At 46.1% G+C, this 72,089-nt stretch overlaps 1 protein-coding gene and 1 long non-coding RNA gene across 2 annotated transcripts; one reads left to right on the top strand and one right to left on the bottom strand.

The window, feature by feature from the left end:
• Nucleotides 1-40,300: 40,300 nt before the first annotated feature.
• Nucleotides 40,301-42,014, top strand: LOC142761157 (uncharacterized). The gene is made up of 3 exons (XM_075864349.1): nt 40,301-40,599; nt 40,850-41,003; nt 41,127-42,014. The coding sequence occupies exons 1-3, from the start codon at nt 40,416-40,418 to the stop codon at nt 41,863-41,865; spliced, it is 1,077 nt and encodes a 358-aa protein (XP_075720464.1). The 5' UTR covers nt 40,301-40,415; the 3' UTR covers nt 41,866-42,014.
• Nucleotides 42,015-64,884: 22,870 nt separating this feature from the next.
• On the bottom strand, nt 64,885-67,240 carry LOC142761156 (uncharacterized). The gene is made up of 4 exons (XR_012883527.1): nt 66,842-67,240; nt 66,628-66,739; nt 65,685-66,525; nt 64,885-65,576 (listed from the first exon to the last, which is right to left on the bottom strand). It is a non-coding gene; the product is annotated as an uncharacterized LOC142761156 (long non-coding RNA).
• Nucleotides 67,241-72,089: the final 4,849 nt, after the last annotated feature.

The following is a 72,089-nucleotide window of genomic DNA, read 5'->3' as shown; positions in this document are numbered from 1 at the left end:
TAGAGGTGTTCTCTGTGGTCTATAGTAAGAGAATAGTTTGGTCTGGGGTCTGTAGTTAGGGGAGTCTGGTCTGTAGTTAGGGGAGTGTTCTCTGCGGTCTATAGTAAGAGAATAGTCTGGTCTGGGGTCTGTAGTTAGGGGGAGTCTGATCTGGGGTCTATAGTAAGAGATTAGTCTGGTCTTGGGTCTGTAGTTAGGGAAGTCTTCTCTGCTATCTATAGTAAGAGAATAGTCTGGTCTGGGGTCTATAGTAAGAGAATAGTCTGGTCTGGGGTCTATAGTAAGAGAATAGTCTGGTCTGGGGTCTATAGTAAGAGAATAGTCTGGTCTGAGGTCTGTAGTTAGGGGAGTGTTCTCTATGGTCTATAGTAAGAGAATAGTCTGGTCTGGGGTCTATAGTAAGAGAATAGTCTGGTCTGGGATCTGTAGTTAGGGGAGTCTGGTTTGGGGTCTTTATTTAGGGGAGCGTTCTCTGCAGTCTATAGTAAGAGAATAGTCTGGTCTGGGGTCTGTAGTTAGGGGAGTCCGGTTTGGGGTCTTTATTTAGAGGAGTCTTCTCTGCGGTCTGTAGTAAGAGGATAGTCTGGTCTGGCATCTGTAGTTAAGGGTATTATCGTCTGGGGTCTGTCATAATGGGATAGTCCGGCTTGAGGTCTGTAGTAAGAAGATAATCTGATCTGGGGATCTGTAGGTAGGGGTATTATGGTCTGGGGTCTCTAGTAAGAGGATAGTCTGGCAGTGTTAATATATTTTGTATGTGGGGTGTTAGTGTTATTCTACCTAATGTTGATAAAATAAAGTGTGGCTCCTCCTTCTGCGCCGGCGGCTAAAGTATGATGGACGTTCAGGGAGGTGGAGCTTAATATAATTCGGTATTGATTCCTCAGCAAATATGAAAATATGATGATCGGAGCCGACCTGTAAACAACACAAAGCATGAAAAATCACCCCAGATGCATTGTGATGTCACACTGGGGCCCAGGAAAATTGTGGGAAACAAAATGGCTGTGTTGCCTGTAGCAACCAATCACATTTCATGTTTCACGTTTTCAGTACAGTGTAGGACATGAAAGCTGTACTCTGATTGGTTGCTGTGCTTAACCCCAGCCCCTTTTTGCCAGCACTAGTCCTAGTATGTTATAATAATAACAACCATATTAATAATGATGATAATGATGATGATAATAAAATATACATATTTACTGGTGTTACAGGAGCATCTCTATATCGGTCGTGGGATGTGCAGGAGAAAAGCGTTGGGCGCCATGGCAACCAATTATCTCTTATTTTCACAGCCTCTTGGAAATTGAAAGCAGCATCCTGTGATTGATTTGTGCAGGTCATATGTCCTCTCTTCCATTGCTCTACTTCTGGGGCTGTCTGCATATGAAAACTTATAACCAACTGGTGGTCCCGATAATAAAATAACTCCCTAATAATTACCCTCCGACACTTGGCTTCTTTAAATGTGGGGGTGACCTGGGGGGGGGGGCACAACTTTATTAATTATAATAATTAAATAACTAACATTTTGTTAATCTGATCAAAATATCAAAACTCTAAATGACCTTAAACAGAGGTCAATGAAAACCCGTATGCCGCCCATCCCAAGGACATGGAGGTAAATACCCTCCTAATACCGCCAGCCGTGACCAAACATCATACAACAAAATATACCATCAAAACACCGCCACCGCCGCGCCAGAAATAAAAGCGTGACAGAGAAAATCTCTGCATTTTAATATAAAATAGTTTGTTTTCTTTGTTGTTTTTTTTATACACACAGAATATCACGCCAAAAAACCATGAACCGCGTCCACTGCAGGTTTTTTTAGTTTTTTTGTGTGGTTCGCATATATATTTTTTAAAGAGACGGTGAAAGCAAAATTAACCAAACTAGCAGATAGATACATAAAATGACAGAATAAAACACCATCACCGCACCATCGCGTTATCAGGGAGGGGTGGGCGGGATTCAGCCAAAAGTGGTAGGTGAGAGGGGGGAGGGAAGCTATATACTACCTCACCGCCATAACCACCCCCGTCCCTAACCATACGCGCCCCCTAGAATAGCTGACTCACTATGATAAGAGAAAGGGGGGAGGGAAGACCCCTCCTAAACTACCGCCCCTTATTATTAACCCTTAGCCAGCAGCAGTCCCAGTGGCTAATATGCCTGTGAGTCTCCGAGGAATCTTCCTATAAATGAGTGTTGACAAAAAGTGTGTGTTGCCCATAGCAACCAACACCAGCGCTGGACTCCTATCGGTTGCTATAGTAACACCAGCGCTGGATTCCTATGGTTGCTATGGTAATAGCAGTTCTGGATTCCTATTGGTTGCTATGGTAACAGCAGTGCTGGGTTGCTCTGGTAACAGCAGTACTGGATTCCTATTGGTTGCTATGGTAACACCAGCGCTGGACTGCTATTGGTTGCTATGGTAACAGCAATGCTGGACTGCTATTGGTTGCTATGGTAACAGCAGTGCTGGAATGCTATTAGTTGTTATGGTAACAGCCGTGCTGGATTCCTATTGGTTGCCATGGCAACAGCAGTGTTTGTCATCCACACTGTATAATATATTGTGCAACATGTAGAAATGAAAAATGGTTGGCACTGCCTTAGCTTGCAATGTCACAGACTCTGTGCTTCAGCTCGCTGGGACCTGTGGTTCGACAGCCTTTGTCTGGCGGTGCTCAGTGCGTGTTGAAGTTAGTTTCAGCAAATGACAAATGTAGAAAAGAAGACAGCACGGCCAACTTGATCAAGCGTCTGAAGGACGTGAAACAGTCGGCTCTGTTGTCTTTTGAATCCCGTGATGCCTGCCTCAATCTTGGAATAAAGAGAAACCTTTTGCAAATGGTGAGTGCCGTGCTGGTTTCTTTTCTACACACTGTATAATATATTATATAATGTATCTATGCGCTGATCATACAGATTCTATAATATATGACGGGATTATTACATATTAATAACATACAGCCCGTTATTCAATGAGGGGATTCATTTACTGCATGTTGTTCTATGTAATAAACCCCTGTAATGTCCTTGGTGGGCACAATAGGGCAGCAATGCCCCCGACCAGGGCCAGACTGGGAATTAAAATCCTCCAGACAGGCCCACCGCAGGCCATACGCAGCCGCCAGTACTGGGCTGGAGTACATGGGACCACCTTCCAGCTATACAGGATATGGGGAGATTTATTAATAGTCCTGATAGCTCCAAATCCAACCAATCCACGGCTTTCCCACGAGAATAACGGACATGCTCATTATTCTACAGGAGGGTTTATTGCGGATCTTATTTCTGTTGCATGTGAATGGGGTATGAAATAGTCCACTCACTTGTAATGGATGCAGAATGTTAGTGGATATGAAAGGGATTTAGGTCTGGAATGAGGGACTTAGTCCTAATCAAATCCTGATTGCGCTATCATGGCCTAATACTGACATATAAAGATTGCAAATTATACCGCTATACAATGCTTAAATATCACCATACTGGAACTACATAAATAGTGTGATTTATATTTTATATTCAACCATATACACACACACACACACACACACACACACACACGCTGGACACATGCCTCACAGATGTAACCCAGAAGCTGGACACATGCCGCATTCGTGCCACTCACACCTAGGACACATGCGCACGCACACCACTCATACCTAGGACACATGCGAACGCACACCACTCACACCTAGGACACATGCGGCATTCATGCCACTCACACATAGGACACATGCTGCATTCATGACACTCACACCTAGGACACATGCTTCATTCATGCCACTCACACCTAGGACACATGCTGCATTCGTGCCACTCACACCTAGGACACATGCTGCATTCGTGCCACTCACACCTAGGACACATGCGCACGCACACCACTCACACCTAAGACACATGCACACGCACACCACTAACACTTATGACTCATGCGCACGCACACCACTCACACCTAGGACACATGCGGCTTTCATGCCACTCACACATAGGACACATGCTGCATTCATGCCACTCACACCTAGGACACATGCTTCATTCATGCCACTCACACCTAATACACATGCTGCATTCGTGCCACTCACACCTAGGACACATGCTGCATTCGTGCCACTCACACCTAGGACACATGCTTCATTCATGCCACTCACACCTAGGACACATGCTGCATTCGTGCCACTCACACCTAGGACACATGCGCACGCACACCACTCACACCTAGGACACATGCACACGCACACCACTCACACCTAGGACACATGCGCATGCCCACCATTAACACTTATGACTCATGCGCACGCACACGACTTACATCTAGAACACATCCCCCACTCACACCTAAGACATATGCCGCACAGATGCAACTCACAAGCTGGACACATGCTGCATTCGTGCCACTCACACCTAGGACACATGCGCACACAGACTACTCACACCTAGAACACATTGCCCACTCACACCTAGGACACATGCGCACACACCACTCACACCTAAGACACATGCGCACGCACACCACTCACACCTAGGATATATCCTCCACTCTCGCCACTCACACCTAGGACAAATGCGCACGCACACCACTCACACCTAACACACATGCGCACGCACACCACTCACACCTAGGATATATCCTCCACTCTCGCCACTCACACATGGACACTGGCATGCAGGATGCAGGCAGTACATAGTCATGTATACCTGATATGCCCCCTCCATCACTAAGCCCTGTCCATGTGCCCACGAAGCCACGCCCCTTTTACAAAGTTCTTCCCATCTGTGGCTCAAATAACCATAATCTGTTGCTCACACTTTTAACCCTATAGGTCCTCCTATCCACAGTATCTGGACCCCCTCCCCACCCACAAGCAGGTTACATGAAGCTGAAGCAGATAAATAAATAAACCTGCTCGCGCTACGGCCATCAGCAACATCCCCGGCAGGGGCTGGAGTCTCCTTCTCCTTGGCAGCCAGACTGAAGCTGTGCTCAAGGGGCAGTAAAAGAGCAAGCCCATCACTGATTGGCTGATGCTCAGCCAACTAGGGTTAGTTTTGATTTGGTTTCAACTGTGTTTTTATTGAAAATTTTCAAAATATACATATGGCTTAGAGCTGCATGGGGGGCCATGCAATTCACATGGCAAAACAGTAAATTTCAATAGACAAACAAGACATCAGGGAGAAGACACAGGGGATTAAAAGGGGGGAGGGATAGTCGGAGCTCAACCAACAACCTAATCTAGAGATTCCTGTATCCAATACTTGTCCCACGGGTCCCACACCACTTTGAACCTGTCCAGTTCATTGTCAATAGAGGCCATCATATGTTCCATTGTACGTATTTCCCTAATTCTAGTTACTAAGTCGATGTGAGAGGGAGGGGTTGTCTGTCTCCATTTCCAGGCTATCAACGTCTTAGCGGCAGTGAGAAAGTGTCGAAAGAGTCGAGCTAGTGATTTCCCCAAAGACCTAGGGGGAACGTTCAGGAGGTAATGAAGAGGGTCTAGGGGAATATCCTGCTGCAACACCGCCAATGCCAAGTTCTTAACTTCCAACCAATACTGTTGTACCAGTGAGCAGCTCCAGAAAATATGGAACAGATCCCCTCTCTGACTTCTACATCGCCAGCAATCCGACGGAATACCCGGATTGAAGCTATGCAGAAAGGCAGGGGTATGGTACCAAAACATAAGGATTTTATATTGGTTTTCCTTATATGCAGTGCAGATGGAGGTTTTAGCTGCTTGCGACCAGATAATCTGCCACAATGAGAGAGGGATGGATTTATTCAGTAAGGCCTCCCACTTCAACATGTATCTATGCCCAGGCGGAGGGGAACCCTCCGGGGATAGCAGTATTGCATAAATGGCTGAAATAAGCCCCCTAGTGGTGGTAGCATACCGATATAACCTTTCGAAGCTTGTAGGTGCAGTGACCCTCGTGGATCTGAAAGTTTGCTGCATGTAATGTCTGATCTGAAGATAGTGAAAAAATGCAGAGGAGGGAACATTATGATGTCTTTGAAAGTATGAGAACGGGTGAAGCTCTTGCGTGTGGGGATCAACCATATCAGCCAAGTGAAATACCTCAATTCCCGCCCACAATCGGACTATTCGGGGGGTAGTGCCCCCCGGAATAGTGGGAGTGTAGAGTACCAAGTCAAGGGCGGGCGACCCGACGCCAAATGAAAGCGGTTTTTACAGGTTTCCCACACCTCTCTTTGAAATCTCATGGGACCCAATAAAGATGCAGTCGGCATTACCAGTGGGTCGCCCCATAACAAGGAGTTTGGGTAAACCGGGGCCATCCATAGCTTCTCTATTTCGGTCCATTTATTGTACGCCCTTAAAGACACCCAACTGGGTATGCGACGAAGATGTGTCGCCCAGTAGTACTTCACCACATCAGGGACCGATAGCCCACCCGCAGATCGACCCGATAATAAAACTGATTTCGGAATTCGATGTCTGCCGGAGTGCCATATGAACCTGAGGATAGAAGACTGCATGGCCCGCAATTCCCTCATAGGTACTGCTACCAGCAGAGTCTCAAAGTAGTACAGTAATTTAGGGAGCAAGGTCATTTTGACCGCTGCTATGCGCCCAGAAAATGACATGGGAAGAGGATCCCACCTGGCCATTAGCTGACGTAGTTCCACAAACAAAGAGGGGAAATTAGCCTTGTAAGCCGACATATAGGAGGGAGTGAGTTGAACTCCTAAGTAGGTCAAGGAGGTTTCCTTCCAGTTGTAGGTGTAGTTATGTTTGAGGAGCAGGAGCTCCTGGTGTGGGACATTAAGAGGGAGCGCTTCTGTTTTAGATGTACTAGTTTTATACCCTGACAGCCTCCCATACCTACGGAGAACAGTAGTAAGGTTAGGAAGGGAGGTATGAGGTTTAGTGATAGTCAAGAGGACGTCATCTGCAAACAGGGAAACCTTGAACTCTTTATCTTGTATCTAGACCCCCGCTATATCGATGGATTTCCGCATTTGAGCTGCTAAGGGTTCAATGCATAGCACAAATAAAAGTGGGGACACTGGACACCCCTGACGTGCACCATTCCAGATTTGAAACGGAGGGGACGTGGAGTGTGGGAGTTTAATTGCCGCTGTCGGTTTGGAGTAGAGACCACACAGCGCTGTCAAGAAAGGGCCCGAAATCCCAAATGAATTTAGAGTTTCAAACATAAATGGCCATCCCAAGCGATCAAACGCCTTCTCTGCATCTAGGCTAAGAAGGATCACCGATTCCATTTGCTTTTGGAGGGCATCAATGAGATCAAGGGTCCTTCGTGTGTTGTCTCCTCCTTGCCTGAGAGGCACAAAGCCCACTTGGTCTTTGTGAATCAAAGAAGGGAGCCAAACATTGAGTCTATTAGCTAAAAGACGGGTGAAAATTTTTAGATCAGAATTCAGAAGAGCTATAGGTCTGTAATTGGAGCACTCTGCGTGGTCTTTACCCGGTTTAGGGATCAGCGTAATGTGAGAATGCAGAAATGTTTGAGGGATGGGAGAACCCTGCAGGAATTCATTAAATAACGAAGCCATCCGTGGAACCAAGATCTCTGCAAAGGTCTTATAGTACCCATATGTAAAGCCATCTGGTCCAGGGGCCTTACCACTAGGGAGGTCCTTCAGTATATCAAACAATTCCTCCGCAGAGATCGGGGCATTCAGGGATGAAAGCTCCTCATCTTTCAGTCTAGGGAGAGTACAGGAAGAGAGATAGGCTTGCAGCGTTTCCCTCCGGCGAGCCGGATCAGGTGGTAAGGTAGTCGGCAAGTGGTATAAGGATTTATAATAGTCATGGAAAAGTGTGGCTATCGTGTCTGGGTGATGCTGGAGTATGCCCGCTTTATCCCGGACCGCCTGTGGAGTACGAGCAGTCGCCTGATCCCGCAATAGTCTGGCCAGAAGCGAGTGCGCCTTATTACCTTTGTCATAATATTTCCTTTTCGTATATAGTAGTGACTTTTCTACCCCCTTCATAGCCAAGTCCTTGAGTTGTGCTCTAGCCTCTATCAATTTCCGTAGTGTCGGGACCGCCGGTTTAATCCCCATTTCTCTCTCCAGCTTAGCAATTGTCCGATGGAGAGCCACCCGCTTGGCCCTAGAGTCTCTTTTCAATCTAGATCCCATTACTATGCATTGCCCCCTCATCACCGCCTTATGCGCCTCCCAAAGAGTGGATACAGAAGGAACCGATCCCTCATTAAGTGCATAAAATTCCCGCATATGTCTGGCCAGGCTGTCCCGAAGAGCAGGGGACTTAATCAAAGTTTCGTTTAAGCGCCAATGACATACTCTCGTGTTTGGTTTCCCTATTTGCAGGGTCACAGAGACTGGCGCATGATCTGACCAAGAAATGGGGTCTATATCCGCCCCCTGGAGCGAACGGAGGGCAGGGACATTACCAAAGAAGTAATCTAAGCGCGTGTGAGTGTTGTGCGTATGGGAAAAGAAGGTAGGAGCTATCACCTGGATGATCCACTCACCACAAATCATAGAGCTGGTGCTCCCTAATTAGTTGCCTAAAACGTGTAGAAAGTCCTGTAAGGGTGGGTGTCGGAGTAGCCTGTGTAAGAGAGACCCTGTCCATGGACGTGGAGAACGGGACATTAAAATCTCCTCCCATCAGCCATGCACCCCTAGGAAGCTTCTGGAGCTTGGAGAGGAGTCTACGTAGGAATGGGATCTGCACGGTATTAGGGGAGTAAACGTTACATAAAACAATGGGCTGTCCAAACAAAGTCCCCTCTACTATAACATATCTGCCTTTCGGATCTAAATGTGAGGTGTGAACTTGTATGGGGCAGGTTGCTGCTATCAAAATGGCCACCCCTTCCCTTTTACGACCTGACGAGGCAGAGTACACAGCAGGATACGCCCCTCGGGCAAATTGGAAAGTTCCGGAGGAATCTAAGTGTGTTTCCTGCAGAAAAGCGACCTCTGCTCAAAGCGATTTCAGCTCCCTGAGAAGTAAGCGTCTCTTCACATTGGAGTTGAGACCCTTGACATTAAGTGTGACAAATTTAACCATGGTCAAAGATGTATGAAAGAGCAAAGAAGGATGTGGAAAGTGTGGATGTGTACAGCTCACAGTTATGTCGGGGCAAGTCCCATGTCGGTTTCAAAGCAAACAGTGTTCTACGGCGTCCTTCTACCTTGGAGGTTCTTGGAGGATTCATTGTCATCTCAGGTGTTATGTCGGATGAAAGTAGGAGGGAAGGGAAAGACACTGGGGTAAAGACGTACCAGGGAGACAATACACATATCTGCAGTGAGAACAAAGAGAAATGCATGAGATCAATGTATTTCAAACAAACTCAGAAAGTACTACCAGGGAGAATACTATACCCCGGGGCGTGTGATACTAAAGCAAAAGAAAACTGGTAATACAATATTACCATTTGCAACTCTCTCTAAAAACAGAGGGAGAACTGCAAAATAAATTACCCCTATCAAAAGAGGAGGTCGGGTCTCAACAGTCGAGGAACCTAGTACAAAATTATATATAAATACGTACAGGCCGAAAAAACAAAAATGAGCCAAGTGTATCCAGGCCAAATGCACCCTGCCACAATTTCCGTTAACGAATTAAAGAGAAGCAACATAAAACCAGAAATATATTCCTAAGTGCATTTTTAGCCTAGGATAGTGCAACTGGCGAAGGGAGCAGCTGGTATGGGTGACCAGGCTCCTTCACATATATTACGGAGGTGCCGTGTATCAGCGCAGCGTCCATCAAATCAAATCTGGTCTCGGTGAACTTCGGCTAGACTGTCGTCTTGGGGAGGTCCTCCGCTTGTTTCGGACCGACTGCCAGACCGGAGGCGGAGACGAAGGCGGCAAAGGAGTCTCCCAATTCTGCATCTTGGGCGTTGGTATACCAAGGGAGTCACAGAAATGAGGCAAATCCCCTGGGTACCTCAGGGTTGCAGAAACACCATCTCTTCGGGCTGTGAGGGAGAACGGGAACCCCCATCGATAAATAATATTGTGATCCCGCAGGGTAGCGAGTAGCGGACGAAGCAGACGTCTTTTCTGTAATGTAATCCAGGAGAGATCCGGGAATAGCTGAATCGGAGCACCGGCATACTCCAGATCTTTACGCTGACGGGCTTTAAGCATAATGTCCTCCTTAGTGCGGAAGTCCTGGACACAGCAGATGATATCTCTGGGCTGAGATGTAATAGACTTTGGTTTCAGTGCTCTATGTGCTCTGTCAAGCGGTATCCGGTTAGAGGAGTGTGCTCCCAAAAGGTTGTTAAAGATAGTCTCTAACACGATGGGGAGGTCTTCAGACCCCGAGGGCTCTGGTATACCCCTTATCCGTATATTATGACAGCGACCCCGGTTATCCAAATCCTCCAGGTGCAGTTGCATATCTCTAATGGACGCCAGCTGGGAGGACACCGAAGACTGTATCACAGAGACATGGCGCCTAGTGGCATCGTGGTCGTCTTCCAGGGCCTCCACCCTAGTAGCAATCTGCTGTATATGCTGAGACACCCCCGCCAATTCTGAGCGAAAAGCTGCCTTCACTTCTTGTATCATACTCTTAAAGTCCTTTTTAGTGGGCAACTGTGAGAAACATTCCCTCCAAATAGGAGGCACATCTGAGGGTAGCGAGGCAGAATCCTCCAGGTCAGAATCTGAGGCATAAACAGGGGCCTGGGCATAGGGGGTCAAAGATGGTGTATCCCCCAGATCGTCTCCCCTCCCCAGCTGCTGGATCGTGGGCTATTGGGGTTTAGGTGCAGGCCAAACCTGCAGGGCCATTTGTGCTAAGGGCTGTGTCATTGGTGGTTCAAGCGGCTGTACTGGGGCCTCTGGCTGAGCTGATGCTCCACGTGGCATGGCCTCCATTGCCCCTGGCATAGGGGATCCCTCTCCCTGCTGTTCACAGGACGAGGTGGAGGGCAGCATAGGGGGGCTGGGAGGGTGTATTTTAGCCAGCCGGCTATTCAGCTTACCCTGTGTGTGGGGAGCTGCCTCCTCTCCTTGCCCGGACATTTCCCCGTCCTGCCGACACGAGGCTGTCCAAGATGGCCGCTGCTGGGGCTGAGGGAGCGGCGTTGCTTGTCGCCGAAGAAAGTAGCCGTCTAGCGTTGGTGTAGCGGTGGCGACCTGTTGCAGTGCTGCAGGGGTGAGTCCAGACCCTTGGGGTCTTTTTTACCCCATATGTGGCACCTTTCACTGCTGTAGGCTGCTGGTTCTGTGTGGCAGGGCACGGAGCTCTTAGATTATGCGTCCGGCGCCATCGACTGCTGCCCACGCCCCCTCTTAGTTTTGATTTGTACATGCAGACTGGGCAGGTACCGATTCTCCTTTTCCTCTGTGGCGCCAGAGATGTGCGCTAATGAGCGAGGCGTCAGTGAAGAAAACAAGTCTAGAGCTGATTAGCTGCAGCTCGGCCAACAGGCGCTATACTTCATTTCTGCAGCGCTCCTTCCCATTACTGCAGAGTACACAGCAATAAATGATGTGGTTATAAACACCAGAAGGCTGCAGTTATTGTAATGTTGGTGCTTGTGTTCACCACTGTCCGCAGGGCCGATTTTATCTTTTCTGCTGCCTGAGGCGAAGATTGAAATGGCGCCCCCCAGATTTTGATTGACATCCCCCTGGCTGTTCTACATCACTAGCAGCCTCCTCCAACTCTTGTAATTGTGCCGTTGCCTTGTACTGTGTTGCGCGGTGCCGCCGGGCAGAGTACACCTCACTGCACAGTGCGTGCCCAAGTAGTACAAGGCAATGGCGCACCCGAGAAAGTGGGAGGAGACTAGTAGGGATGCATAACCGCTAGAGGGATGTCAATCAAGTATGGAAAGTTGGGTTTGGAGGCAGGACTATGTGACTCTTCAGGATAGTGGCACCGCCCCATGAGCCTTTAACCCCTTCGCGACTGCCATGCGGCTAAGTACGTTCCAACTGCCGATGCCCCGTGCAATTCCCACGTGTGTAAACACTGACAATTTTGAGCGGGGTTTAATGAGTGCAGTGCTGCTTCAGTGTGAGCAGTGCTACACTGTCATGTCTGCCGGGACTCTAAGAGACTCGGACTACACCCCCCACTGTAGATAGCGCCACACACACTCCCCTGTAGATGATGCAAAACCCCCTGCAGATAGCGCTACCTAAGCTCCCTCTAGGAGTGGAATCTCCGACCAGCTCTCTGGCCGGAGATTCCCCTCCTAGAGGGAGCCCCCAACGGCTCTCCATCCCCACTGTAAATAGTGCCCCATGTAGATAGCAACCCCCCCTTTAAGTAGCGCCACCTAAACTCCCACTAGGAGCGGAATCCCCGGTGTCAGATCACCTGTGCCAAGGATTCCGCTTCTAGAGAGAGCCCCTGACGTCACTGTCCACCCGGGATTCCGCTACTGGAGAAGCCCCTGGCGTCATTATCCATATATGGACAGTGATGTCAGCAGCTCTATCTAGGATCGAAATCCCCGGTTTCAGATTGCTCTGTGGCGGGGATTCTGCTGCTGGAGAAGCCCCTGATGCCTCTATCCATATATGGCCTACACAAAAAAAGCACACAAAAAAATGGTGACAGCACGCTGCAAACACCAATGTCACCTAAGCCACTAAATATAAATAAATATGCATTACTGCTAAATCTACTTACAATAGGGAGGTTCTTAGCGCACAGTTTGATCAAATTGTGTGAGCTTACCTGCCACGACAAGGCGACCTCTATGAGGAGGGAACCAATGCTGCACATACACCCAGAACTGGGACCAAGCCTACATACACTACCGTTCAAAAGTTTAGGGTCACTTAGAAATTTCCTTATTTTTGCAAGAAAAGCACAGTTTTTTTCAATGAAGATAACATTAACTTAATCAGAAATACACTCTATGCTTTTTTAATGTGCTAAATGACTATTCTAGCTGCAAACGTCTGGTTTTTAATGCAATTTCTACATAGGTGTATAGAGGCCCATTTCCAGCAACCATCACTCCAGTGTTCTAATGGTACATTGTGTTTGCTAACTGTGTTAGAAGGCTAATGGATGATTAGAAAACACTTGAAAACCCTTGTGCAATTATGTCAGCACCGCTGTAAACAGTTTTGCTGTTTAGAGGAGCTATAAAACTGACCTTCCTTTGAGCTAGTTGAGAATCTGGAGCATTACATTTGTGGGTTCGATTATACTCTCAAAATGGCTAGAAAAAGAGAGCTTTCGTGTGAAACTCGACAGTCTATTCTTGTTCATAGAAATGAAGGCTATTCCATGCAAGAAATTGCCAAGAAACTGAAGATTACCTCCAACGGTGTGTACTACTCCCTTCAGAGGACAGCACAAACAGGCTCTAACCAGAGTAGAAAGAGAAGTGGGAGGCCCTGCTGCACAACTGAGCAACAAGACAAGTACATTAGAGTCTCTAGTTTGAGAAATAGACGCCTCACAGGTCCTCAACTGGCAGCTTCATTAAATAGTACCCGCAAAACGCCAGTGTCAACGTCTACAGTGAAGAGGTGACTCCGGGATGCTGGCCTTCAGGGCAGAGTGGCAAAGAAAAAGCCATATCTGAGACTGGCTAATAAAAGGAAAAGATTAATATGGGCAAAAGCACACAGACATTGGACAGAGGAAGATTGGAAAAAAGTGTTTTGGACAGACGAATCGAAGTTTGAGGTGTTTGGATCACACAGAAGAACATTTGTGAGACGCAGAACAACTGAAAAGATGCTGGAAGAGTGCCTGACGCCAGGAGGTAATGTGATGGTCTGGGGTTGCTTTGGTGCTGGTAAAGTGGGAGATTTGTACAAGGTAAAAGGGATTTTGAATAAGGAAGGCTATCACTCCATTTTGCAACGCCATGCCATACCCTGTGGACAGCGCTTGATTGGAGCCAATTTCATCTTACAACAGGACAATGACCCAAAGCACACCTCCAAATTATGCAAGAACTATTTAGGGAAGAAGCAGGCATTCTATCTGTAATGGAGTGGCCAGCGCAGTCACCAGATCTCAACCCCATAGAGCTGTTGTGGGAGCAGTTTGACCGTATGGTACGCAAGAAGTGCCCATCAAGCCAATCCAACTTGTGGGAGGGGCTTCTGGAAGCATGGGGTGAAATTTCTCCCGATTACCTCAGCAAATTAACAGCTAGAATGCCAAAGGTCTGCAATGCTGTAATTGCTGCAAATGGAGCATTCTTTGACCAAAGCAAAGTTTGAAGGAGAAAAGTATTATTTCAAATAAAAATCATCATTTCTAACCTTGTCAATGTCTTGACTATATTTTATAGTCATTTTGCAACTCATTTGATAAATATAAGTGTGAGTTTTCATGGAAAACACAAAATTGTCTGGGTGACCCCAAACTTTTGAACGGTAGTGTATATATGGAGATGGTAGGAACCAGCTTTAAACTAATTAAAGTCAGCCAGGGCAGAATGGGAGGAGTCAGTGGCGTAGCTATAGGGGTCGCAACTGCGACCGGGCCCCCAGCTAGGGGGGGCCCGCAGGCCCCCCTCACCACAGTAGCACAGTAGTGCTACAATGATTCCTCTGCATTGCTGGGTCCCTGCTGGGGTACAAAAGAGACCCAGCAATGTATTTTAAAGCATTGGTGGCAGCTCGGCGGTGAAATAGTCATTGCACGGAGGGGGAAGACTCTTGCCCGCCCACTGTGCTGTCCAGCCAATCAGCTCACTTCTAGCTGTTTCCCTCTTCCTCGTGGCCTGTGCAGAGGGAAAGGAATGGCTACAGCAAGAAGATCGTGTGTGTGCTGTCTCCTCCCAGGAATCCTGACTCCTGCTGCTCTCTGACCCCACACCCGATATATGTAAGTAACACCTTCATTGTGTATGTCTGTCATGCTGAGCAGTCACACTTCAGGGCTGACTGTTTAGCATAACAGACAAAGTATATCTATCTATCTATCTATCTATCTCATATCTATCTATCTATCTATCTATCTATCTTTTTATCTAGCTCATATCTATCTATCTATCTATCTATCTATCTATCTATCTATCTATCTATCTATCTATCTATCTATCTATCTATCTATCTATCTATCTATCTATCTATCTATCTATCATCTATCTATCTATCTATCTGTCCACTGGCGTAGCTATAGGGGTCGCAGCGGTCGCAATTGCGACCGAGCCCTGAAGCCATGGGGGCCCACAGCCCCCCGCACCACGTCAATAAAAAGTTACTATATTAACTCGGGCTGCAGGCCCCTGTTACTATAGTAACAGACTGTACTTACCTTCCTGGTTCCGGATCGCAGCGGAGGTCCTGACGTCAAGCGCTGTGCGCAGCGCATGACGTCACAGCGCTATGCGCTGCGCACAACATCGAGAGGACAGACCTACCGCCACGGCTGAAGAGGAAGGTAAGATTAGTAGCCCTGACTGGCGGGGTCCGACTCCCGGGACCCGCCAATCAGCTGTTTTGAAGGGGCCGCAGCACTCGTACGAGAGCTGCTCCCCTTCATTCCGGTCACTTCATTCCGGTCACATTGTGAATCGGTGTCGGCGATTCACAGTGTGAGCGAGTAAGGGAAATGAAGGGGAAGCAGCTCTCGTACGAGTGCTGCGGCCCCTTCAAAACAGCTGATTGGCGGGTCCCGGGAGACGGACCCCGACACATCAGCTATTGATGGCCTACCCTAAGGATAGGCCATCAATGTTTAGGGACTGGACAACCTCTTTAAGCCTACGATGTAGCAGGCTTAGGGGGCCCATGAGACAGGATCACAGATTGTGTGATCCTGTCTGCTGGGCCCTGTATCTAAGGCAATCACATGGTAGGCTTAGATACATGGCCCATGGGTGATCCTGTCTGATGGGCCCTGTATATAAGCCAATCACATGGTAGGCTTAGATACATGGCCCATGTGTGATCCTGTCTGATGGGCCCTGTATATAAGCCTACCACACTGTAGGTTTAGATACAGGGCCCCAGCACACAGTAATCTTATACTGTATAAGATTACAGTCTGCTGGACCCTGTATCTAAGCCTACCTTGTCATAGGCTCAGATACAGGGTCCCACAGACTGTATCACACATGGGCCCTGTATCTAAGCCTAACACATGTGTTACTAATAGTTTTTTTGTGTGTTTTCTTACAGGTTCGGTCGTTGGACTACGTCGGACTCCAGGACTACTTCGATGACGGCTTTTTTTTATTATTATCAATAAAATGGTTAATGAGGGTTGTGTGGGTTTATTTTTATTTCAATAAAATATTTTGTGTTTTTTTAAACTATATTACTACCGCCTTAGTAATGGCCGCTGGCTGATTGACAGCGTCCATTGCTAAGGCGGGGCTTAGTGTTGGCCGGTGCAGCGGCTAACACTAACCCCCTTTATTACCCCGGTACCCACCGCCACCAGGGGTGCTGGGAAGAGCCAGGTACGATCCAGTACCTGACCATCTGTAGTTATGGTCGGTCACTGGGGTGGCCGCAGGCTGGTATTAACAGGAGGGGAAAGGCCAAAAACAGTGGTCCTTCTCACCCTGGTAATGCTAGGCTGCTGCTGCTTTATTGTATCTGGCTGGTTATGAAAAATGGGGGGACCCCCTAATTTTCATAACTAGCCAGATACAACAAAGCAGCAGCAGGCAGCATTACCAGGGTGGTAGGTGCCACTGTTTTTGGCCTTCCCCAGCCTAATACTACCAGCCTGCGGCCACCCCGGTGCCTGCCCGTCACTACAGATGGTCGGGTACTGGTTTGTACCCGGCTCTTCCCAGTACCCCTGGTGGCGGTGGGTACCGGGGTAATAATCGGGGTTAGTGTTGGCCTCTGCACCTGCTAACATTAAGCCCCGCCTTAGTAATGGAGGTTGTCAATAAGCCAGCGGCCATTACTAAGGCGGTGATAATAAAGTTCAAAAAGATACAAGCAAATAGAAAAAATATTTTATTGAAATAAAAAAACACAACCCCCGTTAACCATTTTATTGAGAATAAAAAAACGCCGTCATTCAAGTAGTCCTCGAATCCGACGTAGTCCAACAACCAAACATGTAAAAAAACACAAACACACAAAAATAATCAGTAACACATAAAGAAGCAAAATTATTATTCTTACCTTTCCTGGGTCCAGCGCTGGAGCCGCAATGTCAGCGAGCTGGGCCCTATATCTAATCCTATCATGTGTGATACTGTCTGCTGGGCCACTGTATCTAATCCTATCATGTGTGATACTGCCTTCTGAGCCACTGTATCTAATCCAATCGTGTGATACTGTCTGCTGAGCCACTGTATCTAATCCTATCATGTGTGATACTGCCTTCTGAGCCACTGTATCTAATCCTATAATGTGTGATACTGTCTGCTGAGCCACTGTATCTAATCCTATCATGTGTGATACTGTCTGCTGGGTCACTGCATCTAATCCTATCATGTGTGATACTGTCTGCTCAGCCACTGTATCTAATCCTATCGTGTGATACTGTCTGCTGGGCCCTATATCTAATCCAATCATGTGTGATATTGTCTGCTGAGCCACTGTATCTAATCCTATCATGTGTGATACTGGCTGCTGAGCCACTGTATCTAATCCTATCATGTGTGATACTGTCTGCTGAGCCACTGTATCTAATCCTATCATGTGTGATACTGTCTGCTGAGCCACTGTATCTAATCCTATCATGTGTGATACTGTCTGCTGAGCCACTGTATCTAATCCTATCATGTGTGACACTGTCTGCTGAGCCACTGTATCTAATCCTATCAAGTGTGATACTGTCTACTGAGTCATTGTATCTAATCCTATTGTTAAGGATCTGCCAGGCACAGCTTCTGGATCTACGCCCATAGGTAATCAGTCTGCACCTGCTTCTATGTCTGTGAGACTGACTCCATCTTCCACCACTCAGGAAGGCAGGCTTAGGAGTGGGAGAGCCTATCACAGCCTGGCCAGACGGAGCTAGCTCCCGCCCTCTGTCTATTTATACCTGCCTTTCCTTTTCCTCCTGGCTTGTGATTCTTCTCGTTATGTTTCCTGGCCCTGCTGCAGCTTCTTGAACCTTTTGACCCTGCTTCATATTGACCCTGGCTTACTGACTACTCTCCTGCTCTGCGTTTGGTACCTCGTACACTCCTGGTTTGACTCGGCTTGTTCACTACTCTTCTGCTCTGTGTTTGGTACTTCGTACACTCCTGGTTTGACTCAGCTCGTTCACCACTCTTGTTGCTCACGGTGTTGCCGTGGGCAACTGCCCCTTTTCCCTTGCTTCTGTTTACCCTTGTCTGTTTGTCCGTCGTGCACATAGTGAGAGTAGGGACCGTCGCCCAGTTGTACCCCGTCGCCTAGGGCAGGTCGTTGCAAGTAGGCAGGGACTGAGTGGCGGGTAGATTTGGGCTCACTTGTCTGTTTCCTTACCCCATCATTACATAATCACAAGCCCTTATACCTAGTCTACCCTGGTCCCTCACACTACCATGGACCCCCTTGAGACCCTGGCTCAGCAAATGCAGGGTCTCTCCTTACAGGTCCAGGCCCTGGCTCAGAGGGTCAACCAGCCTGACGCTACCATGGTAGTGCCCCTCACCTCACCTCTTGAACCCCACCTCAAGTTACCTGACCGGTTCTCAGGGGACCGGAAGACTTTTCTCTCCTTTCGGGAGAGTTGTAAGCTCTATTTTCGCTTAAAGCCCCACTCCTCAGGTTCTGAGAGTCAGCGGGTGGGTGTAATTATGTCCCAGCTCCAGGAAGGGCCCCAAGAATGGGCCTTCTCCTTGGCTCCTGACGCCCCTGAACTTTCCTCCGTTGATCTTTTCTTTTCTGCTCTCGGACTCATTTATGACGAGACTGACAGGACTGCCTTTGCCGAGAGTCAGCTGGTGACCTTACGTCAGGGTGAGAGACCTGTGGAGGAGTATTGCTCTGACTTTAGGAAGTGGTGCATAGCTTCTCGGTGGAATGACCCTGCCTTAAGGTGCCAGTTTAGGTTGGGTCTGTCGAACGCCCTAAAAGACCTGCTAGTTAGCTATCCCTCTTCTGACTCCCTAGACCAGGTTATGGCTTTAGCGGTACGACTTGACCGACGGCTCAGGGAACGACAACGTGAACGTTTTTGTGTTTTCTCCTCTGACTCCCCCATTGTGCATCCCGAGGTTCCATTGCTTCGTTCTTCCACGGAAGACTCGGAGGTACCTATGCAACTCGGGGCCTCCGTGTCCCCCCAACAACGTAGAGAGTCATGCAGGAAGAATGGTCTCTGCTTCTATTGTGGGGATGACAAGCATCAAGTGAACACCTGTCCTAGGCATAAGAATAAGCAGCCGGAAAACTTCCGCGCCTAAGTGATCACCGGGGAGGTCACTTGGGTGCACAGGTATTTCCCGTAAATATGAAACGTAATAAAATCTTGCTTCCCTTTCAGGTCTCTTTTGGTGGTAGGTCTGCTACCGGCAGTGCCTTCGTGGATTCAGGGTCGTCTGCTAATATCATGTCTGTGGAATTTGCTATGTCTCTAGCTATGCCTTTGATTGATTTGCCTAAACCTGTCCCGGTAGTGGGTATCGACTCCACTCCTCTTGCTAATGGTTATTTTACACAGCATACCCCTGTTTTTGAACTCCTTGTTGGCTCCATGCATTTGGAACATTGCTCTGTACTGTTGATGCAGGGATTATCGTCCGATTTGGTTTTAGGCCTTCCCTGGTTGCAGTTGCATAATCCCACGTTTGACTGGAATACTGGGGATCTTACCAAATGGGGTAATGAATGCTTGACGTCATGTTTTTCTGTTAATTCTATTTCTCCCCCTGAGGAGGTGAACACACTACCGGAGTTTGTTCAGGACTTCGCTGATGTTTTCTCTAAGGAGGCCTCCGAAGTGTTACCTCCTCATAGAGAATACAATTGCGCTATCGATTTGGTACCAGGAGCTAAGCTCCCTAAGGGTAGGATATTTAATCTCTCTTGCCCCGAACGTGAAGCCATGAGAGAGTATATCCAGGAATGCCTGGCCAAGGGTTACATTCGCTCCTCTACTTCTCCGGTAGGTGCTGGCTTCTTCTTCGTAGGGAAGAAGGATGGTGGTCTTAGGCCATGCATTGACTACCGTAACTTGAATAAGGTCACTGTAAGGAACCAGTATCCCCTTCCTTTGATTCCTGATCTCTTTAATCAGGTTCAGGGGGCCCAATGGTTCTCTAAGTTTGATCTACGGGGGGCGTATAACCTTATCCGCATCAAAGAGGGGGATGAGTGGAAGACTGCGTTTAACATGCCCGAAGGTCATTTCGAATACCTCGTCATGCCCTTTGGGTTGTGTAATGCTCCCGCGGTCTTCCAGAATTTCATAAATGAGATTTTAAGAGATTACCTGGGGGTATTTCTTGTAGTGTACCTTGATGACATACTTGCGTTTTCCAAGGACTGGTCCTCCCACATTGAGCATGTCAGGAAGGTGCTCCAGGTCCTTCGGGAAAACAAACTGTTTGCGAAGACCGAAAAATGTGTGTTTGGGGTGCAGGAGATACCATTTTTGGGTCAAATCCTCACTCCTCATGAATTCCGCATGGACCCCGCCAAGGTCCAGGCTGTGGCGGAATGGGTCCAACCTGCCTCCCTGAAGGCGTTACAGTGCTTCTTGGGGTTCGCTAATTATTACAGGAGATTTATTGCTAACTTCTCGGTCATCGCTAAGCCTCTTACGGATCTCCTCCGCTGGCCTCCTGAGGCTGTCCAGGCTTTTGAGGTCCTTTAGAAGTGCTTTATCTCGGCCCTGGTGTTGGTTCAGCCCAACCAAATGGAGCCATTTATCGTGGAGGTTGACGCGTCCGAGGTGGGAGTGGGTGCTGTCTTGTCCCAGGGTACCAAGTCCCTCACCCATCACCGTCCCTGTGCCTACTTGTCCAGGAAGTTTTCGCCCACTGAGAGTAACTATGATATTGGCAACCGCGAACTCTTAGCCATTAAATGGGCATTTGAAGAGTGGCGCCACTTCCCGGAGGGGCTAGGCACCAGGTAACGGTCCTTACCGACCACAAGAATCTGGTTTTCCTAGAATCTGCCCAGAGGCTAAACCCGAGACAAGCTCGATGGGCGTTATTTTTTACCAGATTCAACTTTTTGGTTACCTATAGGGCTGGGTCTAAAAATATTAAGGCTGATGCACTGTCGCGTAGCTTCATGGCCAGCCCTTCTTCGGAGGAAGATCCTGCTTGTATTTTTCCTCTAGGTATAATCATTTCCTCTATTGATTCTGATTTAGTTTCTGAAATTGCTGCTGATCAAGGTTCAGCTCCCGGGAACCTTCCTGAGAACAAGCTGTTTGTTCCCCTGCAATTCCGGCTAAGGGTACTTAGGGAAAATCATGACTCCACACTATTTGGTCATCCAGGCATTATGGGTATCAAGCACCTCATTGCCAGAAACTATTGGTGGCCTGGATTGCCTAAAGACGTTAAGGCCTATGTCGCCGCTTGTGAGGTTTGTGCTAGGTCCAAGACTCCCAGGTCCCGACCAGCGGGCTTACTACGTTCTTTGCCCATTCCCCAGAGACCTTGGACCCATATCTCCATGGATTTTATCACCGAGTTGCCTCCATCTCAAGGCAAGTCGGTGGTGTGGGTTGTAGTAGACCGCTTCAGTAAGATGTGCCACTTTGTGCCCCTCAAAAAACTACCCAATGCTAAGACGTTAGCTACCTTGTTTGTCAAACACATCCTGCGTCTCCATGGGGTCCCTGTCAATATTGTTTCAGACAGAGGGGTACAATTTGTTTCTTTGTTTTGGAGGGCCTTGTGTAAAAAGTTGGAGATTGATCTGTCCTTCTCCTCTGCCTTTCATCCTGAAACTAATGGCCAAACTGAGAGGACTAATCAGTCTCTAGAACAGGGGTCTCAAACTCGGCCGGGTAAGTGGGCCGCATATAGAAAAAATGGGAAGTTGACGGGCCGCATTACTTTCAAATTTGATACAATACAAAATTATTGTTAATCAATTAGTTATTTGAACTACTATAACACTATATTACTAGAATAATAATACTACATTACTATAATAATAGCGCTAGGTTTAAAATTTGAGATATTTCTCCACGTGCTTATTTCAACAATCCAGCTTTCCAGTTTAAGTGTCGCTAAATGCAGTCTGGCGGCTCAGTTAGCACACATGTCAAGATTGGGCAGCCCCTTTTTAGATAGTGCCGCAGTGCCCTCTGTGGATGCTGCCGCAGTGCCCTCTGTGGATAATGCAACACACCCCTAGATAAGGCTACAGTGCCCTCTGTAGATCAGGCCACAGTGCCCTCTGTAGATAAGGCCACAGGGTCCTCTGTAGATAAGGCCACAGTGCCCTCTGTAGATAAGGCCACAGTGCCCCCTGCAGATAAAGCCACAGTGCCCTCTGTAGATAAGGCCACAGTGCCCTCTGTAGATAAGGCCACAGTGCCCTCTGTAGATAATGCAACACACCCCTAGATAATGCCAGTGTCCTCTTCAGATACTGCCACAGACCCACTTGTAGATAATGCCACGGTGCCCTCTGTAGAGGCTGCCACAGTGCCCTCTGTAGAGGCTGCCACAGTGCCCTCTGTAGAGGCTGCCCCAGTGCCCTCTGTAGAGGCTGCCACAGTGCCCTCTGTAGAGGCTGCCCCAGTGCCCTCTGTAGAGGCTGCCCCAGTGCCCTCTGTAGAGGCTGCCCCAGTGATGTCAGGGGCTTGCCCAGAGCTGGAGTCCCGGAGCAGAGCCGCTTCTGGCACTCTGCCTGGGATTCCAGCTCTGCTCCTGACATCACTGTCCATATATGGACAGAGATGTCAGGGGCAACCCCACAGCTGGAGTCCCAGGCAGAGCGCTAGTAGGCTCTTCCTAGGACTCCAGCTGTGCTCCTGACATCACTGGGACTCCTGGTCTGGGGAAGCCCCTGACATCATTGTCGATGTATGGACAGCGATGTCAGAGGCTTCCCCAGAGTCCCGGAGCAGAGCCGACACCAGCGCTCTGCTCGGGACTCCGGCTCTGGGGAAGCCCCAGACATCGCTGTTCATATGTGGACAGCGATGTCAGGGAATTCCACAGAGTCCCGGAGGAGAGCCGACACCAGCGCTCTGCTCGGGACTCCGGCTCTGGGGAAGCCCCAGACATCGCTGTTCATATGTGGACAACGATGTCAGGGAATTCCACAGAGTCCCGGAGCAGAGCCTGTACTAGCGCTCTGCCCGGGACTCCGGCTCTGGGGAAGCCCCAGACATCGCTGTTCATATGTCGACAGCGATGTCAGGGAATTCCAGAGTCTCGGAGCAGAGCCGATACTAGCGGCTGTGTCCCGCGGGCCGCAGATGACAGCCCCAGGGGCCGCATGCGGCCCGCAGGCCGCGTGCTTGAGACCCCTGCTCTAGAACAATATTTAAGGTGTTTTATCTCTGACTGTCAATATGATTGGGTCTCATTCATTCCCCTCGCCGAATTTTCCCTTAATAACCGGTTCAGTAACTCGTCAGGGGTCTCCCCCTTTTTCTGTAATTTTGGGTTTAATCCACGGTTCTCCTCCGTTTCACCTGGTAGTTCCAACAATCCCGAGGTAGATGTCGTTCATCAGGAACTGTGCACAGTCTGAGCCCAGGCTCATAAGAACCTAGATGCGTCCCAGAGCATACAAAAAACTCAGGCAGATAGAAGACGTTCTGCTAACCCCTTGTTTATGGTCGGGGATCTGGTGTGGCTATCGTCCAAGAACTTGCGCCTTAAAGTCCCGTCCAAGAAGTTTGCTCCCCGGTTTATAGGGCCGTACAAGGTCATTGAAGTCCTCAATCCGGTCTCCTTCCGACTGGAGTTGCCCCCATCTTTTCGAGTACACGACGTGTTTCATGCCTCCCTCCTTAAACGCTGCTCCCCGTCCTTGGCTCCCTCGAGGAAACCTCCTATCCCCGTTCTCACCCCTGAGGGGGTAGAATTCGAGGTGGCCAAGATTGTGGACAGCAAGATGGTCCAAGGCTCCCTCCAGTACCTGGTCCATTGGAGAGGATACGGGCCTGAGGAGAGGACTTGGGTGCCCGCCCGGGATGTTCACGCTGGGGTATTGGTCAGGAGGTTCCACCTTCGTTTCCCCAATAAACCAGGTCCATCTAGAAAGGGTCCGGTGGCCCCTCATAAAAGGGGGGGTACTGTTAAGGATCTGCCAGGCACAGCTTCTGGATCTACGCCCATAGGTAATCAGTCTGCACCTGCTTCTATGTCTGTGAGACTGACTCCATCTTCCACCACTCAGGAAGGCGGGCTTAGGAGTGGGAGAGCCTATCACAGCCTGGCCAGACGGAGCTAGCTCCCGCTCTCTGTCTATTTATACCTGCCTTTCCTTTTCCTCCTGGCTTGTGATTCTTCTCGTTAGGTTTCCTGGCCCTGCTGCAGATTCTTGAACCTTTTGACCCTGCTTCATATTGACCCTGGCTTACTGACTACTCTCCTGCTCTGCGTTTGTTACCTCGTACACTCCTGGTTTGACTCGGCTTGTTCACCACTCTTGTTGCTCACGGTGTTGCCGTGGGCAACTGCCCCTTTTCCCTTGCTTCTGTTTACCCTTGTCTGTTTGTCCGTCGTGCACATAGTGAGAATAGGGACCGTCGCCCAGTTGTACCCCGTCGCCTAGGGCGGGTCATTGCAAGTAGGCAGGGACTGAGTGGCGGGTAGATTAGGGCTCACTTGTCTGTTTCCTTACCCCCATCATTACACCTATCATGTGTGATACTGTCTGCTCAGCCACTGTATCTAATCCTATCATGTGTGATACTGTCTGCTGAGCCAATGTATCTAATCCTATCCATAGTTTATAGGGTTGTAGTGCTATAGATAGGTTATCTCCTATACACACATACAATTTTTTGGGGGGGACACATATGTATTGGGGCTATTTCCCCTGACATTTTAAGTCCTTAGTGACACCCCCGGCTGCTAGTGCTGCATTGTTGGGTCACTTAGGAGACCCAGCGATGCAGCTGAAAGCTGCGGACTGTCGGCCATGAGAAGTTTGCGGGGGGGGGGGGCCAATAAGAACTTTTGCATCGGGGCCCTTGAGCCTTTAGCTACGCCCCTGGGAGGAGTGCAAGATCAAAAATGGAAGCAGTCACTAACCCCACATATATGAATCACATAAACAACACAAAAGTTTGAACAGCACATTCCAACAATATGAAACAAAACGTGTATACAGGTTCAACAGCGCCTGTGACTTCAAATATACAGCGCACAATAAAATGGCGACAGCACACTGCAAACACTAATGCCTGCTAAATCCACTTACAATAGGGAGGTTCTTAGCGCACATTTTGATCAAATATACGGATAGTGATGTCAGGGGCTACTCCTGGAGCGGACTCCTTGGCCACAGCGCTGCCGATACTGAGGCAGTGGAATTCGCTTTATATGGACAGAGACATCAGGGGCTCCCTCTAGGAGCAGAATCCCCGGCCAGATGGAGCTACATTGGTGCTATTTATAGGAAGGGGGTGCCAATTACAGGGAGGATGCTGATACATACAGGGTTGAGTGGCACTATCTACAGGGAAAGTAGCGCTATCTTCAGGGGGTGGCGTTATCTACAGGGGGGATGTTGCAAGCTACAGGGGGGTGGCACTAGCTACAGGAGGGATGTTGCTGTCTCCAGGGGGCTGACGCTATCTACAGGGGGGATGGTGCAATCTGCAGGGGGAGGTGCTATCTGCAAGAGGGTGGTGCTATCTGCAGGGGGGATGGTACTATCTACAGGGAGTGGTGCTATCTGCAGGGGGTGGCACTATCTACAGGGGGTGTGGTGCTGCCTACAGGGGTTGCTATATAAAGAGGGTGTGGCACTATTTACATGGGCACTGTGGCATTGTATGGGCACTACCTACAGGGGACACTGTGGCGCTATCTACATGGTCGCTGTGTGTGGCACTATGTGGGCACTATCTACAGTGGGAACTGTGGCACTATGGCACTATTTAAAGTGGGCACTATCTATGTGGGCACTGGCATTATCTACAGTGGGCAATGTGGCACTATCTACATAGGTATTGCGTTACTATCTACATGGGCACTGTGGTGTTTTCAGGTGGCTGCTACAAAGAAAACTCTCAAATGTCGGTGACAAATGGTCAGACGTCCGTGAAATGGATTCAAATTTTGAGACACATTGATGCAAAACAGCCATGAAAAACTGATGGTTGATCTGATGTTAGCCCTCTTATCCACTCACAGCGATCCAGGGTGACCGTGTGTATGTGTGTGTGTATATATATATATATATATATATATATATATATATATACACACACTACCGTTCAAAAGTTTGGGGTCACCCAGACAATTTGGTGGTTTCCATGAAAACTCACACTTATATTTATCAAATGAGTTGCAAAATGACTAGAAAATATAGTCAAGACATTGACAAGGTTAGAAGTAATGATTTCTATTTGAATTAATAATTTTCTCCTTCAAACTTTGCTTTCGTCAAAGAATGCTCCATTTGCAGCAATTACAGCATTGCAGACCTTTGGCATTCTAGCTGTTAATTTGCTGAGGTAATCGGGAGAAATTTCCCCCCATGCTTCCAGAAGCCCCTCCCACAAGTTGGATTGGCTTGATGGGCACTTCTTGCGTACCATACGGTCAAGCTGCTCCCACAACAGCTCTATGGGGTTGAGATCTGGTGACTGCGCTGGCCACTCCATTACGGATAGAATACCAGCTGCCTGCTTCTTCCCTAAATAGTTCTTGCATAATTTGGAGGTGTGCTTTGGGTCATTGTCCTGTTTTAGGATGAAATTGGTTCCAATCAAGCGCTGTCCACAGGGTATGGCATGGCATTGCAAAATGGAGTGATAGCCTTCCTTATTCAAAATCCCTTTTACCTTGTACAAATCTCCCACTTTACCAGCACCAAAGCAACCCCAGACCATCACATTACCTCCACCATGCTTGACAGATGGCGTCAGGCACTCTTCCAGCATCTTTTCAGTTCTGCGTCTCACAAATGTTCTTCTGTGTGATCCAAACACCTCAAACTTCGATTCGTCTGTCCATAACACTTTTTTCCAATCTTCCTCTGTCCAATGTCTGCGTGCTTTTGCCCATATTAATCTTTTCCTTTTATTAGCCAGTCTCAGATATGGCTTTTTCTTTGCCACTCTGCCCTGAAGGCCAGCATCCTGGAGTCACCTCTTCACTGTAGACGTTGACACTGGCGTTTTGCGGGTACTATTTAATTAAGCTGCCAGTTGAGGACCTGTGAGGCATCTATTTCTCAAACTAGAGACTCTAATGTACTTGTCTTGTTGCTCAGTTGTGCAGCGGGGCCTCCCACTTCTCTTTCTACTCTGGTTAGAGCCTGTGTGTGCTGTCCTCTGAAGGGAGTAGTACACACCGTTGGAGTAAATCTTCAGTTTCTTGTCAATTTCTTGCATGGAATAGCCTTCATTTCTAAGAACAAGAATAGACTGTCGAGTTTCACATGAAAGCTCTTTCTTTCTAGCCATTTTGAGAGTTTAAACTCGAACAAATGTAATGCTCCAGATTCTCAACTAGCTCAAAGGAAGGTCAGTTTTATAGCTCCTCTAAACAGCAAAACTGTTTACAGCGGTGCTACCATAATTGCACAAGGTTTTTCAAGTGTTTTCTAATCATCCATTAGCCTTCTAACACAGTTAGCAAACACAATGTACCATTAGAACACTGGAGTGATGGTTGCTGGAAATGGGCCTCTATACACCTATGTAGATATTGCATTAAAAACCAGACATTTGCAGCTAGAATATTCATTTAGCACATTAACAATGTATAGAGTGTATTTCTGATTAATTTAATGTTATCTTCATTGAAAAAAACTGTGCTTTTCTTTCAAAAATAAGGACATTTCTAAGTGAGCCTAAACTTTTGAATGGTAGTGTATATATATATATATATATATATATATATATATATATATATATATATATACATATACATACACACACACACATATAATATAGAGAAATATATATAAAAAAAATATATAATTTTTAAATACAAAATACATTTTTTAGTGATTTGTCTGCTCATAATAAAAATGTAAAACATATAATTAATAAACTAATCTAGAATATAGTAGTCTTGTAAAAGAAACCCAAGAAAAAATAGTAGTGATATTTAAAACGGTGGGAAAGATATTATCGTTTAAAGAAGTGTATATCACAATTGGAAACTTTGACCTAGACACAGGGGTATCAATGACCCTTGGTCTAGAAAGGGTTAATTAGTAATTAGCATATAGTGTGCACCGGTTTAAAAGTTGATTTTATAGATTTTTCTCAGTACATATATACAGCACCAGAACTATGCTCATTACACATATACAGCACCAGAAACAAGCTCAATGTATATATACAGTACCAGAACAAAGCTCAATACATATATACAGTACCAGAACAAAGCTCATTACATATATAAAGCACCAGAATCAAGCTCAGTACATATATACAGCACCAGAACAAAGCTAATTACATATATACAGTACCAGAACCAAGCATTACATACATAATGCACTAGAACCAAGCTCAGTACATCTATACGCACCAAAACAAAGCTCATTACATATATACAGCACCAGAAACAAGCTCAATATATATATACAGCACCAGAACAAAGCTCAGTACATATATACAGCACAAGAACAAAGCTTATTACATATATAAAGCACCAGAACCGAGCTCAGTACATATATACAGCACCAGAACAAAGCTCATTACATACATACAGCAGCAGAAACAAGCTCAATACATATATACTGCACCATAACAAAGCTGAGTGCATATATACAGTAACAGAAACGAGCTGATTACATATATATACAGCACCACAAACAATCTCAATATATACAGTGAAGGAAATAAGTATTTGATCCCTTGCTGATTTTGTAAGTTTGCCCACTGTCAAAGTCATGAAGAGTCTAGAACTTTTAGGCTAGGTTAATTTTACCAGTGAGCGATAGATTATATAAAAAAAAACAACTGAAAATCACATTGTCAAAATTATATATATTTATTTGCATTGTGCACAGAGAAATAAGTATTTGATCCCTTTGGCAAACAAGACTTAATACTTGGTGGCAAAAACCTTGTTGGCAAGCACAGCGGTCAGACGTTTTTTGTAGTTGATGATGAGGTTTGCACACATGTTAGATGGAATTTTGGCCCACTCCTCTTTGCAGATCATCTGTAAATCATTAAGATTTCGAGGCTGTCGCTTGGCAACTCGGATCTTCAGCTCCCTCCATAAGTTTTCGATGGGATTAAGGTCTGGAGACTGGCTAGGCCACTCCATGACCTTAATATGCTTCTTTTTGAGCCACTCCTTTGTTGCCTTGGCTGTATGTTTCGGGTCATTGTCGTGCTGGAAGACCCAGCCACAAGCCATTTTTAATGTCCTGGTGGAGGGAAGGACGTTGTCACTCAGGATTTGACGGTACATGGCTCCATCCATTCTCCCATTGATGCAGTGAAGTAGTCCTGTGCCCTTAGCAGAGAAACACTCCCAAAACATAATGTTTCCACCTCCATGCTTGACAGTGGGGACGGTGTTCTTTGGGTCATAGGCAGCATTTCTCTTCCTCCAAACACGGCGAGTTGAGTTAATGCCAAAGAGCTCAATTTTAGTCTCATCTGACCACAGTACCTTCTCCCAATCACTCTCAGAATCTTCCAGATGTTCATTTGCAAACTTCAGATGGGCCTGTACATGTGCCTTCTTGAGCAGGGGGACCTTGCGGGCACTGCAGGATTTTAATCCATTACGGCGTAACGTGTTACCAATGGTTTTCTTGGTGACTGTGGTCCCAGCTGCCTTGAGATCATTAACAAGTTCCCCCCGTGTAGTTTTCGGCTGAGCTCTCACCTTCCTCAGGATCAAGGATACCCCACGAGGTGAGATTTTGCATGGAGCCCCAGATCGATGTCGATTGACAGTCATTTTGTATGTCTTCCATTTTCTTACTATTTCACCAACAGTTGTCTCCTTCTCATCCAGCGTCTTACTTATGGTTTTGTAGCCCATTCCAGCCTTGTGCAGGTCTATGATCTTGTCCCTGACATCCTTAGAAAGCTCTTTGGTCTTGCCCATGTTGTAGAGGTTAGAGTCAGACTGATTAATTGAGTCTGTGGATAGGAGTCTTTTATACAGGTGACCATTTAAAACAGCTGTCTTTAATGCAGGCACCAAGTTGATTTGGAGCGTGTAACTGGTCTGGAGGAGGCTGAACTCTTAATGGTTGGTAGGGGATCAAATACTTATTTCTCTGTGCACAATGCAAATAAATATATATAATTTTGACTATGTGATTTTCTTTTTTTTTTTTAATATAATCTATCTCTCACTGGTAAAATTAACCTAGCCTAAAAATTCTAGACTGTTCATGACTTTGACAGTGGGCAAACTTACAAAATCAGCAAGGGATCAAATACTTATTCCCTTCACTGTGTGTGTGTATATATATATATATATATATATATATATATATATATATATATATATATATATACATATATATATATATATATATATATATACATATATATATATATATATATATATATATATATATATATATATATATATATATATATGTAATGTCAGGATAGGGAGACAGACAGGTGAGCCCTAATCTACCCACCACTCAGTCTCTGCCTACTTGCACAGCCCGTCCTAGGTGACGGCGTACAACTGGGCGACTGTCCCTACGCTCAATGCACGACAGACAAAACAAGACAAGGGTACACAGAAGCAAGGGAAGAAAGGCAGTTGCCCACAGCAACACCATGAGCAAAAGAGTGGTGGACGAGCCGAGTCAAACCAGGAGTGTACGAGGTAACAAATGCAGAGCAGGAGAATAGTCAGACAAGCCAGGTTCAATATGAAGCAGAGGTCAATGGTAACAGCAGGAACAGCAGAGCCAGGAAGCAAGAGAATCACAGGCAAAGGACAAGCAGCAAATTAAGGTATAAGTAGACCAAGGGCGGGAGCTAGAACCATCTGGCCAGGCTGCGATAGGCTCTCCCACTCCTCAGCCTACCAGCTTGAGTGGTGGCAGATCGAGTCACTCTAGCAGACCTAGGAACAGATGCAGGCTGATTAACTACGGGCATCGACACAGAAGCTGTGTCAGGCACATCCTTTACAATATATATATATATATATATATATATGTAGCACCAGAGCAAAGCTCGGTACATATATACAGCACCAGAACAAAGCTCGGTACATATGTACAGCACCAGCCAGAACAAGACTGGGTGCATATATACAGCACCAGAACTGAGCTCAGTACATATATACAGCACCAGAACTGAGCTCAGTACATATATACAGCATCAGAACCAAGCTCAGTGCATATATACAGCACCAGAACCAAGCTGATTACATATATATACAACACCAGAACCATGCTCAGTACATAAATACAGCACCAGCACAAATACAGCTCAATTTAGTGCAACCACTGATGTATAGGTTTGTATGGCGTAAAACTACAGCTCCCAGCATGGCCGGAACAATGGTAAGGATATGCTGGGAGTTGCTGTTTACCAAAATAAAAATCATACCACCATCATCTCGCTGCAGATCATACAGTGACTACATTACTTATTAAAGGCAGAATAAACATTTACATTAAGTGACACACCGGTGACAATCTCAGATTCTAGTTGTTCTTTTTCTCTTTTCTTCTCTATCCGGTCCAGACCACCATGATGACTTTTCTCCGCCACAGCACATTTCTGCAGTTTACCGCTCAGATGTCTTCAGCTACTCACTATTCAAACATTTCTGCACCTATAAACGAAGATAAAATTCTCATGGTGCCACACACTGTACCCCTAAATATAAAAGTTCCATACACTGCACCTCTAATTATAAAATGCCATAAACTGTGTCCCTGATTATAATAGCACCATACACTGTGTCCCTGATTATAATAGCATCATAAACTGTGACCCTGATTATAATAGCACAATAAACTGTGTCCCTGATTATAATAGCACCATACACTGCACCTCTAATTATAATAGCGCCAAACACTGTGTCCCTGATTATAATAGCACAATACACTGTTTCCCTGATTATAATAGCACCATACTCTGTGTTACTGATTATAATAGCACCATACACTGTGTCCCTGATTATAATAGCACCATACACTGTGTTCCTGATTATAATAGCACCATACACTGTGTCCCTGATTTTAATAGCACCATACACTGTGTCCCTGATTATAATAGAACCATACACTGTGTTACTGATTATAATAGCACAATACACTGTGCCCCCCACACACAGTGCCCCACATATAGCCCGCTTATGTAGATGGTGCTCCACATATTGCCACCTTGGTATATAGTGTCCCACATATAGCCCCCCTGTAGATTGTGCCCCACATATAGCCCCCCTGTAGATGGTGCCCCAGATATAGCCCCCCCTGTACATAGTGCCCACATATATCCCCCTGTACATAGTGACCCACAAATAGCCTCCCCTGTAGATTGTGCCCCACATATAGCACCCCCTGTTTGTAGTGCCCCACATATAGCCCCCCTGTAGATAGAGTCCCACATATAGCCTCCCCTGTAGATTGTGCCCCACATATAGCTCCCCATATATAGTGCCCCACATATAGCTCCCCCTTATATAGTGCCATACATATAGCTCCCCCTTAGGTCCCATGCACACGAACATGCTTTTGCGGCCACAATTCCACCTAAAATACACGGGAGAATTGCGGCCCCATTCATTTCTATGGGCCCATGCACACGACTGTGGTTTCCATGGTCCGTGTATGGCCCAGAAACCTGGACCGCAGAAAGAACGGACATGTCTTATTATGGCCATGTTCTGCGGTCCAGACTCATAGAAATTAATGCACTCAGCCATGTGCACGGCCCGCGATTTTTCGGGTGGCCCGTTGGTGAAACTCCGCGGCCATTCGACCCAAAAATTATGGCAGTGCACATGGCTACGGTTGTGTGCATGAGGCCTTAGTGTCCCACATATAGCCTCGCCAGTAGACTATGCCCCACATATAGCTCCCCCTGTAAATAATGCCACTCACACTTTTAAGTGGAAAAAGAACAACAACTTTACATACTCACATTGATCCCGTTTCCACGCCGTCCTGTGTTAATGCAGGCCTACTCTCTTCTGAGCAGGTCTGCTGGGGCTGAACGACGGCGCTGATTGGCAGGGCAGATTGACTGGCCCCGCCAACCAGCGCCTTTCAACAATGGAAGAAGAGCGATTACATCATCACGCCGCTAGCATCGTTGAAAAGAGCTAATTGGTGGGGCAAGTCATTCTGACCTGCAAATCAGCATCATTGTAAGGCACTGAATGGTCAGGCATAGAACTTGCCCGGCCATATAGATGCAGGTACAATTAGTGCAGGAGAGGGTGGCGGCGGCTGGTTTTAGTGGCGCCGCCGCACCCCCAGAGAGGCAGCTCGTTTCGCCTCATGGACGGTGCAGCCCTGAATGCCCGTAACCGATTGTTTGGGCGGCCAGCAGGTGGCCCACTTTTCACCGGCCTATCTTGCATTTGCCAGAACTGCCAGATGGCCAGTCCGGCCCTGCCTTTACCCAAAGTGTCAATGTGTCATTATCCTATACCCCAAGTCTCAGTGTCATTATCCCGTACCCCAAGTGTCAGTATATCATTATCCTGTACCCCAAGTGTCAGTGTATCATTATCCTGTACCCCAAGTTTCATTGTATCATCCTGTACCCCAAGTGTATCATTATTCCGTACCCAAAGTGTCAGTGTGATTATCCCGTACCCCAAGTGTCAGCGTCATTATCCTGTACCCCAAGTGTTAGTGTATCATTATCCTGTACCCCAAGTGTCTGTGTCATTATCCTGTACCCCAAGTGTCAGTGTATCATTATCCTGTACCCAAAATGTCAGTGTATCATTATCCTGTACTCCAAGTGTCAGTGTCATTATCCTGTACCCCAAGTGTCAGTGTCATTATGATGCAAATACATGTGGATGAACGATCGTAGTGACGATCCCTACACCCCTGATCATCGTGCTGTATCGTTGATCGGCGCTCATTTTCCGGCCTGGAATCAGATGCTTTGGTGCAATGAAAAATAAAATCCCAAACTGTGGAGATTGGACTGAGGGTCAGAGGGATAAAGAGTTTCACACGGACCCTGTAAGGGTCAGTTCACACGTGGCGTATTTAAATAAGAAATCTGAGTTGCAAAATATTTTTCCATATACATTGTAGTTTACAAGGCAGATCCGCCACGTGTGAGGTTGCCCTATGGGTGCATGATGATAAAACCTTCTTGGCCACGCGGTAAAAAATGCATCAATCGTGGCGGGACTGCGCGCAGTTTGATCGCAAAAAGTGAAACACATTTATTTTACAACTTTCTCTATAAAACTGCACAGAGAAAAACCGCAAATCTTAGTCAAAACATGTGCAGTTCTGACCCCATTTTAGGCATTTTTTACCCCAAATTAGGGACAGCCACAGTGTCCCATAACAGTAGCAATCACAGTGCCCTCACACCAGGGACAGCCACAGTGGCCCCATAATAGGGACAGCCACAGTAACCCATAATAGTGATAGGCACTGTGCCCCCATAATAGGGACAGCCACAGTACCCCATAATAGTGATAGGCACAGTGCCCCCATCATAAGGACAGCCACAGTACCCTATAATAGTGACAGCCACAGTACCCCATAACAGTAGCAATTACAGTGCCCTCACACCAGGGACAGCTACAGTGCCCCCATAATAGGGACAGTCCCAGTATCCCATAATAGTGATATGCACAGTGCTGAATAAAATGAACAACCACATAATAGGAACAGCCACAGTGCCCCCATAATAGTGATATACACAGTGCCCTATAACACTAAAAATCACAGTTCCCCCATAACAGTGATATGTACAGTGCCCCATATCATTAACAATCACATTGCTACTATAAGGGCAGATACACACGAACGTTGCGTTTTTGCGCGCGCAAACAACGCTGCGTTTTGCGCGCGCAAAAACCATTTGACAGCTGCGTGTGTCATCCGTGTCTAATGCGCGGCTGCGTGATTTTCGCGCAGCCGCCATCATAGAGATGAGGCTAGTCGACGGCCGTCACTGTCCAAGGTGCTGAAAGAGCTAACTCTTTCAGCACCCTCGACAGTGAATGCCGAACACAATATCGCAAAACCTGTAGAAAAAAAAGAAAAAGTTCGTACTTACCGAGAACTTCCCGGCCGTTGCCTTGGTGACGCGCCTCTCTTGACATCGGGCCCCACCTCCCTGGATGACGCGCCAGTCCATGTGACCGCTGCAGCCTGTGCTTGGCCTGTGATTGGCTGGAGCTGTCACTTGGACTTAATTGTCATCCCGGGAGGTCAGACTGGAGGAAGAAGCCGGGAGTTATCGGTAAGTCAGAACTTCGTTTTTTTTTACAGGTTCATGTTTATTGGGATCGGTAGTCACTGTCCATGGTGCTGAAACAGTTTAACTCTTTCAGCACCATGGACAGTGACTATCTCCTGACGTCGCGTACCGATAATTTTTTTGCCGGGTTCGGCCAAAACGAGTTCGGCCGAACCCGGTGAAGTTCGGTTCGCTTGTCCGGCTTCGCTCATCGCAAAGACACTCCGTTTGCATGTTCGGAAACAGAAAAGCACGTGCTGCTTTTCTGTTTTCATTCATCCTTTTCACTGCTGTTGCGCGAATCACGCTCGTCCCACGGAAGTGCTTCCGTGTGGTGCGCGTGATTTTCACGCACCCATTGACTTCAATGGGTGCGTGATGCGCGAAATACGCAGAGTTATTGAACCTGTCGCGCTTTTTGCGCAGCAGACAAACGCTGCGCAAAAAGCACGGACTGTCTGTACTGCCCCATAGACTTGTATTGGTCCATGCGTGCCGCGTGAAAACCACGCGGCCCGCATGGACCGAATACACGCTCGTGTGAATCCCCCCTAATAGGGACAGCTACAGTGCCTCCAAACAGTGACAACCACAGAGCCCCATAACAGTGACAACCACAGAGCCCCATAACAGTAACAACCACAGAGCCTCCATAAGGGCAGATAAAGACGAACGTTGCGTTTTTGTGCGCGCAAACAACGCTGCGTTTTGCGAGCGCAAAAACCATTTGACAGCTGCGTGTGTCATCCGTGTCTGATACGCGGCTGCGTGATTTTCGCGCAGCCGCCATCATAGAGATGAGGCAAGTCGACGCCCGTCACTGTCCAAGGTGCTGAAAGAGCTAACTCTTTCAGCACCCTCGACAGTGAATGCCGAACACAATATCGAAAAACCTGTTAAAAAAAAAGAAAAAGTTCGTACTTACCGAGAACTTCCCGGCCGTTGCCTTGGTGACGCGTCCTTGGTGACGCGCCTCTCGACATCGGGCCCCACCTCCCTGGATGACGCGCCAGTCCATGTGACCGCTGCAGCCTGTGCTTGGCCTGTGATTGGCTGGAGCTGTCACTTGGACTGAATTGTCATCCCGGGAGGTCAGACTGGAGGAAGACGCCGGGAGTTATCGGTAAGTCAGAACTTCGTTTTTTTTTCTACAGGTTCATGTATATTGGGATCGGAAGTCACTGTCCATGGTGCTGAAACAGTTTAACTCTTTCAGCACCATAGACAGTGACTATCTCCTGACGTCGCGTACCGATAATTTTTTTGCCGGGTTCGGCCAAAACGAGTTCGGCCGAACCCGGTGAAGTTCGGTTCGCTTGTCCGGCTTCGCTCATCGCAAAGACACTCCGTTTGGATGTTCGGAAACAGAAAAGCATGTGGTGCTTTTCTGGTTACATTCATTCTTTTGACAGCTGGTGCGCTGTTTCAGTCAGTTCGCACGGAAGTGCTTCCGTGCAACCTGCGTGGTTTTCACGCACCCATTGACTTCAATGGGTGCGTGATGCGCGAAATACGTAGAGTTATTGAACCTGTCGCGCTTTTTGCGCAGCAGACAAATGCTGCGCAAAAAGCACGGACTGTCTGTACTGCCCCATAGACTTGTATTGGTCCATGCGTGCCGCGTGAAAACCACGCGGCCCGCACGGACCGAATACACGCTCGTGTGAATCCCCCCTAAGGCCTCATTTACACGAGCGTAATATACGCGCGTGCGACGCACGTGCTTTTCACGCGTGTCGTACGCACCTATATTACTCTATAGGGCAGTTTAGACAATGCGTGAATTTTGCGCAGCGTGAGTGCGTTGCGTAAAACTCACGACATGTTCTATAATCGTGCATTTTTCGCGCATCCACGCACCCATTGAAGTCAATGGGTGCGTGAAAACCACGCATGCCGCACGGAAGCACTTCCGTGCGAACTGCGTGATTCGCGCAAGAGCTGTCAAAAGGATGTATGTAAACAGAAAAGCACCACGTGCTTTTCTGTTTACAAACATCCAAACGGAGTGTCAAATTAGAGATGAGCGCACCGAACTTCACCGGGTTCGGCCGAACTCGTTTTGACCGAACCCGGCAAAAAATGTTCGAGTACGCGACGTCAGGAGACAGTCACTGCCCACGGTGCTGAAAGACTTAAACTGTTTCAGCACCATGGACAGTGACTTTCGATCACAATATACATATACGTGTAAAAAAAAACAGAAGTTCGGACTTACCGATAAGTCCCGGCTCCTTCCTCCAGTCCGACCTCCCGGGATGACAATTCAGTCCAAGTGACAGCTGCAGCCAATCACAGGCCAAGCACAGGCTGCAGCCAATCACAGGCTGCAGCGGTCTCATGGACTGCCGCGTCATCCTGGGAGGTGGGGCCGGATGACAAGAGAGGGACGCGTCACCAAGGCAACGGCCGGGAGACCGGACTGGAGGAAGCAGGCAGTTCATGGTAAGTTTGTACGTCTTTTTTTATTCACAGGTTGGTGTATATTGTGATCGGCATTCACTGTCGAGGGTGCTGAAACAGTTACTGCCGATCAGTTAGCTCTTTCAGCACCTTGGACAGTGACGGGCGTCGACTAGCCTCATCTCTATGATGGCGGCTGCGCGAAAATCACGGAGCCGCGCATCATACACGGATGACACACGGAGCTGTCAAGTGCCTTTTGCGCACGCAAAACGCAGCGTTTTTTGCGCGCGCAAAACGCACACGCTCGTGTAAATCAGGCCTTAGAGTAACAACCACAATGCTCCGAAAACAGTGACAGTCAAAATACTCCCCATAATAATAACAACAGCCATGTGCCCCATAACACAGATAGCCACAGTTACTGTTATGGGGGCATTGTGATGGTCACTGTTACAGAGCACCGTGTCAGCTATAGTGTCCCCATAAAAGTTACAATCACAGTGCCCCCATAATATTGACAGCTGTGCGCCCCATAGCAAAGACAGCTACAGTTCCGCCATAAGAGTAACAGCTTCAGTTGCCCCATAGCAGTGACAGGCACAATGTCTGTAGCGAGACTTTCCTTCACCGGGGGCGAAGAATCAGTATTGTGACCTAGTGTAAGATCTAAATTTCCTGGGCAAGGCACAGTGGCTTGCTGGCACTCCCCCTGGCACCCAGCACCTGGCAGGGGGGGGTATATCCTGCCAGCTCCCCCCAGCTATACCCCTGACAGTGTCTTCTAACGCTGATATCCATAGAGCCCCCATAACAGTGCCAGTCACGGTTCTTGTATAACAGTAGAGGAATGTGCTGATCTTGAGGGAGGTCACAAAGAGACAGTTACATAGTCAAAGGAGCAGGGGAATCAGCAGCACAGAGTGTTTCAGGATAGGAATGTGTTGATCTTGTGGGAGGTCAGACAGAGGTAGATTGTAAAAAGGTCGATATACTTCAGTTTTTTTATTTTTCTATTTTTTTATTTTTTTTTAAATGCAGTGCCCTCCAGCAGCACAGAGGATGTCAGGAGAGGTGTCCGCTACTCATACATTACGGTGTAGCTCCAGCTTATGTAAGAGAATGACATGGCGAGATTTCGATGCCTGCGAGTGTAACGATTAGAAAGATGCGGTAATCCCGCGAATTGACAGCGACCTTTGTGATGATTACTCGCGTCTATTTTTTCGTAGGGAAACATTGAAGTTGCGTCTTTGTTGCGCAGTAATCCCGCAGGGTACGGGAGCATTTAGATGAGATATTTTTGGCTGCGCTGTAAAAAACTCATAAAAACAACCCGCCCGATTTCCGATGTGGTATTTGCCAGCTCGTTTTTTAAATGTGAAACTTCTAAAATAAATGTGATTTACCGGTAAAAAACGCGCAGGCGAAAACCGCATCACTAACCGCGGCAATTCCGGAGTGATTTTTGCTGCATTTTTTTATCTCTTCTTATCGCAGCATTTGGGTCCATTCAGATGAAGTTACAACAAATCAACAAACTGCTTCCGAAAACCACATGAGTTTTTATCACAATTTGCTGCATTTTTCGATGCAGTTGCATTTTTTACCGTAATCGCATAAAAAAAAAATTACACCAAATCGCTGTAAAAAAGCGTTCTATTTTTGGATGCATTTTTTTCAATGTGATTTTAGTCGCACCTCAGCCGCAACGTGTGACTGGACCCGCGGGGCGCAATTCTATTATATTATCTTTGGTCTTTCATTAACAATCGCAGCAATTCGTGGTTAAACCCTGTACGTATTTGACGCAGTTTTTATGGCGCTCTGATATGAATGATCCGTTGTAGGTTGTAGTTGTATTCGGGCGTTGCGGTTGAGGTGCAATTAAAACATGATCCGAAAACCGCGTGCGTTATTACCTCCGTTCCAATGCGATTCCAAAGTTGCGACAAAAAAAACGCAGCGAAAACAGCAAAAAAGCGACACGTAAATATACCCCGACACCATGCACACACTGACCGGATCACTGACACATTCAGCTCTGCTACATCTGTATCACTATCGGGCGCAGTGATTGGCTCATTAATTAGGGCTGAGCTCCACCTGACATTAATAAGACCCTCAGCTATGACCGACATCTCGCCAGCCGGGTGATGTAGTGATTGGCTGCTGGGGGTGATTGTCCACCTGTATGACATGCAGCACCCGCACTTAGGGGGGATTCAGACGAGCGCGATTTGCGCGCGTGCAGGCCGCGTATTTTCTGCGCATCACGCACAGCACTATAGAAGTCAATGAGGCAGTTCAAACAGTGCGTGATTCTTGCGCAGCGTTTGTTCGCTGCGTACTATACGCGACAGGTTCAAAAACTCTGCGTATTTCACGCATCACGCACCCATTGAAGTCAATGGGTGCGTTAAAATCACGCATGTCATACGCTGGCAGCAGCTGCGAACGCGCGTTTTTCACGCAGGACACGTTGTCTCAATGCAAATGAGTTTGAACTAACTAGTTGAAACCAGCAGAAAAGCAGGAAGTTGGTTAGACAGCAGGTTTTGCAAAAGAGGCCACACCGTTTGCAAAAGCACCACAAGCACCTTGCAGGCATGCCTCGGCAGATGGATGTTGGGAAGCTCATTAGGTTAGTTCAGGAGCGGCCGGAGGTCTGGAACACCCATGCGGAGTCGTACCATGACCGCACATTGAAGGAGGCAGCATGGGAGCAGATAGCAGAGGCGCTATTTGAGCAGGAGTGGGCCGACAGCCGCACCCGTGACCGGCTACAAATTGGTGAGTGGATATCTGTGTGTCGCCATTGATGTGTATAATGACATCCATATTGGATATTGCGTCCCTGCTGAATAATTGCCTGTCATTGCCAACGTTTCGGTTCAGTGCCATCTTTATATATAGTATCATCAACTTAGGCTTGTTCTTGTGTAGACGTGTGTTTAATAACACCAGTTTATACATGCACTGTCTGTGTGCGCACTCACATCTGCTGAGTTTAATCAATGATGTGTTCTTATTCATCATACAGTGGACGATGTAAAGAGACGGTGGCGCAGCTCGAGGGACCAGTTCCGTCGAGAACATGGATCCGGCGCCCGTAGCGGAGATGGTGGTCCCCAAAAACGGCGCTACATGTACTACGACCAGCTGTTGTTCCTGCGGGAAATAATGGACATGCGACCGTAAGTACTCGTTGTTGTCCCTTTGTGGCCACGTCACCCTCCAAACATGTTACATACCCCAAAACGCCTTTGTGTTTGCACATGACATTTGTTTCCTCAACTGACGTGTCCCCTATATTATAGAACTAGCGACACTCTGGATGCTTCAGAAGAGGAGGCACGGCCCCAGTGTAGCCAGGCGTCCCAATCCGCTGCTCCCCTGGTCGCCCTCACCCCGGAGGCCACTAGAGAGGATCCTGGTCCAGTCGCCTCAGCGCCTGAAGCAGGACAACCGGACCAAGTGGCACCTAGACAAGCAGCACCCCGCCGCAGACGTCCTGGTAACCCACCCGCAGCTGCACAGGTGGACGCCCGTGTTCTTGAGTACCTGCGCCGTGCAGCCGATGAGGACCAGCATGATTTTTTTTGCCGGAGCATGGCACCTTTGATGCGGCGGGTACCAGAGGATAGGTTGGTGCGGCTGCAAATAAATATGCTGTCGCTAATCGACTGTGCGACACCCCCGCTAAGTCCAGGCCGGTGCTTTACTTCTCTGGAGCACTGGCGTAGTGTATATATGCCCTCAGCGCGTGCCCATGTGCCAAGGCCCTCCCAACCTGCCCCCGTCTTCTCGCAGATGGCGCAATACCCTCCTGCCCCAAGATACCTCTCCCCTGCCCCAATGCCTGGGCCAGTCCATCACTTTCCTCAATACTCCATACCTGGGCCAAGTTTACAGGCTCACATGCAGCCTCAGGGTTACCACCCGCAGTATCAACCCCAATATGCTGTGCAGGAACAGGCTCCTCAGGGCCGGGGACAGCAGAGTGGTGCGGAACGGTCGGGTTACAGCTCGCCGACCCATGCCTATCAGAATCTTTAGGGGCTCTTTTTTTCTACCGACACATGTTAGAAATCGATGACATGCTAGGAATTTGTTGTATATGCATCATGTTGGTGCACTTTTTTGTTCGGGTATGTTTTCCCGCCTCTGTATTTATTTGGCTGATATGGCGAGTATGTGCCACAAACATGACTGCTACTAAAGTTCGATATTTTGAAGTTCTGTGTGGACAATCCTTTTGTTACCTTGCACACCTTTTCTACTGCCTCTACCGCTAGGAGGTGCTGTTGCCTTAGAGGTTGTGACGGTATTAGATTTCTCCACCACATCTTTGAGGTCTTCGTTGTTCGGAAGGGGTTTGGAATACCAGGAACTCAGCTGTAATTAGTATAGTTAGTGTTTGGCCAGAACTAACTTTACTCCCCCCGAAACGCTCACATACATATAGGCCAGGAAATACATAGTTTCCACAAGAGGATGTGATGTCCATGCATTCCTGCCGTCTAAAAAGGGTATTCCAAGCGCCTACCGAGCTTTAAGCTCGCAACCCACGTCAAGGGGCCTCAAGTTTTGCGAGTCCCTAACCCTCCCCCACACCCCCCCCCCACCAAAAAAGGCCTTGAGGGATAAACAGACGTTCTCTCAAATAAGATTAACTTCACCACAACTCAAATGGCAGCGTTCTGGCAGGTTACTTCTCAAGCCTGCCTGGCAAAATACTCGGCAAATTGGTGGCGCACTCGCTGCCCACATGTCGGTGGCCGGCCAGGCCGAGCAGCCTGGCTCAGGCTGGTGGTGGGTGCAGATGTTCCCATATATTCCACATCATGAGCGGCATCATTGATGCGGGTAAAGTTGTGCAGCACAACACAGGCTTTGATCACGCATGTGACATTTGACGGCGACAATTGCATTGATGTCATCAGGACCCTCCACTTGCTGGTCATGATGCCAAAGGCACATTCCACGACTTTCCGTGCTCTGCATAGTCGCTGATTGAAAATGCGCCTACGGTTATCCATGCCCCTCCGCGCAAATGGCCGCATTACGTGTTTGCTGAGGGCAAAACCTTCATCTGCAACCATAACATAAGGAAGGGATGGCCCGCTGGTGCCAGGGAGGATGCTAGGCTCGGGGACATCAAGTTGGTTGGACATTAGACGCTGTGCCATTCTAGATGAGCGAAAAATGCGTGCATCCGCCGAGCTGCCATAGGACCCGATGTCCACGATGGTAAAGCAGAAATTACAGTCCGACAAGGCAAGCAAAACTATTGAAAAATACTGCTTGTAATTGAAGTAGCGAGAGCCAGAGTGGGGCGGTTTCTGCACACGGATGTGCTTCCCATCGAGTGCACCAATACAGTTAGGAAATTGTGTGTCGCGTTCAAACTGCTGCGCTATGCGAAGCCAGTGTTGGGCCGTAGGCTGAGGGATCACGCTGCTCTTCAATCTCTGCCACAGGACCACACAGGTTGCTGGGACAATGCCGCAAATAGTGGAGACTCCAATTAGGAATTCAAAATGAAGGGCATGGTAGCTAATGCCGGTCGCCAAAAAACTACAGAAATTCATACAAGCAAAGCACAAAGAAAACATGTTAGTTTAGGACATTAAGGACATAAAATAAGGTGTAACCTGGCTCACAAAACTGCACATACCGTAACGTCAGAAGGAGACGCTCCTCGGGGGAAATACAGCGTCGCATGTTTGTGTTCTGATAGGTTATTCCAGGCCGAACCAGCTCCAGCAGCATATCAAAGGCATGCACAGACAGGCGGCAAAAGGCCCGAAATTTCTCAGGGTGACGACGGAGGTCAGCAAAGAGGATATGAAAATGCCCTTTAGAGGTGCGTTGGGCCACTATTGGGTGAACCCACATCCTACCTGATCTCCGCCGGTGTGGCCGTAGAGGGCTACCTCGTTGCCCAAACCTCCGGGATATCATCCATGCTAATAGCACACGGGCCAGAGAGCTAGGTGGCATCAATGCAGTCTGGCAGACAAACTTCACTAAAATACTGGTAGAAACAGTGGGTTGCATCCAAAGCACACAAATGAATTAACACAGGTGCACACATGAAGCAGGGGTATTGCATTAATGGCCCTTTTGAAGCCTGGCGTAAACAGAACAGCTGAGTGCGTTTTTTCCACGCGCGGGAAAAACGCATGTCTTACGCGCGTATTACACGCATACATCGTTCAAAAACGCATTGCCCACGCTGCTGACACGCTCGCAAAACGCTGCGTTGTTTGCGCGCGCAAAAACGCAACGTTCGTGTGAATCTCCCCTTATACTGGGGGATTATTTGCAGCTTTGTCTGTGAGCTGTGTAGGTTGTGGAGTCTGGTTGGGCTGCGCCAGGCAAGGTGAAGCTTATCTAAATGTGATTTTATGTAGTGATGCATACATACGAATGGTCTGGTCATAGGAGAGCTGTGGTTTTGTCTATTTGTGTCAGTCTTGCTCTTGTCTGTTTGGCTTTAGTATTTTAATATGTTTATATGGCACTTTTTCTGTCCAAGGCTGAGGGTATAATTCTGTTTTCTAATGTCCTTGATTTATTACTGTTTTCAAGGTTGGTTTGTTGTCAGTGAATGGAAATGTTTTAAGACTTACTATTTCTCAGAGATGAGCTCTGGTACATGTGTGTACATTGTAACAAACCCGCCACCAGTTGTGAGCAGGACTAGGTTTAAAACTAATGTCCGTAGTTGGAGGTAAATGTGTTCCCATTCACTGACTGCAAGAGCAGATCTTATAAATGATGAGGAAGTGAAACATAGTGGAGCTTTACTTAGACCAGTGATTAATATGTCAGTCTGAAATCAAAGTGTGCAGGAGAAAGAGGCGTGGTTCTCTTGGTAGATTTGGCACAGTTCTGTCTGTAATGTATTTCTGTGCCGCTATGAGCAGATGTAGATTTGTGTTATATCTTGTGACAATGTCTCTTACGTGTTAGTTGGTCTTCAGGAGGCCATGCCCCCTCTTGTAAAATCCACCCACTTTAATGGACGCTTGTGAAAGAAGTGTAAAATGGCAAGTCAGAAACGTGGTGTGGGTCCTAATTAATGCTACAAAGGTGTTGTAAAGCCGATGGTAAATTTCCCTCATAATATATCAGTTGCGGAGCTTTGTTATACATGGATTACATTTTTGGAGGATTTTGTGCTTTTAAAATGATCCTATAATTATATCTGTAATGTCCCGATGATAACACTACTTGTTTCTGTGTGCTGCTTCGTGTTATAAGGAAACTAGACCTGTTACGTGGCTTTTTTTTTTTTTTTTTTTGTCAAATGTACTTAATTAAAAGCAGAATTCTGACTTTCGGCACTTGGTATTCCCATAATAACTGAGCTTTAGGAGAACATGTCTGGAAGTGTTGTCATGTGGACACAGAAATAAGATCTTCAATCAATCATGGGCTGGGTAATGTGCTGCCCTTGTGTCAATGTCAGAAAATACGGCAGTAACCGTCCAATTACCTCCTATGTTGGCCATGCTGACAGTTTCCTTCTTGTAAAGGAGAATAGGGTGGTCAGCTAATCCCACTATAGCGAATAATGGATTAACTGCTAATTGCCTGTTCCGAATAACTGTTGGCCATAAATGGTCCTTTCCTGTAAGTAATTGGACAATAACCCTCATTATTTTCACTGGTAACTGGATGTCCTAATGTATGTAATTGTTTTTCTCGTTTAGAATCGGGGACAACCAGGGTTGAGTATGTGGGAAAGTTGTTACGTGAGAAGCTTCATATCTCTCTGCTGCCACCTATTGGACTATATTCTGTGAGGACCAGTAAATATCACTACAGGAAGCTGGCTGAGAAACTGAATTGTGTGGGCTCCATGTGCCACCGTACAGACTTCTACAGATCCTTCCCACCATGTTGGAGTTGACAAGCTCTTAAACGGTACTTGGTCATTGTGGTCTTCATGTATTGGTAGTGAAAGTGGAACGACCCGTGATGGATGGTTCTTGGGGACCTAGAGTTGGGGGTGTGACTGTTGATCGCTGTGTTTCACAGTGGCAGATCCTCCTAAATTTCTGACTGAATCACTCATTGACGCACCCCCTTGTGTAGGATGTTTGGCTTGAGCCGGTAAATATTTTATTAATTGTTTGACCAGTTTTGTCTCGAATTCCAGGTTCTTCGACTGTTCTTCACCATTTGGATTCATCCCAACACAGACGAGTTGATTCCCCCTCAGGCGTGTGAGATTAAATGAGCCCCATCAAGCAACCGGTGACCTTACTCGCTATTATATCCATTCTCAAAGCTCCGCTCCAGCTTCTAGATGTCTCTCTTGGAGGGACCAACTGGCCTTGAAGCTTTTGACCTGAACTGAAGGAACAAGGTAGAAGTTGAGAATTGGGTTTTGTGTGATTAGAGACTCGGGACTGCAGTCTAAAGGTCAAAAGGACAATGTGGTCCAGGTTGGAAACTTGGCAGCAAGAACTGGCTTATTAACTGGTCACAAGTCATGGAGAGAAGGTTTTATATGTTGTCAAGGGTGTCCTGTAATTTGTTGGTCTTCTGGGTGGCATTGTATAGCTTAATTGTGGCATTTAAGATGAGAAACTTCTGTAGACTATCTCTGCTTAGACTAATATGGTTAATCCAAATCTTCTCAAGAACCCCCAACAGAACATGCTGGTTAAGATGGAGGAACCATCAAATTGTGTGGCCATGAAGTCCTCAACATTGGTTATTTGGGATGTTCTGCCGCATTGTCCATTTGGGTTGTGGTTGACTCATTGAAAATGAAGAGAACCTAATCTATCTGTTCTGGTCCTCGAGGAACCGCACAAATCCTCACTGAGTGTTTTTTAGAAGACAGTGACCCCCTTTAACAGCTTTCTCTATCGGTAACTGCCACAAGTGCGCTGTAGATCTACAAAAGATGGTCCTTTTGGATCCCTTGTGGACTACTTTTAAGATACTGAGAGAGAATGCTGGGTTGATGTTTGCAGAATGTAATGGGTTAAGCACTATGGTTGCCCATGTCAATGAATGGGGGTTCACAATGTATTAGATATATCAAGGCTTTTTAATCACTTGTTATGGACATCTCCACCTTTTAGTCTTGCTTGGTCTCCGAACAGTTGTCACTTTCCTCTCCACTTTGCAGCTCCTATAAATTATTGACAGGTGGAGACCATAAGTGTAGGTGATGTGTATGATGCAGAGCCATAAAATTGGCTATATCCAGATGCATGATGGGATGGACTTGACAAAATAGGAAAAACGAAGTTGAGTATTTCTACTGTAACTTGGAAAGGACTCTTACCTCAAATGTCTTGTCTGGATATATTGGATAGAACCTCTGTGGTGAAGGGTCCTCAGTGTTGATCATGCTCTCAAGGTCCTATTAGGTCATGTATCTGGTATAAATGTAGAAGTCTACTTGGCTCTCGGAGATTAGAGCTGGAACGTGAGCTCTTTAAAATGAGCCCTTATGTTCTTGAATCAAACATTGCAATCCTTTGAGCAAGACCATCTTGGTAGTAATGAAAAGAGAATATCATATGTTGCTAAAGCTCAGCATGTAGGGGTGAGATCTAGACTGTACAATGGGTATTCTCCACCAGTGTTATAGCTGGATACCCCCTCCCCTCCTCTGAGACTTTGGTTGATGCTACAGCTTGACTTGATCTGTTATTCAAGGTTATGAGTTACAATATCCCTGTATTGAGGACATGGTGTACACGAGAGTTTCTAGGACTTGCTGTGTAAATGGCAGGATGAATAGTGTATTGCTGAGGAATTTCCCGTACATTTCTCTTTTGTCCTGTATAGGGGGGGACTCTATAGTAACATGGGTGGGGGATTGCATGACTTTCATCCAACAGCGCTGATCCAGAGGAAGGGAAAAAATCCTACGAGGTAGATAACAAACTCTTCGTATTTGGGTTATTCCGGCTCATCTTGATTTACCAAACCATCACAATTTCCATAATGTCACTGCTCTTACAGTGAAGAATCCCCTTCTGTGCTGATGTAGATTTTTGTTTTTTGTTTTTTTTCCTCCACTATCTGTAGAGGATGCCCCCTTGTCTAAATATCTATACCCAGACATGTAACCACGACATCTCTATAATGTGTGATATTTGTACATGGTGGTTGTCCCAAAACTACCCCCTAACTTAATAACCTCCATTTCACATTTCTTGGTACTGTCACTCACCCACTCAATTTCTGTTTTCCTCATATACAGGTACCTAAATCTGTAAACCATATTCTGTTACCTGAGTAGTAATGTGTATGTAGAAACACTGTCATGTATCCCATTACTTTATTTGGCTTGGCAGCAGCTGCCTGGCACTGGTGAGAGGAAACCAAGCAGGAGATCTGCTCTTTTCTTGTGATAATTAGAGCTCTAAACACCAGTAAGGGTTTAACTTCAGAAAGTTGGGTTTGAGTGATGTCAACCAATTCCATTACATTAGTAGCTGTGTTTACATACAGACGACCGTGTGCAACTTCGGACGTGAAAAACCTGACATATTTCACATCCGAGGTGCACCCTCAGATTAGTCTATGGAGGGATGCGTGGAAACGCAAGAAAATAGAACATGCCTTATCTTTTAACGGACCCTTCACACGCTTCGTTGAAACAATGGCCCCATTGAAATACATGCGTCCGTGTGACCGTAGTTTTAACGGCTGTCACATGGACAAGTTACACGCATCTGAATGAGCCCTAAGAGTAGATTATCTGAAAACAAAATCCTGGTTTTTTTTTTCTGGGGATGTTGAAGCTTTTACATTTTGTGCCGGTAGACCATAATTTGTGGTGGCTTCAGCCTCAGGGTTGTGACTCTTCCGATGTTAGTGGGCCTCTAGCACGTCACTATTCATGTATTCCAACTTTTTTTAAAACTCCCATTCTATTTGTTGATTTAATTGTTCTACCGAGAGCCCAAAACTGCCCCCACCTTATATCTAGAATACAACCAAAGGCTGTTTACACGGCACATGTATCAGCTGAAAAAATTGAGGGCTAATATCAAAGACCAGTATCCAGATGGCTTTTGGAGCTGATTGTCAATTGTTTTCAAAGTGTTAACTCTTAATGGAAGACGGATTTGTAGAAAGTCAGAAGGGATATTTCACTTTATATAAATGTGCATTTTTACAAGACTTTTTTTTTTTTTTTTTTTTAATTCAGCGTAAATTATGCCTCGTATGATCTACAACGTTTCACTTTAAAGTCAATGGTAATATGTTTGCCGGCGTATTTAGAAGTTTACACACCAATACGCTGTGTGAACATGGCCTAATGAGTGAGTAGATGAAAATTGCCTATTTAGATCACTGGTTTTTCTCTAAGCTTCCTCAAACTGTATTTGCTGTTGCAGCTGCTGCTTGGCATTGTGTTTCTGCTCGGTTTACTGGAAAGACAGTACATCCAAGTCTTATTTACTGTACATTCTGCTCTATCCCATATTAAACAACTGTATGCAGCTATACAGTCAGTGACATAAGTGCATTACTCTTATTTATCACTATCCATTACAAGATATACCCCTATGCGGACATCCAGGAGACACACCATGCGGAGGCTGATACAAATACATACATACAGTGCAGTGTCCAGATAAATGGTGCCATACAGTGCCCAGATACACGAGGGCGCTACAGTGACTACTGTGCCTTAAATAATTTCCCCCTGTACATACATTGTCCCCTGCATCTGTAGCTTCAGTACTTGGTGGTTGTGTTACAGTATTAAAAGCTTCTGTTTAGAGCATCTGTCATGACCAACATCTGTATCTGCATCTCACCTTTTTGTAGACGTGTTGGTTAGACACTACCTTGTTTTCAGGATTCCGTGCTGCTTATAAGATTTTTTTTAATTTTTTTTTCTGTAATTTTGCAGAAACCACTTAATACCTTCAAATTTGAGATGTGGTACCAGGTCCTTTGTAAAATATTGGTTCAACATTGGCCGTCCTGCAGCACTGACCCTGTTGGGGCTCATTGAGACGAGCATGTAACTCCTCTGTGTGATGCTGTTTAAACAATGGCTGTCACTGACTCGTGTATTTCATTGGGGCCATTCACATGGCTGTCTCAGAGCATGTGAGGGGTACATAAAAAAATAGGACATGTTCGATCTTGCGTTTTCACACATCCCACCATGGACTCTAGTCTGAGGGATCCACCATAACCAGACTCGCAAGGGTGCACCTCAGATGTGAAAAACAGTTTTTCACGTCCGAGGTTGAACTTTTGAATGTAGACTTAGGCTAGATTCACACAGGCGTTGTGCATCTCGGACGTGAACTGCTGTCTTTCACGTACGAGGTGCATCCGTGCACTGCACAATGCAATATCACGCATCCCCCATAGACTAGTCTATGGAGGGGTGCATGAAAAAATAGGACCGGTCCTGTTTTCTCACGGACCCTTCACATGATCTGTTGAAACAACGGCTGTGTGAACGGCCACAATGAATTATATAGGTCCGTGTACACAGATGTTTAGCGCTTTTGTGTGAATGAGGCCTAAGTCTTAAGAACGTGATATGTAACAGTATGAATTACTGAGCTCCGTTCCCTTAGTAAACCGGTGAATGCCGTCTGGGTCGGGGGCTTTATTTAATCTACTCCAATGCAGATTAACTTCTTCGTGTTACCTAATATGGTCAGAATAACTTTGGTTACGGTCCTCCTGGATGATGTCAGGCACTGGCAGCTCAAGGTTTAATATCTCAGCCCCTTGTGTGTGGGTTTGACTCACAATAGTTAGGACTCATTGATCTATTTTCTGGGTTGGAGTTCCCACTTTTTATTTTTTATTACTGCAGGATTTCCACAGCGAACACGCCGGCAGGAAAACCACCACAATCTGGAGCGGGTTTTTCAGGTGGAATTTCCTGCAGGTTCCAGGGCAGATACACTGTAGTCTTACACCGCATATCCGCCTAGTGGTTTCATACCCAATAACGTCACATTTCCAAAGATTAATGCATTTAATCCTGGAGTTGGGCTTGAGGCCTCACTATAACAATCCTTTTGGGGCGTTCAGTATTCAGAGGATATATTATCTCCTGGGTTTGTCTTACCTGTGATCGGGTCTGGTTTTGCAGTCTTGCTGTGTCTTCTTACCTAGTCTCTTATGCGTAATGGGAATCTTTGATTGTTGCTTATTTGTCTGTCTGATCGAGGGCCAGTGTAAAAAAAAAAAAAGGGCCTTAATTACACAAGATGGAAACGGAAGACCTTTTCCGAGTTGTCACTGACTTTGTCACTCACCGCTCAATGTGAATGTGACTTGGATGCAACTGTCAAGGGTTACTCCACTATCTAACATGCCTTTTGCCTCAGGCTAAGAGTTAAGCACCCCCAATACCAGTCCGCACAACTCTGCCACCACCTGTCGTCTTATAGCCGCGAGGGCCTACTTCGGGTAACACAAGTTTAAACAGGCATACTAGATTGACTAGCATTAAACAGGTTATGCTTGTCCTCTTCGAGGTTGTGGCTGGGTTTAAAGAAGCAAGGAACAAAATTACAAATTTTAAGGGTTAATATATGAAAGTTATTAAACCTAAAAACGAACCAATTGGGACATATCTCTAAAAAGAATATTGTACTCAATGTAAAAAGCACAAAAAATATCTTAATATATGAAAGTGCAGTGCTTAAAGTAACAAATATCTTTATTAAAAATGACCCACCTAAAGGCAAAACTGCTAGAAGAACAAAAAGAAAAGAACAGACCTCCTACTAATTAGATCGTGAGATCTCCCTGAGTAGAACGGCTTAAAGTTGGATAGAACTAAAATATCATCATATCCTATGGTCTGACCTGGTGTTTCTTGATCTGCCGTCTTTAAAGTGTTCAATTGAGACCCCCCCCCTAACCCTTCTCTGGATCACGTGAGGTGGGGGTATAATTACATGCAAAAAAGGGAAAGTAATGGACACGTTCTAATTTGTCCTAGCTCCTTATAGGAATCTAGTAGTGAGATGTCTGACAGTTTCCCGAGCAGATTTTTACCAAACAGCAATATGAAATAATTATTTGGGCTAATAATATTCTGGTTTCTCAGTGATGAGAATCCCAGCGCTTGAGTTCTGAGGAGCGTCTGAGTTCCTGGATCATGTATACCTAGCTGGCTTATAGAAGACACTGATTGACAGGGGCTTTCAAGGGTTATATTTAAGTTGCCCCATACAGCCATTTCTATAGACATGTATACTGGATAACACCACCTCCTAGAGATGGCATGAGAGAATGATTAACATAAATACATCCCCCACAGATATCCATATGTTCAATGACCCCCTCCACAGACCCACTGGAAGCCTCTGATATGTAATATGCCGGCCCCTGCGAGGTAACTCTGTTTTGCATTCAGTCTCGGCTGCAGGTAAGAATGTCTGTCCACCTTATTGAAATCCTACCCCCAGCATCTGTCTGGACTTCTACATCCATCCAGGGGCGGACATACCATTGGTGTAACCTGTGCAGCTGCACAGGGGCCCAGTAGGTATGGGGACTCAACATCACCTTGAAGTAGCCTTCTGTAACAGATTGCATGTATATGCCGGAGCTAATGAATTTTATGGCTACAAATACTGATTGGATACCTGATCATTAATCTCACAACTCCCATCCAGGTTTGCAATTCCCCGGAGTTGTAAGCTGAAAATTTATGTCCCAAACTTGACTTATGAAATACACCGCGCCGCCTTCTAGTGCAGATTCTCCCTCAATGGCTGTTCAAGACATTAAATATATTGTTACTGTTTTTATATGGGAGTATAACCATTACTACAAATGGGAAAGGCTTGGAGTTTTTGGTGGTAAACCCCCATGTGATTTTTGGTCTTATTGAGATCAGTGTATAGTTTACCATGATGGCGCTATGCCTTGTTGGACTGAAATACATTCACATCTCTCACTAACCAGCTGAATTCAGGGGAGAGGGTCACAGCTGAGAGCAGCCAAGGAGGTTTTGACCATCTCTGAAGATGCCGGGGTGATCTTTTGTGTCTCCTAAGATGAAAGATCTTTTTGTGGATCTCAAGAGATCTAAAGACCCTTTACACACACTTTGTGTGATTAAATATGAAAACGCTGATGGTGCTGGACTCGCAGCAGTGTAATGAACCCTGAAGGGGAATTTGGGGGTGGACGACAATCCCAAAAAGTCAAATTTGCTCTCTGTAAAGCCATAGCGCACAGACAGCACCCAGTGAGGTAATAGGAAGTACATTGATGGGTAACAGATGAACGATCAGAAACGCTGGAACAAGCAGTTCTCCTATAAACTGCAAGATTCACAAAGGTGATTAACCCCTTCCCGCACCTTGACGCTAATGCACGTCAATGTGAGCAGTCACTTCGCGCACCTTGACGTGCAGTAACGTCAGTGCTTTGACAGTTAACCGCCGCGCGGCGCTTAACTGTGCAGGGTGTCTGCCCTGCATTTCCCGTTGCCGATCAGTGGCCCATCGCCGCTGATTTCGGCAGTTAACCCCTTTAATTGCGCCGTTCGATTTTGAATGCCACAATTAAGGTGTTTATCGCCGATCGGCAGCCCCCACGTGAAATCACGGGGGCTGGCGATGGTACCCATGGCAACCGGATGCCAGACAATGGCTTCCGGGCTGCCATGTACAGAAGCCTATGAGGACCACACAGAGGCTTGTCCTCCTAGGCTTCCTGTCAGTGTGACTGTTACGTCACAATGACAGTTGGAATGCATTACACTACGTGTGTAGTGTAATGTATTCCAACAGCGATCAGAGCTGCAAGTCTAAGTGTCCCCGAGTGGGACAAGTGAAAAAAGTAAAAAAAAAGAATAAAAATGATTTTTTTTTAAAAAAGTATTAAAGTTATAAGTGATATCAACAAGAACTGCTTTTTCTTCCTATAATAAGTCTTTTATTATAGGAAAAAAAATGAACACGTAAAAAAAGTACACATTTGGTATCACCGCGTTCATAACCACCCAAACTATAAAACTATAATATTTTTCCCGCACGGTGAAAACCGCAAAAAAAATAAACGAAAAACAATGCCAGAATCACTATTTTTTTTTTGGTCGCCACCCTCCCAAAATATACAATAAAAAGTGATCAAAAAGTCGGATGTAGGGGGGCGTGGCCTGGTAATGGCGCCGAGCGGACGTGTGGACTGAGAGCTCCGCTACAGACTTCATCCCAGCAAGCTCTTTAGCATGAGAAGGCAGAGGCAAACAGCACCCCGATGAGCAGGAGAACACCCAGGCATACAGGCACACCGTCCAGACCACAATTGAGGGCACTAACCGGAGGTATTCACAGGTATTTTGGCGACACAGTGAGGGGAGAGAAATCCAAGATGGCGCCGCCGGGCCCTGAACGCCGGACCAGGGGAAATGGAAGCACAGTACAGGACGCTTCTCCTATAGCTCCCCCATCTCCAGCCCAAAACTCCTCTCCTAGCTCCTCGTCGCCTCAGAAGAATGACACAGGCCTAACCACGCAAATGGTTGCGACAGATATGATCTCTGTTCCAGGGAATATGCTTATGGAGCTAAAACAACAACTTGCTGCAGTTCCAACAAAGGGAGACATGGAAGCTTATGTGAGCAGATTGGAGACAACGTACAAATCTGAGATTCAGGCGCTGACATGCAATCTTTCTCAGCTTACAGACCAGGTACAGCGCATGGATGGAGATATTACAGCGACTTCTCAGGCACAAGCAGCACATCAGTCAACACTGGAGCAACATACTCAGCAAATCCATATGCTGTTTAATATCGCTGAAGATCATGAAAACCGCAACCGGCGGAATAATTTGCGTGTCCGTGGCCTGCCGGAGACATATAGCACTGCCTCTATAGTTCCTACCCTGAAGGGCCTATTCAACTCTCTCCTGGGACGTGAGCCTGAATCTGCTCTGGAAATTGATAGAGCACACCGCACTCTGGGTCCTAGAAACGCAGACCCTGATAGGCCGAGAGATATCCTGTGCCGCATTCACTACTTCACGCTGAAGGAAGAAATATTACGAAAAGCCAGAGATAAAGGCGATATTGTATGGGAGGGGACGAAACTTCAACTCTTATCTGATCTCTCCAAAATGACTTTGGATAAACGTAGGAACTTGCGCCCTTTACTGGATGTTCTGCGTGAGAATGGGATTCCATATTCTTGGGGATATCCGTTCCAGCTTCAAGTCAGGAAAGATGGCGTTCTCTTCTTCGTCCGGGAGCTAGCCGACATTCCAGAGTTTTGTGAGGCGTTAGACATCCCAAGAGTCTCCATATTGGACTGGCCCTCAACTCCGTTTCTTCCCCAAAGAGCGCACCAAGGTCGGCGCGGCAGATCTCCAGCCCTTCGTGGACGGCGTCAGGAGCGACGACAGATGGAACCGGTTCCAGAAAATTAAGTGGTGGTCGTGAGTATAAATACTCACCCACAGGTAGCAGAATTATAAGCCCTTGCCGGCTTTGATGCGGAACTCTCATGATTACCTATTTGTATTCTATTCATTCTACAGGGACACAGGTTGAGGGTTCATGATGTTTTTTGAGAGAATATAGAACGAATACCTTGATGTGATATGCTTTTATACAACTGTGCTCCGGTTAGAGATAGACGAGGTTCATTAGCACTTTTCATAAATGTGTCACTTTAATGGTACACTGTTCCAATATTTGCCTCTGAATGTATATTTAAGGTTCCGCACCATCTCATGGGGCATACCATACTGCCTTAGATAATACCGCTTAACGGGTGTTCTCCATAGCTCCTTTTGGTGCTATACTATACTGTTCTCTTGATACTTATTCATATTGTATTATTTCATGTTCTTCCTGCTATATTTTTTTTTCAGTAATATTGCTGGGGTGATAGTCTAAGCGTTCGCTAGGTTCCTGACTAGACACTCTTCCAATTAGGGATTCACTGGTTCGCCAGTGTTACTTGGTTTGTAATATCTCTCTGATTTAGGCATCAGAGAGTGGGTTTTCACCCTTATTCTATACTTCATTTTCGAAGTTCGTTTTCTTTGTATTTTTGTTTTCATTTCTCCTATACCTAAACTTATCCCCCTTCCTCCCGCCTTTTTAGTGTGAGGGGATGGCCTCCCTAAAGATGTGCACTCTGAATGTCAGGTGATTTAATACTCCTGAAAAACGCGCACAGATCCTTTATGACATGCATAAAGAGAGGGTCCAACTCTTGTTTTTACAGGAGACCCATTTTAAAACAGCACACATCCCTCGTCTTAGCACTCAATATTACTCCAAGTGGTATCCTAGCACGAATGCGGAGTCCAAAAGCAAAGGGGTTAGTATTGCAATTCATAAGTCCCTATTGCACGAGGTATTGGCGACGGCGTCAGACACGGAGGGTCGCTACTTATTTGTCAAAATTTCTCTACATGGCAAGGTGATTACGTTGGCTAACTTTTATTTGCCTAATCAGGATGAGGCTAGGGTGTGCAGGTCATTGTTGCGTAGGCTGGAGGATTTCTCAGAAGGGCTGCTGGTAATTGGAGGCGATTTTAACCTAGTGTTGGACAGATATCTTGACTCTTCGTCTGGTAAAAGCTCGGTACCTAGGTCACATTTGTCAGCTTTATCATCTACATTACATACAATGCAGTTAGTCGACGTGTGGCGCACGCTCCACCCACAAACCAAAGATTACACCTACTTTTCAGCGTTGCACAATTCATATAGTAGAATTGACATGTTCCTTCTCAGCCACCATCTCCTCACATGGAAACCCACCACAATGATTGGGAATGTACTCTGGTCGGATCATGCTCCGGTGTATCTGATTTTGGATATCCCAGATAAGCCGAAGCATTTTACGAACTGGAAGCTGAATGACAACCTCCTAAACGACACAGTCTGTATGACCGCAATGAAGAACTCTATTCAGTCCTTCATTCTTAATCATACAGCTGACACAACTGCCCTACCACTGCAATGGGAGGCGTTGAAATATGTGTTAAGAGGAGTTCTCATTCAACATGGGTCACGCCTGAAGAGGGAGAAAGGAGCCCAAATGACCAAATTATTAGATAAGATCAATGTCCTTGAGACCCAACATAAACGCACGCAACTCCTCACTACATTCTCAGAACTCGGCCTTGCTAGGAACCAACTTAGGGAGCGTCTCGACCAAACATACACGAGGTATAGAGACAGGAATCGGAAGTACTTTTATGAACTCGTTGATAAGCGTGGACGACCTCTCGCAAGGGCGCTGCATCCCAGATCACAGGCTGCATATATCCCTAAATTACATACAGCATCAGGGCAGGTGGTTCCTGATCCCAAGGACATCACCATGGGTTTCCAGCAATACTATTCTTCCCTGTACAATATTAAGGGTAGCTTACATGACATTCCAGTGGAAACATTACAGTCCAAAATAGATGAGTATTTGAACGAGACTCCAGTCCCTACTCTTTCCCATGCAGACTCTGATATGTTAGAGTCCGATTTCACAGAGGACGAAGTGCTGCAAGCTTTTAAGGACTCTCCATTGGGAAAGAGTCCGGAACCTGACGGTTTCAATAACCAATTCTACAAAACATTCCAGGAGTTTCTAATTCCTTTTTTAACAAGGGTTTTCAACTCCATCACTCCAACATGCGGCTTCGCCCAACAGTCGCTTGAGGCACACATCACATTACTACCAAAACCGGGGAAGGACCCTACGTCTTGCCCTAATTTCCGCCCGATTTCACTGATCAACGTGGAAGTCAAATTATTTGCGAAGATGATTGCATCACGCATGTCTCCTATTTTACCGTCTCTCATCCACGATGATCAGGTGGGATTCGTCAAGGGACGAGAGGCTAGAGACAATACAAACAAGACCATCCTTCTCATGTCTTATGCACAACGACAACGGATCCCTACCTGCCTGCTCTCAGTAGACGCCGAAAAGGCGTTCGATAGGGTAAGTTGGCAATTCCTTGGGAGGGCATTGTCACAAATTGGTTTGGGCAACAACATGCTTGGAAAAATAATGTCTTTATACACACAACCTACAGCCAGGGTTCGCGGGAATGGGCTATTATCAGATCCACTGCATATTTCAAATGGTACTAGACAGGGATGCCCGTTATCCCCTATCTTATACGTGCTCACCATGGAACATTTGGCTAGGGCATTGCGGAAAAACTCATCCATAAAAGGCATAAACGTGAGATCAATGCATACCAAACTTGCTTTATATGCAGATGACCTCCTCTTGTATGTAACTGAACCTATTGTGACTTTGCCATCCATCCTTAAGGAATTCGAACGTTTCAGTCAGCTCAGCAACTTCAAAGTCAACTACTCTAAAACTGAAGCTTTAAATGTCTCCCTCAGCAGTGAGTTGGTGGAACAATTAAAACAAAACTTCCCATTTAAATGGCAGCAAAAATCTCTAATGTACCTGGGAATCAATATCCCAACGGATTTGACAGAGTTGTTCCGTCTGAATTACACCTCTTTATTGCATCGCACAATGAAAGACGTGGAGCAATACTCTTCGGCTCGCCTTTCTTGGTTTGGCCGAATTAATGCGGTAAAAATGGACATTTTACCTAGATTTTTATATCTATTTCAGACGGTCCCGATTCTGGCAACTCAACCCTACTTCCGTCAGTTACATAGAAGCATAAATAAATTTATTTGGGGATCTAAAAAACTCCGAATAAGCCTGAAAGTGCTCTGTAAACCAAAATCGGAGGGAGGGGCGGGGCTACCAGATTTTAAAAAAATATCACTCTGCAGCATTGTTGATGAGAATCGCTGACTGTTTTAGATCATATACACACAAACAATGGGTTCGTTTGAAATTTCCCCTTTACGACCAACATCTCTCCCATGGATGGCCAAACAGCTCAGAAACACCTCTATGCTACCATCGTTAACTCAAAACTTTTTAGTGGCTTGGGACAGGGAGGCAGCGGCTCTTAATCTAACCCATTGTCCTGGTCCTTTCACTCCTTTATTTGACAATCCAGACTTTACACCGGCAGTGGGAGTCGAGGAATTTCTTTCTTGGAAAAAGCAGGACAATGTCAGACTAGCTTCCACACTTACTGACACTCATGAGCTCCCCACTTTACTGTCCTTGAGGGAATCGTGTCCTCACAAAAGACTATCTTGGATGGAGTATCTACAACTTAGGGCATACATTTCCTCTTTCCCAGACAATGAGGCTATCACCTTAGACAAAACAGCACTGGAAGTCTTCCTACTGATACCCTCCATGCCGACCAAACTGTTATCAACAATGCACGTCTTTCTTCGTGACTGCTCTGAGCTGTCTAAACTTAGATATGTACAGGCGTGGGAGCGTGAATTGGGGTTGCACATACAGGAGGAGGATTGGCAAAAAAATTTTTTGCTTACCCATAAACTGCCATCAGCCTGTTATGCACAGGAAAAGAATTTTAAAATTGTCACCCGTTGGTATCGATACCCGGTCTTGTTACATAAAGCTTTTCCCTCCGTGTCTGACCAATGTTGGCGCTGCCTTACCGCTTTGGGAACCATGTTGCACATATGGTGGGAATGTCCCATATTATCTCCATTCTGGATTAACATATTCGAACTATATAATGTGCTGTTTGATTCCCAGACTCCTATTGAACCTGCCATTGGACTACTGTCCCTTTTGCCAGGCAACGTCACAGCCTTGAAAAAAGGTATTTTCAGGCACTTTCTCACTGCAGCTAGGTGCGTGATTCCTAGACACTGGAAATCCACGAGATGCCCCTCTCTTCGTGAATGGGTTACCGAATGAACTCATATCATGAGAATGGAAGGCCTTCTGGCAGGGGACAATGGCAAACGAGATAGATTCATGGCAACATGTAGGAGCTGGATTCTGTTTGCAGAAAGCGAAGCCCTGCCACGCTGGCTGGAAGAACACCCCTAAATCTTCTTTGGCGTCCGTACGTCTTGATCAGAGGCCCCCCCCCCTCTCCACTATATATCTTACCTGTCCCACGGTCCTTCCCTCTTCCGTTTTCTTTGTTTTTCTTTTCTCACCCCCCCCCCCCCCCCCCGTCTCATTTTATTTTTATTATATGTTTCCTTTTTTTTTTTTTTTGCACTATATTATATAATACATCAGACTGATTTATATTGTGCTAATTCTTCAGTACTTATTTGTGCCTTATTGAATGGTTCTTACGCAAGGTACACTGCTTGATGCCAATAATGCATATGCTCTTTATGTATAACATGTATAACATTCGCATTGTATGCAAAAATCTTATGTAAAGTGGTTCAGTTGAACTGCCACTCGTTCAAATGCATTGAAGTTGTTATTTGTTTGTATTGAAAATGTAATAAACTTTGATAAAGAAAAAAAAAAAGTCGGATGTACGCCAAAATAGTACCGATACAAACTACAACCCGTCCCGCAAAAAACAAGTCCTTACACAGCTTTTTTGACTGAAAAATAAAAAACTAATGGCTCTCAGAATATGGTGACACAAAAAATAGTTTATTTTCTAAATAAGTTATTTTATTGCGCAAACGCTGAAAAACATAAAAAAAAACCTATATACATATGGTATCGCCGTAATCATACCGACCCGCAGAATAAAATCTAATGGTCATTTATAGCCCAGGGTGAACGCTATAAAAATCATTGTCAGAATTGATGGTTTTTGGTCACCTGGCTTGCCGAAAAATGCAATAAAAAGTGATCAGCAAAATGGCATGTACCCCAAAATGGTACCAATGAAATCTACAGATTGTCCCGCAAAGAATAAGCTCTCACACGGCTCCGGTGGTGAAAAAATCAAAAAAAAATTCTGGCTCCCAGAATATGGCGATGCAAAATGTGTAGTGTTCCAAAAGCGGATAAGATCAGGCGCCATTTATAAGTGCTACATATCTGCGGATTATTATTTACCGCATTATTATGCCCCTGATGTACTCTGCCCAGTCTACATTTGCCCCCACATTATAAACTGAAATAACGGCAAACAGAACCAGTTACCAAGCAAACTCTGTGCTCCAAAAGCCAAATTGCATCACTCCCTTCTGAGTCCTACAGCGTGCCCAAACAGCCGTTTACGTCCACCGATATGACATCGCCATACCCGGGAGAACCCGGTTAAAATTTTATGAGGCATTTGTGCCACAAACTGGGCACACCATATAGTGCACTAAAATGGCACATCAGAGGAAAATTTTAATTTTCACTCTGCACCATCCGCTGCGCATTAAACCCTTCGCGCACCCTGACTTAATAGCATGTCGTGGTGTGGGGGGTGATATATGGAGCGTCTCACGCGCTGAGCCTGCGCCATACGCTGCGGGTGTCAGCTGTGTATTACAGCTGATACCCGGGACTAACTGACAGAAACAGCGAACACGCTGTTGCAGGTTCCTGTAAAAATAACAACCAGTGATCTAATGATTGCTGGTTCAAGTCTCCTAGGGGGACTAATAAAATGTGTAAAAACAAAAGTAAATTATTATTATTAGTGGAAAAAATTAAATATTTAAAGAGGCTCTGTCACCAGATTTTGCAACCCCTATCTGCTATTGCAGCAGATAGGTGCTGCAATGTAGATTACAGTAACGTTTTTATTTTTAAAAAACAAGCATTTTTGGCCAAGTTATGACCATTTTTGTATTTATGCAAATGAGGCTTGCAAAAGTACAACTGGGCATGTTGAAAAGTAAAAGTACAACTGGGCGTGTATTATGTGCGTACATCGGGGCGTGTTTACTACTTTTACTAGCTGGGCTTTCTGACGAGAAGTATCATCCACTTCTCTTCAGAACGCCCAGCTTCTGGCAGTGCAGACACAGCCGTGTTCTCGCGAGATCACGCTGTGACGTCACTTCCCCAGGTCCTGTATCGTGTCAGACGAGCGAGGACACATCGGCACCAGGGGCTACAGATGATTCTGCAGCAGCATCGGCGTTTGCAGGTAAATCGATGTAGCTACTTACCTGCAAACGCTGATGCTGCTGCAGAATCAACTGTAGCCTCTGGTGCCGATGTGGCCGACACGATGCAGGACCTGTGAGTGACGTCACAGATCTGCACTGCCAGAAGCTGGGCGTTCTGAAGAGAAGTGGATGATACTTCTCATCAGAACGCCCAGCTAGTAAAAGAAGTAAAAACGCCCCGATGTACGCACATAATACATGCCCAGTTGTACTTTTACTTTTCAACATGCCCAGTTGTACTTTTGCAAGCCTCATTTGCATAAATACAAAAATATCCATAACTTGGCCAAAAATGCTTGTTTTTTATAAATAAAAACGTTACTGTAATCTACATTGCAGCGCCTATCTGCTGCAATAGCAGATAGGGGTTGCAAAATCTGGTGACAGAGCCTCTTTAAAGTCCAAAAATAAACCCTTTTCACATTTTTTTTTTTTCTCAAGTAATGTAAAAAAAATAAACAAAATTTGGTATCGCTGGGTCCGTAAAAGTCCAAGCAATTACAATATACCATTATTGAACTCGCACGGTGAACGCCGTGAAAAATAAAGAATTTTAAACGGCAAAATCAATTTTTTGGTCACCTTCGCTCTACCAAAAAATTGAAGAAGTGCTCAAAAAGTCTTATGTACCAATAAAAACACCGCTCGTCCCGCAAAAAATAAGCCCTCACACCACTCTATTCACGGAAAAATAAGTTGTGGCTCTCAGAAAGCGGGGAGGAAATACGAAAAAGAAAAAGCAAAACATGTATCCGTCCGGAAAGGGTTAATTACTTTCTAATGAAAAAAAACCGTTATGACCACATGTGGGGTATAGCTGTACTCGGAAGAAATTGATTTACAAATGTTGGTGCATTTTCTCCTTTATCCTTTTGTGAAATTGAAAAAATTCAACATTTTAGTGGAAATAATGTTGATATTAATTTTCACAGCCTAAGTCTAATAAATTCTGCAAAAGACGTGTGGGGCCTAAATGCTCACTATACCCCTAGATAGATTCCTTAAGTGGTGTAGTTTCTCAAATGGGGTCACTTGGCAGGCTTCCACTGTTTTTGGTCTCTCAGTGGCTTTGCAAATTCGACATGACACCCAAACTATTGCAGCTAAATTTCAGCTCCAAAAGCCAAATAGCACTCCTTCCCTTCTAAGCCCCGGTGTGGGTCTAAACAGCAGTTTACGTAAATACCCCATATGTGGTAATAATCAGGAGAAATTGTTTTACAAATGCTGGGGTGCTTTTTCTCCTTTATTCCTTGTAAATATTAATGTCTAAGTTCTTACAGAAAAAAAGTAGATTTTTACCTTTTACAGACTAATTCCAATGAATTCAGCAAAACAACTGTGGGGTCAAAATGCTAACTTTACCCCTAGAAAAATTCCTTGAGGGGTGTAGTTTCCAAAATGGGGTCACTATGGGGGGGGTTTCCATGGTTTTCATCCCTCCAGTGCATTGCAAACGTGACATTGCTATTGCTATAATCGGAGGAAATTGCTTTACATATGTTGGGGTGTTTTGTTTTTTTCTACTTTTATTCCTTGCAAAAATTAAAAATTTCTATGTTTTTTCACAAAAAAAGCAGATTTTCATCTTCACGTACTAATTCTAATAAATTTAGCAAAAAAACTGTGGGTTCAAAATCCTAACTATACCCATAGATAAATTCCTTGAGGGGTATAGTTTCCAAAATGGGGTCACTTTTGGGGGGTTTCCACTGTTTTGGCACCACAAGACCTCTTCAAACCTGACATGGTGCCTAAAATATATTCTAAAAAAAGGAGGCCCCAAAATCCACTATGTGCTCCTTTTGCTTCTGAGGTCTGTGTTTCAGTCCATTACCACACTAGGGCCACATGTGGGATATTTCTAAACTGCAGAATCTGGGCAATAGATATTGAGTTGCATTTCTTGGGTAAAACCTTCTGTGGTACAGAAAAAAATGTACTATAAATGAATTTTCGGAAAAAAAAAATGAAATTTGTAAATTTCACCTCTACTTTGCTTTAATTCCTGTGAAACACCTAAAGGGTAAAAACACTTTCTGAATGCCATTTTGAATACTTTGAGGGGTGCAGTTTTCAAAATGGGGTGATTTATGGGGACTTTCTAATATATATAGGGCCCTCAAAGCCACTTCAGAACTGAACTGGTCCCTGAAAAAATAGGCTTTTGAAATTTTCTTGAAAATGAGAAATTGCTGCTAAAGTTCTAAGCCTTGTAATGTCCTAGAAAAATAAAAATGTTCAAGAAACAATGCAAACATAAAGTAGACCTATGGGAAATATAAACTAGTAAGTATTTTGTGTGGTATTACTATCTGTTTTACAAGTAGATACATTTAAATTTAGAAAAATGCTAATTTTTGCTAATTTTCTCTAAATCTTGGTGTTTTTTACAAATAAATATTGAATTTATCGACAATTTTTTCCCTAACATAAAGTACAATATGTCACGAGAAAACAATCTCAATCACTTGGATAGGCTAAAGCATTCTGGAGTTATTACAACATAAACGGACACATGTCCGTCTGCTTCGTCCTGAATGCCAAAACGGGCTCAGTCCTGAAGGGGTTAAAAGCTGATGTATTATTGAGTAGGTGCACTCACAGCCGTGTTATGAACCCTCACAGGAAACTTGGGGGCTGAATCACATTTTGGCATCGCTGCGCCAACAAGTCAAAAACACTCTAGGTGCTGTATGTGCCCAGGGGCTTTAAATGTTTCTCGTGTGATCTTCGTGTCTGATCTGTTTTCAGATGGATTTGTGAAGAGTTCTCATTGTTTGCTGGTGGATCTGTAATTAGACAGTTTTCGTTATTACCCTATAACATGCAGACAGCTCTCACATGGCGAATACCACTTCCAAAGCCCTGGTATGGGCTACACTCTAAGTGTTATGGACCTCACAGGCAACTTGAGGGGCTTACTCACACTTTGGAGTCCCCACCATAAAATGTCAAACATGCAGTCTGGGTGCTATATGTGCCCTATGGCTTCACAGTGAAGTGACCACTGGCCTGGGTTTTTTTTGTTTTTTCTAAATTGAAATTAAAAAGATGCTGGAAAGACCAAAATATTTAGCAATAAGTGCAAAGCTTATTAAAACCATATTTAACATAGGCATAAACCAACTTTACATATAATACAACATTATCAGTACAAAGCACAAGACATAAGTGTAGTAGTCCTTACATGTAAAGTCCGCGGTCTAGCCGGCCAAGATCAGCACCTTCTCTGAATGCTTTCCTTTTCACACCATAATAATAATTCTGTGCCTGGAGAAATGTCTTTTGGCTACAAACCATATAACTGGCGTTTTCCTGTCCTGTTTGTAGTTCAGCGCAGGTTTCACATTGTCCCTTTTACGTGAATGGGTTTATAATCCTACCACATGTGGAATTAATGTGCGGGTTGCAGTCGCAAGGAGCTTTAGGTGGATTAATGAACATTTTCTTTCCCTGGTCTGTAAAGAAGAGAATGTGACACTTTCCTTCAGTCTGAGCTTTGTATCTCCTCTCCTCGCTTTCCTCCCATCAGGACTCCATGATGGTCACACAAGGTTTCTCATTTTTTAATAACCTGTGTGGTGTTTAACACAAAGCCGCCCTTCCTTCTGTCCTCAAATTGTGAGTCCACTCCATTCCTGAGACTCCACCAAACCAAATATGTTCATGTTGTCCTGTCTTCTTAACTCCTGGGGTCTCCTGGCCTGTACGACATCACTGGCTCTGAGGTTGATTTTTCCAGTCCTCTTCCTTCATGTAGTTCAATACTACGGCCTCACTCTGTACATTCCTGAAGTGTCTAAAAGATGAATCCATGAAAGTTAAACATTCAGTGATCATACTGTAATAATATATAATGCCATGTTATTTAACGGTCACTTGAATAGAATCCCAATTAAAAACTTACTGATGACATCATCCACCTGAAGCCGGTACTGGCCCTTCTCCACTTGTCGTTGCAGTACTGCACATATTGTTGGGTGACCGCCTTACAGCTCTTATTGATGGAGGGATCTGTGTGTGTCCAACAGGAGGCCTTCAAACCAACCTCCTGCAGCACTGCTCCTTCACGTCTAGAAGCCATTCTACATCCACTTCTACTTCCTCTACGTCTGCTTCTTCCTCTTTCCTGCTGTAGAGCTATGAAGTTGGCATCAAATGACATTATTTCTGTTTTGAGCATTTGTACAATATAATTGGTGAACATGCTGCTCTGTGTAATGTAAAGAGTGTGTCTCTCTAGCTCGCAACCTGAAGGTGAGGCCTTTATCTCTGTCAGTATGCAATGAGTAATTTCACAGTTACGACATAGATTATGTTGGGTGGTGGGGTTGCTGGTACATAAAGATACCTGGTACCTGGAGCTCGCCCCTAGATGGACATCACAATGTGCTCAGAATAAACATGCCCTCCACCATCTTTTCCTTTCTGACCGGTCTTTGCTGTTCCTCGGTGTACATAGAGTTCAGTCTCTCTTCTTATGACCGGTTCTCCAGTGACACTTCTCAAAATATTTTTTTGGACTCCTTTTGCTGTGACTGTTTATTCTCTTTTAGATTTCAAAGCTGTCGTTCTCATTGGCAGATATGACAATTTTTTTTATATTGACTTTTCACTTCTCATGGAACCCTGACAAATCGATGGAGACTTTTTTTTTTTTTTCTGGTTGTCCCTTTGATGAAACCAGCAGGTTAACCGTCTTTACATCCTTATCCAGCTGGGTGCATCTTATACATGGAAAGTGGGTACTGAACAGTAGTAAAAGGGGAAAAAAAAGTTACTCGTTTGCTTTGCCATGGAGACATTATGAAGCGCATAGAACACACTGACTATATAGTGTTAACACTTACCAGTTCTTCCTAATTTTCTAGCACAATGAAGTTCTCTAATGTTCTGATAGCCTCCTTGTTGGTGAACCCTCCATCCACATGTGAAGTGATTTCTTTCAAGCCAATCAATTATCTGTAAGACAAGACAACAAAGGGCATTAGAAAAAGCTTTACAGGTTGTTTTGTTTGTTTTTGTTTTTTTAAATGGGCTGAACTGGAATAATAAGAATCTTACCATCAGGTTTTGGACGGCAGATGGTTTCAGCAGGTGCCTTACCATAAGCACAGCCTCAAGATATGTCCGGATTATGTCCTTCTCTTCCAATCATGAGTTTTCAAGAGTGAATGTCTATGACATTGGGTCTTGCTACCATCAGCGCCCTGCGACACTCCCAGGGGGGTGGGGTGTCACACCTGTGAATAGAAAATGCAGAATATAACCAAACTGCTTTTTTAATCACCACAGTAACATAAATTCAAAGCCGTGCACTAGTACAATCAGGTACTTACTGTTTTTATCTTGGCCCATTCTTGACTTTTCACTAGCCAAGTATACCAAAGCTTAACCCTAACCTGGGAGTTTCTCCACATTACTACAGAGCGTCCAGGGCTCTTGCAGCCTATCCCTGACCCCAGGGCTCCTTTTACAATACATAGATCCCTACGTGGAAAAAAAGTAACTATTGAGCAGGAGTAAGGAGAATAGCCCCTTTCCTCCTCATCCTACGTCAGCACAGGATATTTTGTCCCCAGTCTCCACCATAGGACCAGCCCACCTAGAATACGAAGAGCAACAATTCGCATAATTAATTAACAATTAACTGGTCTATAAGAGTATGCTAAACCCCCCACATACATGTTTTTTATTTTGTACTCCTTGCAGGAGCTGTGTGCTTCTACTTAAAGTCCACCTTATTAACATATATTTCTTTTTTTCTAGGTTTAGCCAGGCAGGGGGTTCCCTGTCTTGTGGCATATGTATCATTATATGGATTTTTAATAAAATAAGAATTACAGATGTTTATTTTATAACAGCTACACATTATGAGAGCGGACCAATCTTTTCATCAGGCTAAAACATAAATGTTGCTTGGAAGACCTAGCAGAGTTTAAATAGCTTAAAATGACCGCCAAAAGCAGAAGAAGCATCATTGAGGTCGATTTAAACAAGGGTTAACATTCTATAAATACACATGCATGCATAAAGCATTCAACGTTCAGGGGAAGGATTGTTGTTGCAGTAAGGGGAGATTCACACGAACGTTGCGTTTTTGCGCGCGCAAACAACGCAGCGTTTTGCGAGCGCAAAAACCATTTGACAGCTGCGTGTGTCATGCGTGTCTGATGCGCGGCTGCGTGATTTTCGCGCAGCCGGCATCATAGAGATGAGGCTTGTCGACGCCCGTCACTGTCCAAGGTGCTGAAAGAGCTAAATCTTTCAGCACCCTCGACAGTGAATGCCGAACACAACAGCGAAAAACCTGTAAAAAAAAAAGATAAAGTTCCTACTTACCGAGAACTTCCCGGCCGTTGCCTTGGTGACGCGTCCTTGGTGACGCGTCCTTGGTGACGCGCCTCTCTTGACATCGGGCCCCACCTCCCTGGATGACGCAGCAGTCCAAGTGACCGCTGCAGCCTGTGATTGGCTGCAGCCTGTGCTTGGCCTGTGATTGGCTGGAGCTGTCACTTGAACTGAAGTGTCATCCCGGGAGGTCGGACTGCAGGAAGGAGACAGGAGTAATCGGTAAGTTAGAACTTCGTTTTTTTTTTACAGGTTAATGTATTTTGGGATCGCAAGTCACTGTCCATGGTGCTGAAACAGTTTAACTCTTTCAGCACCATGGACAGTGACTATCTCCTGACGTCGCGTACCGATAATTTTTTTGCCGGGATCGGCCAAAACGAGTTTGCCCGAACCCGGTGAAGTTCGGTACGCTTGTCCGGCTTCGCTCATCGCAAAGACACTCCGTTTGGATGTTCGGAAACAGAAAAGCACGTGGTGCTTTTCGGTTTTCATTCATCCTTTTCACTGCTGTTGCGCGAATCACGCTCGTCCCATGGAAGTGCTTCCGTGTGGTGCGCGTGATTTTCACGCACCCATTGACTTCAATGGGTGCGTGATGCGTGAAATACGCAGAGTTTTTGAACCGGTCGCGTATAGTACGCAGCGAACAAACGCTGCGCAAGAATCACGCACTATTTGAACTGCCTCATTGACTTCTATAGTGCTGTGCGTGATGCGCAGAAAATACGCGGCCTGCACGCGCGCAAATCGCGCTCGTCTGAATCCCCCCTAACAGTCAGACTGTGTGTGTGTTTGTAAGCACATTAAGATGCAGAGTGGAAAAAAGGCAAAGAGTTTTGCGGTGTAAGTCTGACCTGGATCAAATATGACTGTAAGTGGAGTCAGGAAATATACACACTTCTGTGTGGTCTTGAGGAGGCATTATGTAGGTGGAATGGTTTGCTGGGTCGGCATACACGATTGTTATGCTGACCGCCATAAGCTATGTGAGGGGTGAAGTGAGTTGACAGGCCAGCATCCCTAGTTGCTATGGAGACTGCCATGATAAGGATGGGAAAGGGCATTTCATTTCCATAAATTAAATTGTAGCTAAACATTTGACAAACTTCTGACATGTCATAGTGACATGTCAGAAGTTTGGATTGGTGGGGCTAGAAACAGAAGGCGAAGAACACCGGAAGGTTCCAGGATAAATTCAGGCGCAAACTTTATGCCGATCCTGCCAAGAAAGAATTCTGACGCCAGGAGTATGCTTGTCAATAGAGATGAGCGAACCGGGACAACCGAACCCGGTTTCGGTCCGAACATCGGGAAAAGTTCGGTTCGCAGCGAATCCGAACTTCACCGGCTACATTTTGGCGCCTGCCACATGTTCCATCTAAAATGGAGGATTTCACAAGATCACCTGACATCAGGCTACCCCATAATGCCTTGCAAACGGCTCTCCCAGCCAATCGGGAGGCAGCATAGGGGTGGGCTCAAGCCTGCAATAAAAGTCTATGCACGGAGCTCAGCGGCCATTTTACAGACAGGAGCTGTAGGGATAGCATCTCTGCAGTAAGGGAAAGCTTTAGGAATCTAAAAGGCAGGAATCCAGCAATCGAAGGGGCTCATCCACTACTCACTACTCAGCCAGTGTGTGAATACGCTTTTATAAGGGGCTCATCCCCGTTGCATCCAACTTGCAATACAGGCAGGCTTTGTAGTACTACAACGCCCAGCATTCCCTGAGTCAGTGCACAGTGGCTGATAGAAATTCTCATTCATTGCCATTTGCCAAGCCAGTGTGTGAATACGCTTTTAGAAGGGGCTCATCCCCGGCCGTTAACATAACAAACAAGTAACAATCCAACTTGCAATACAGGCAGCCTTTGTAGTTGCCGTAGTACTACAACGCCCAGCATTCCCTGAGTGCACTGCGGCGTGGCTGATAGAAATTCTCATTCCTTGCCATTTGCCAAACCAGTGTCAGTGTGTGAATACGCTTTTAGAAGGGGCTCATCCCCCGGGTTTTGATTCAACTTCCTGCACTCCAGCAGTGAAATGTCTGGTAAAAAAAAGGTTGTGAAAGGATGGGGTAGAGGAAAAAACACCCATGCCATCTCCTCTTCCAGTCCAAATGTTGGATCTGTTGGTGCCAGACCCAGTACCAGCATTTTTGGCACAAGACATGTGCCCAGTTCCACTAGTAGCAGCAGCCATGTGCCTGCTGGTAGTAGTAGTAGTAGCAGTATCAGCAAGCCAGACTTGCCCATCTCCTCCGGTGGGCGGGTTACTTTAGACAATCCAGCCATTGTGGACTGGTTGGCTGGCTCGCGGTCATCTCAGCAGGAAGACTCTGACGATCTGGCTTCAAGCCAGGTTTCGTTGGATTCCAGATCCTCTACAGTTCCTTGGCACAGTGATCGTAGTAATCTAGGTATTTCTAGCGTTTCCATTCCATCATCTATGTCTTCGCTCCCCCTTCCTAGCGGGAAGCCATCTTTCCTGAGAGTCCTAAGAGACATCTCCTCGGGTGCGAAGGAAGATACTGAACAACCTAGTGATGATGATTTTGTTTTCCGCGAGTCAGCCAACGGAGTGTGTTGCGGCGGTGGTGGAAGCGGTGTCCGAGAAGCATAGCTGCGGTAGTGGGGGTGTTGTTGGTGGTGGCAGACGCAGTAATGAGGGGAGGGCATGGAGCCCGCCATGATGTCACATCACATTCACAACACAGTGACAGAAGTGGCGGGGATGATGAGGAAGGCTATGATGATGATGTTGTTTTAGACAGGACATGGGAACCGGGTGACGAGGTGATGACGGCGTCATAGGAGGAGGGTATTAGTGGCGGCACTGGCCGTGATAAACAGCCAAGCCGAGGTAGGGGCAGAAGTCAATCTGCAAAACGTTGCAGCGGTAGTGTCAGCTCAGGAGCAGGTGACGGCGACACTGATGCTGGTGTAGGCTCCCGAAAAAAGCCTGCCAGACAAGGGGCAAGCTCGGGTGGTGGTGTTGGTGTTGGTGGTGGACGTGGTACTACCTCTCTACAGTACTCTGCCGTGTGGCAATTTTTCTGTACCTTCCCGGAGGACGAAAACCTGGCACAGTGCCGTATCTGCAAGCAGAAACTAAAGCGTGGGCAGGGCAGCAATGTAGGAACTACCGCTCTACGTAAACACATGGAGCGGCATCACAAGGCCATGTGGGACAATCGACATGCCCCACCATCATCATGTACATCTAATGAAGAACCCTCTGCCGTTGCTGCTGCTCCGAGTCCCTGTCATCTAAGTAGTAGCCAGGCCTTATCCACCATGTCGTTGTCGTCATCATCATCACTGTCATCTAATGCTCCTCCTACGTCCCGTCAGTTATCCATTACGGAATCGTTGTCCAATAAGCAACAATATATACCTAGTCATCCACGTGTCGTGCGGCTTAATTCACACCTGGCTAAGTTGTTGGTGGTGCAGTCGCTGCCGTACCACCTGGTCGACTCCGCCGGCTTCAAGCAATTGATGGCGTGCGCTCAGCCTAGGTGGCGAATACCTAGCCGACATTACTTCTCCAAAATAGCTGTCCCTGCCTTGCACAAGCATGTGGAGGAAAAGGTGTGCCAGTCCTTGCAATTATCCGTGTGCAGCAGGGTACATGCCACCGTCGACACGTGGAGCAGCAACTATGGGCAGGGACAGTACATGTCTTTCACGGCCCACTGGGTCAATATTTTGCAGTCCGATGCACCACCGCAGCAATGCCAGGCATTACCTCCACGCTTGACTCTTTCTGGTTCAACTCCGGACACCAGACGCCTACCATCCTCCTCTCCTTCCTCCTTGGAGGTCTTCCCGTCCCCGACAGGACACAGCGTATCTTCCACTCCTCCTACCTCCTCTTTTCATAGGTGCAAGGTGAAGCGCCACAACGCTGTCTTACACCTGCTGAGCCTAGGCGAGAAAAGCCACACAGGGCAGGA

Source organism: Rhinoderma darwinii, chromosome 4 (assembly GCF_050947455.1).
Source record: "Rhinoderma darwinii isolate aRhiDar2 chromosome 4, aRhiDar2.hap1, whole genome shotgun sequence".
NCBI classification, from domain to species: domain Eukaryota; kingdom Metazoa; phylum Chordata; class Amphibia; order Anura; family Rhinodermatidae; genus Rhinoderma; species Rhinoderma darwinii.
The sequence above is the reverse complement of the archived record's forward strand: the minus strand, read 5'-3'. Positions and strand labels throughout refer to the sequence as shown.

Excerpts from the sequence above, each read along its gene's own strand:
- LOC142761157 (XM_075864349.1), top strand. The coding sequence starts at position 40,416 with ATGCCTCGGCAGATGGATGTTGGGAAGCTCATTAGGTTAGTTCAGGAG. Across the intron at positions 40,600-40,849 it reads CCGTGACCGGCTACAAATTG|TGGACGATGTAAAGAGACGG; the intron begins GTGAGTGGATAT and ends TTCATCATACAG. Across the intron at positions 41,004-41,126 it reads GAAATAATGGACATGCGACC|AACTAGCGACACTCTGGATG; the intron begins GTAAGTACTCGT and ends CCTATATTATAG.